General features: G+C 45.4%; 1 protein-coding gene across 2 annotated transcripts; it reads left to right on the top strand.

Moving 5' to 3' along the window:
• Nucleotides 1-14,116: 14,116 nt before the first annotated feature.
• SEC16B (SEC16 homolog B, endoplasmic reticulum export factor) lies at nt 14,117-54,872 on the top strand. 2 transcript variants are annotated; one of them, XM_069541518.1, is made up of 26 exons: nt 14,117-14,232; nt 16,372-16,725; nt 18,030-18,142; nt 19,225-19,345; nt 20,105-20,213; nt 21,431-21,575; nt 22,231-22,382; nt 22,827-22,888; nt 24,306-24,441; nt 24,931-25,161; nt 30,423-30,520; nt 32,664-32,745; nt 36,719-36,836; nt 38,054-38,165; nt 39,781-39,886; nt 41,805-41,945; nt 43,134-43,256; nt 44,055-44,127; nt 45,668-45,967; nt 46,800-46,867; nt 49,330-49,485; nt 49,658-49,756; nt 50,116-50,224; nt 50,358-50,437; nt 52,016-52,114; nt 52,763-54,872. In XM_069541518.1, the coding sequence occupies exons 2-26, from the start codon at nt 16,430-16,432 to the stop codon at nt 52,829-52,831; spliced, it is 3,198 nt and encodes a 1,065-aa protein (XP_069397619.1). In that variant the 5' UTR covers nt 14,117-14,232; nt 16,372-16,429; the 3' UTR covers nt 52,832-54,872. The 2 variants fall into 2 exon arrangements, with proteins under 2 accessions (XP_069397619.1, XP_069397618.1); XM_069541517.1 differs by having other exon boundaries at nt 50,113-50,224.
• The last annotated feature ends 16,521 nt before the right edge of the window (nt 54,873-71,393 follow it).

Genomic DNA, 71,393 nt, shown 5'->3' with positions numbered 1-71,393 from the left:
AAATAAGTGTGACCCACAGGCTACAGCTTCAGAGGAATTAAACTGAGTCAAAAATAAGCCAGACTGTGGTTTCCAATAGAATAGAAAATACAAAAAAAAAAAAAAGAAAAATAATAGAAAATACCCACCACTGGGGACTGTGTGATACATCCTCAGCTTCCTGAAACCCAGCAAAATCAGCTCAGTCAATTTTAGCTTTGGAAACTGTGGGTGTCTCATTAACATGTTTTAATAGAATGAAGGAAAAGTCAATTTCTTTAGCATAATTAGTATGTATATTTTTTCTATCAGCCTTGCCTAGCCTAGCTCACAAAATTATCCACATGGGCATTCATACATTCCTTGCTGCCTCCCTCCCTTCTCAATGGCAAAAGTGTACTTTTTGACCCCTGAGTAATCTCTTCTCTTGGGCTATGAGCTCCATCCCCCTTGGCCTTCTCTCTTTTTCGTGTGTGTGTGCATTAAAAAAATTGTTTTTTAAATTTGTTTATTTTTTTGGCCACACCACAGGGCATGGCCTGTGGGATCTTAGTTCCCCCGACCAGGGATCAAACTCGTGCCCCTTGCAGTGGAAGCGTGGAGTCTTAACCACTGGACCACCAGGGAAGTCCCCGCCCACCACATCCATCACTCATGTCTCTTATTCTCCCATCTCTTTAGTTTCTCCTCTACACTGTCTTTCCACCATAGGTAAAAACATGTTCAAGTGTCTCCCATTTTATACCAACCAACCAACCAACCAGCCAGTGAACAACCACTCATGGTCCCTCCCTACTGTCAAGTTCTTATGTAACTTGATCTCTTACTGTTTTTGTTCTCTTTACTCTTCCTCTGTTTTGACCCCTTGGCTTCCTTGATGCTGTTATGACTCTACCTTCTTAGTCTTCATGAACTTCTCATTCTCTGCATTTTAGCCTTAATTATTATTAGTTTTTTAAAATTTTGAAACCTGTGCTATCCCTTGCCAATCTCATTCATATCCATGATTTTAATTGTGACTTGTGTGCTGATAACATGTAAATCAAAGCACATACAAATCTTCAGGAAAGAAGCAACGTATAAACAAATGAACACCACCCACCACATGTGTGTCCCTGCAGACTTTTGTCAGGAGCTCCTGACTCATATTCACTGCCTGAGACACCCTTAAGTATATTGTCCTGCGGACAGCAGTTCAACTTGCTATGGTCCACCCAGAACTTACATTTCCTCAGAATATGTGCTTCTTCCAGTAAAATGCACTTCAATCTTGATCAGGGACATCGCCATCTACCATCACAAGGCCAGAGCTGTGTAAATACAGTGAACCTCTAGATCCCATTTATTCTGCTTCCTTGTTTTCTCTTGAATCCGACACCTACCTCCTGCTCGTTTTTCCCCTTCCACCAGTGCTTTAGTTAAGTTTGCATTGACTTTAAAACGGAGGATGGTGGTGACTGCCTCTTAAGGCTCACCCTGCCCGCAGTCTGGCACTCCCCAAGCTGTTCTCTACATTGTGACTTGTCTGGTTTTCTAAAATACCAACTTAATGATGTCACTTCTGCTTTGGGTCTTTTAGAAGCCGCTTGAAGTCTTCAGCAAAAATCCAAGGCCTTCACCATTCAGTGCCAGTTTGGCCATCTGGCCTCCTTTCTCCCGCTCCCCTGAAAGGGCATTATCTTCCAGACTGATTGAATATGGTGGGTCATCAGAGCTTGTCCAGCTGGGCCTCCCCTCCATGCCTTTGAACTTACTGATTGCTCTTCTGGAACCACCCCCATGCCTCAGTTCACTTGACTAAGTCCTAATTATCTAACAAGGTTTAATGAGCGTTTTCCCCCCTAGGAGGATTTGCTTGAGTTGGCTGCCCTTCTGTGATCATATAATAATCTATGTAACATTTATCACTTTTAGTGATAATTTATTTGCCTTTCCAGTTGATGGTGAAAACCTAAACAACAGAATTATGTCCTTTATTTCTGTGTCCCTAATGTCGACAACAGCATGAGGCACATAGTATTTATTCAAGAAACTATTAGTGGGTGAATGAATGGGGGACAGATGGCTGCCTCCAGCTCCAGGTTGATATTCTATCACTTCAGTCAACCCAATGGGAAGCACACTTCTTTCCCAGTAGTTCAAGTATAAGTTCTGGGAGCATGCTTCTTGGACATGTCCCTGGACATCTGCTAACTGCCAAATTAATCACTTTGGCCAGGGAGCTGCAGGACTCTTACTGTCAGGTATGAATTTTGCGTCCATTCATAGAACAAGGGGTGGGGTCAGTCACATACATGCTGTATAAACTGAGAGGGGGCAGGGAAGCTCATCAAAGGAAAACTAATGATTTATTACCAGAAGCTGGAGGATAGGATGCAGGGCAGGCAGAAATAGCACATGTTTGCCACACTGTGTGCAAACAGTCTGGGTACTGGGGACAGCTGGGGCTACACTCCGCTCTACTTGCTGGCGGAGGCAACTAGGACAGTCCCTTCAGTCTCAGCCCTCATCACTTCTGTCTTTATCCATTCAAGCTGCTATGACGTGGTACCATAGACTGGCTGGCTTATAAACAACAGAAATTTGTTTCTCACAGTTTTGGAGACTGGCAAGTCTAAGATCAAGGTGCTGGCAGACTGGGTGTCTGGTGAGGGCCTGCTTCCTGGTTCATAGACGACCATCTTCTCACTGTGTCTTCACATGGAAGGAGGGGCACGGGATTTCTCTGGGGTCTCTTTTATAAGGGCACTAATCCCATTCATGAGGATTCTGCCTTCATGACCTAATCACCCCCCGAAGTCTCCACAAATACCATCAGATTGGGGATTAGGTTTCAACATACAAATTTTGGGAGGACACAAATATTCAGTCTATAGTAATTTTTTTTGCATTCTAGGCTCCAACTACACTGAATATAAAACCCACTGATGATGTGCTGAGTGCACAGGCCCTCCTTCACCTCTGAGCCCTTATCATATCCATCCTCTTGCTGGGATCACCTTCTCTCGTGCTCTCCCTTCCCTCCTTCCAGGCTAATGAACTCATATCCTTCAGGTCTCCCTTGAGACATCTTTCCTTGCTGGAAAGCCTTCTCTGACTAGGTTTGGCAACTCTGCTGTGTGTTTCATCTGTTTCTTACTGCCATCCTCTTAGCACTGATTATTGGTGTTGCCTGTTACTTTGTCTGCAGTAAACTAACTCCAAGAGGATAAGGAACAATCTCACCTTGGGCACTTCCTGTGGCCTGCACTTAACACCTAAGACAATGCTTGGCACATAGTAGGCACTCAATAAATACATGATGAGTGAAGTACTCAGTTTCTCACCCATTTCTTGGTTATTAAATAGGAACCAGGATTCTTTTGGTTTCCTTCTACATAGTCCTGGGGCTTAGCAGCTTTTTTTTTTTTTTCTTCAAAGAAGAGTGAGTCTTGTAGTATTTCTTTCTTTTTTTAAAAAAATATTTATTTAATTAATTAATCTCTATTTGGTTGTGCTGGGTCTTAGTTGTTTCAGGAGGGCTCCTTAGTTGCGGCTTGACGGCTCCTTAGTTGTGGCATGCCTGTGGGATCTAGTTCCCTGACCAGGGATCAAACCTGGTCCCCCTGCATTGAGAGCATGGAGTCTTAACCACTGCACCACCAGGGAAGTTCCCTTAGCAGCTTTTTTAGGGAGACTGTGGAGAGCCAGCTCATACAGGAGAAAATATTCTTATTACAATAAATAATAAATTAATATTTGTCCAAAATATTATTTATTGAATGAAGGAAATCATTTGAAAAATTCTCCCAGGGGCAAGGCTATATACCCCAGTCAGATTCATTCAGTGGCCTCATCCATCCAATGAACGACGTTTGGACCAGCACTAAGACGTGGTGTCATAGTGTCACGATGTCGTGGAGCATAGAAAGTATCGCATCTTTAGTGAAAAAGGAAGTATTCTTAGGAGGCTTGTACAGAAATGTCACAGAAACAATGTTGGGAAAGGCAGTAAGTATTTACTCAGCATGCAGAGACTCTATAATATTCACTTATGGGCTGCTCCCAGAAAATAATGAACTTTGGCCATCTCCCTTGTGATGACTGCAGATATTTATGCTTAGAAAAGAAACTTCTCCATCAGCTTGTCGTGCCCTTCAGCGTCCTCCAGAAACTGAAGTTGGAGCTTTGTTTTTTGGCATCATAAGTGGCTCCTATGGAAATTGCCCTGATGTGCTAAATTCAGCAATAGAGCAGCACTCCTGGGGATCTTGGCTATATCCGCAGTCACTTATTCCAGGCTGAGAGAACAAGAATGTGAGTGCCACTAAAATACGTGTGTGCACTCACGCTGTGCACACACGGGCTATTTCTGTACGCGGAATATCAGGCAGAGGAGTAGGACCAGCAAAGTGATATGCGCCTTTACTGACTGACAAATGGGACAAGGAGGAAATACAGAAATTAAGCTTTGAGTTTCTGTTTTTATGAACATATATATTCCTATTTATATGTCAAATTGAATGAACCTATTTACAGTGACTGATAGCTTTGAAGATTATGGAATAGATTTTGAAATAATTGCATTTTTGTATTAAATATATCACATGGCTATTACTAACCAGTATGTTTTTCTGAACAAAGCTTTGACTAGAAGTCCTGTAATTGATTTTCCTCCAATTGATGACTGATACTGGCACTGCGTGAGTTTAGTGAAAGCCCTTACCCTTTCTGGTCTCACTTTCATTGCTCTCTAAATGGACAAACTCTGTTGTTACCACTGGGTAATGTAAATAAAGAGCCAAGGCTGCCCACCACTGGGGAAGACAAGCTATGAATGCAGTGGATTATGATGATGAGAGAGGAGGCAGGAGAAAAATTAAAAACAATAACCTAAGATTAGATTCTAAGTCAGTAATAAAGAATAGCTAAGACAAAAATTAAATATGAACAGCTATGATAAAAGCACATAAGAACATATACCCTGAATAGCCCAGAAGGGAACTCTCCTGCTATGTTCTTTTACACAACAACACTGGCGACAAGCACGTGGTGAACACTTCCTACGTGCAGGCATGACCAGCGCTTGGTGAACACTTCCTATGTGCAGGCGCTGTGCCACGTGCTTTTCCTAGCTCGTGCATTCATCTAGAATCAAATATTCATTGCACGCCTCCTACATGCCGTGAACAGTCCTTTGTCTCATTTATCCCACAACAACCTTCTGAAGATATCCATTATTATACAATCACTTAACAAATAAGAACACTTAGCCTGAGAGGTTAAGGAACCTGCTTGAAGTCTCACAGCTAGTCGGGGGAGGCTCTGGGACTCATCCAATTTGGACTGCAAAACCTGAGCTCCAAACCCTTATACTGTACCACACTCATGAGCTTTGCATACAGTTTAGATTGTTACCCCTTTAACAGCAGGTAAGGAACCCAGAAGAGGAAGAGGCAAAGAGATTTATTGCAAACCTCTATTTAACAGGCACTTTGGTGTTTTTCCATGTAACATTTCATTTCATCCACATCACGGCCCTGTGGCGTACTTTTTAGACTGCATTTTAAAGAGGAGACTGGGGCTCATAGAGACTGAATGATGGTTTTACAAAGGCACATGGCTGGGAAATGGCGGTGTTAAAACTAAATCCAGGTTTCAATTCCTGTTTCCTTTCCCCTGGGCCTTTGCTACTCTTCAAAATGATTGAGGAAAGGAAGTTGTACAAGGAAACATAAACGGAATTGGGACTATGTAACCTGGAGAGGAGAAGGAGGCTGAGTGGCATGACGTTTTCCCCTATTCAGAGTTTAAATGGGTCTGAGTCATGCATGTGTGTTACCATCAAGGAAGAGTATCTTGACTCTAAAATATTGGGGTGTGTTTCTATTAGGAGTCTGATAATGTACCTTAACTGGAGACCAAACGCTTCCTGTCCCAGCTAAACTGGGAGAGTCACTGGCCTCCTGGGTACCCTGTAGAATCTTATATAATAGAGGATTTTTATCCAGCAGTGGAGAGCTTGGAGTGCTACAGGTCTGTAAATCAAAGAGCTGTATGCCTTGGCCTGAGTTTCTCTGGCTTAGACACTGCTTCACCTGCAGGGATGGATTCCTTCCAGAGATTTTTTTCCAGGTCATCAGTTACATGTCTGAATGTCTGCTCTTGTTCGGAATGTGTCTCTCAAACATTTCCATCAAATGGCAGGGAGTGATTCCTGGGGGTGCAGGGGATGTATATGTGAATGTGTGTGTGTGTGTGTGTGTGTGTGTGTGTGTGTGTGTGTGTGTGTGTGTGTGTGTGTGTGTGTGTGTGTGTGTGTGGTGTGTACCTGCCCGTTGCAAGTACAAAAATTTTTTGAAGTTTCTCATCGTTGTAAAAATTAATACAAATTTGAATTTTATTCCGTAATATTCAATAGTACAATATTTGTGTTTGTTAAAAATTAAAATAATATTTTAAACAGCTTATAAAATAAAATTAGTGCTGATCCTGTGGCATCCTGCACTGTCCCTGGGGCTACAATAGTCCAGAGTGAGAAGCATAGGACTGCATTTTCGTGAAGTTTCTAATTCTGATGTTTTTACGTTAACCCATTCTTTTTTGTCGTATGTAGTTATGAGACATAGTTTCTCGATTTTCCCTTGATCTCATGGTTCAGTGGGGACACCGGGTTAAATGTGAAGGAGGAGTTGTGGATTTCAGAGCAGTAATGGATCATCAATTAATTCCTGACTGATGACTTGTACAGAACGCTTCCTAAGCACTTTATAGCATTTTCAGGGAAATGGTAACAGTTAACATTTATTGAGCATTTACTATACGTCAGGTAGTTTGTAGTTTTTTAACCTAATTTTACTCTTAAACAATAACTCTCTGAGAAAAGTTCTATTATTGTCATCCCCATTTTATAGAGGAAGAAAAGGAGATACAGAATAACTTGCTCAACTTCTTGCAGCCAGCAGACAGTGGGGCTGAGATTCACACTCAGGTGGCCTTATTCTGCTTCCTTCCTATTGGCTTTGCGGCCTCGGAGGACACTCCCAGCATTTATAGCCTTTTATTTCATTTAGCAGGTGCATGAGTCACCTTTGCCTGATGGAGCTTGACGTGGGGTTAAAAGTCACAGAAGCATCCAACTGCCACCCCACTCATCCTGGTTCAGGGGGCATCAATAAAATGGGAGGGGCAAAGAGTGGAGAAAGTAAGGCGCCCTCTGCCAGCCCAGGGCTGATAAGGAAGAATGGAGGCCTTTGTCTTCATGAGTGGTACCCTCCTTCTCTAGCACCTGGTAGCAGAGGCGGAATCGGGGGGTCAGGTGTGCAGGCAGCCACAGGGGTGGCATTTAAAGGACCCCTTTTGTCAGGGCTCACATACAGAGTTCCTTGATCCTGTAGGAAACCAATAAAGTAACCAAACCTTCACTTCTAGGACTGTGGTGAGAGCAACAGTCCCAGGATTGGCATGAGTAGCTTGTGATGCCTGTGCCAGGCTAATTGTCTCTGGCCCTTAGACCATGTTTTCCTGGCACTCGTCCTTCCTGATAATGGAACTGCTGACAGGCACATGCTGCTCTGCCTCTCGCCTGCCACCCAGCTTACCGGAAGGAAGGGGTTGAAGCCTTGGTGGCCAATCCCTGGCCAAGGCCATGAGCTTCGGATCTCCAAGGCTGGCTTCAGGGTCTGGCTTTGCTGGAGTCAAGAGGCTGCTCGACGCTAAACCTTCCCCAGGTCTCCTTCCTGGAATCACAGCTATGAGATGCTGGCTGACTGAAAAGCATCTCAGTGTATCAGATATTTTTGGAAAGGCGGGTATAGGCATTATCCTGTCAGTCCCACTTCAACTAAGGTTTTTTAGTTTGAATTGTGATTGAATGTTTTTCTTTCACTGTCCTATTGGAGAGGGTCTCTTAAGTATTTCTAGGGACCTCAGTTTAACAAGGTATGCAGAGAATTTGTGTTTCTGTCTCAGTTATGACCCACGTGGCATACCTTTAACCACTCTCTGGTCAGTCCTCTTAACTCACTGCCTCAACATTCCCTTTTACTTTCTCTAGGAACTCCCTGTTAGAGTTTAATTCTATACTCAGGCTGTAAAAACTACTGGATACGATCTGCAGTAAGGCTGTTGCTGCTGTAAATTTCAGATGTCCATTCATTTATAAATAAAATCTTTATTGCGCTCTTATCACACACTGGGCACCGTCTAGGCACTGTGGTCATAGCCTGGACCAAACACAGATACTCAACGTCCCCATGGAGTTTCAAATCTGTCTAAGGGTCCAATAACAGCTGCACTTCCTGCCTACTTGTTCCTCTGAGGACATGTTCCTGGTTAAAGCCCACTCCCAGTTTCCACACGGGCCAATCCAAACATTCATCACGTTTCTCAGGTCTCTCTCTAAATGCTCACCCTGATCTCTAGCAGTCTACTCCACAGAGAAGTCTCAGTATCCAGTCCCTTTTTGTACAAACTTGCCTCCATCCATGCCCGTCTTCACCCCCTTTATCTCTTTCTCAGAGGAAGAGATGCCCTTCCTCTTAGCTAGGCTTAACTTTTGCTCCTATGCTCTGGATCCAATGTGATCAGCCTCTTTTGAGATTTATTCCTCCAGTAATTGTATTTGCTTTCTGTATCTCCAATCTCTGTATGAATCAGCATGTAACTCCCTTTCATCCTGTCCACCCTAAACCAATTCTTCAATCCCAAGTGCCTCATAGTAGTCCCGGCTATCGTCCCCTTTTCTTCACATCCAGGCTTCTCGAAAGAGTAATTCTACTTGCTTTCTCCTTTTCCTTACTTTCCATTCGCTGTGTAAGTGATTTCTGTGTCTAATTCCTCACTCCCTTGACCATAGTTCTACTGAGATTGTTCATGTTATGATCATCAAACCTCCTCGGTGGTTAACCCAGTGTGTGGAGAACACTTTCACTGTTGCCTCTCTCAGTATTTCTCCTATTGTCAGTATTGTTGACCATGCTCCCATTTCTGAAGCCATCACCTCCCCTGCCTTCTAGGACACCATCCTCTCCTGGCTTTCTGCCCACCTTCCGGCACTTCACTGATGTCTTTCACAGGCTCCTCTTTCTGTGTCCAGCTCTTCAATGTTGCTCTTCCTCAGAACTTCTCCCTAGGACTTCTCTTCTAACTTCAAGCTTTTCCTAGGCCATACTACCCATACCTGTGGCTTCAATCACCACGTCTCTCTCCCTAGACCCCTTTCTTAAGCTCTACACTCTTACAACTGACTTCTCACTGACCACACTTACCTCTGTCCACAGGCCCCTCACAATTAGCACGTTCAGAGCTGAAGTTGTCATCTTCTCCCACCAAACTGGCTCCTCTTCCAAGATTATTATCCCAAAAAGGGGCAGTGTGGTCCTGTCTTTATAGCCTGAAAACTTGAGATTGTCCTTGACTTTTCCTTCTCCTTCATTTTCTACATTCAACAGAGTGTCAATTCATGTTGATTCTACTTTATATTCATATATCTGTTCCTTCTCTTCCAACCTCTTTGCAGTTGCTCTAGTTGAGGTATTCATTGGTCTTGCCTGTTTGTGGGTTAACCTTGAACAGTACATCTCCCTGTTTCTAGTTTTGCACATGCCCCCGTGCTTCCTCCTATTTGAAAAAGTAGTGATTATACCCATTAGAATAATGATTGCGTTGCATATTGATTGCATATTTGAATTTCTACTGCTCCACCAGACTGAAAGCTAGGGCAAGGATTATATGCCATTTATCTCAGTATCCCCAGTGCAAGTGACAATGCTGGGCATATAATGGGTGTTCAAAAAACAGTTGCTTAGTGAATAAATGACTTCCAGAGTCGTCTTTCCAGAAGAGCAGACTGAGCACAATCGATCAATCTTGGATGCTTTGGGGAGCCACTGCTCCATTTTAGCAACATGAGTGCATAATTAGTTACTGACATGACAACACCACATTTGGATATAGTATTTTTTTTTATTTTTTTATTTATTTATTTTTTTTGCGTTACGCGGGCCTCTCACTGTTGTGGCCTCTCCTGTTGCGGAGCACAGGCTCCGGACGTCCAGCCGCTCCGCGGCATGTGGGATCTTCCCGGACCGGGGCACGAACCCGCGTCCCCTGCATCGGCAGGCGGACTCTCAACCACTGCGCCACCAGGGAAGCCCTGGATATAGTATTTTTTGTTGTTGCTATTTTTCATCCTTTAATTGGGAAATATTAAAAAGAATATCCAGTGTGGATAAGAATGTTCAGAAAGTTCTTCTCACGTAGAGAATAGACTTGAGGACATGGGGAAGGGGAAGGGTAAGCTGGGATGAAGTGAGAGAGTAGCATTGACATATATACTCTACCAAATGTAAAATAGATAGCTAGTGGGAAGCAACCACATAGCACAGGGAGATCAGCTTGGTGCTTTGTGACCACCTAGAGGGGTGGGAAAAGGAGGGTGGGAGGGAGACTCAAGAGGGAGGGGATATGGGGATTTATGGATACATACAGCTGATTCACTTTGTTATAAAGCAGAAACTAACACAGCATTGTAAAACAATTATACTCCAATAAAGATGTTTAAAAAAAAACTTAAAAAAGAAAGGTATTGTTATGCATTGCTGGTGTGGGTGTAAATTGCTATAATATTCTTAGAAAGAAATTTATAAAAATTAACAAAAATATAACCTCTGACCTAGGAATCTTGCCTTGGATATAGTATTAATCAAAAATAATACTAGTTGATTTTGTCTTTTAAAATAATGTAAGTTTATTGTAGAAAAGTTAGAAAATATGGACAAACAAGAAGAGAAAAATAAAATCACCTGCAATCCCATTACCCAGACAGATAATTACTGTTCATCTGTTGACATAGGGCCTCTCAGTTTGTTTCCTAAATTTTTACTTTTAGTAAAGAAATGGGGTCAAGCCTGGGGCATGTCTCAGCTGCTGAGCTGTCCCTTGCAAGAGTCAACAGTCATTAAATCATAGTGCTCACGGATTCATGGCAAACCTGACCTAGATCTAGGTGGGTGTTCACATCTACCAGCACTATTCTGGTGGGAAGAGATTAGCAGCATCATTAGCAGTGATGATGCTTTCGTTAGATAGATGTCAAACTAGGGTAGTTATTCCTGGTTGAAGCAAGATCCTCTTAGTGGTCTGACGTTTGGAAAGGGTGGCAGAGACTGGGAAAGGAAATTCACAACAATTAGCAACTGGCCAGGGCTCCAATTCCAGTGGATAGTTGGAATGCAGAGCAGGAATCAGGCAAGAGGACAGGACACTTGGGGAAGAGATAATGTGAAGACTATAACTGTTCTAGCATGTGGGAGCCTGTGGGATCATGCCAGGGCACTGCAGCCAGGACTTGAGGTGACAAGACCAATTTTAGCCCAACTCCTGTTGGGGATGAGCTGCTAATGTATTCTCAAACTGAGTGAATTTTGTTAGGAATCAGGAAGACTTGAGTTACCAGGTTGAAAGACTTAGTAACTGTTGATATATGGGGCTGGGGAAGGCAGGGACTGGTAAATCCCAAACTTTTGGAGTGGTGAGATCCCACGTGATCTATTTCATTCCATGACCCATATAACTGTGGTATGCCATATGTCTATATAAAATAATTTAAACTAATTAAAATTAATTTTGGTTGGTGAGTGTTTGAAGAGTTTCATAATAACACTTGAGATAATTAGGGACGCTTTGGGATGTCACAAAAGGAGCATTTGGAATAACTGAGCTAGATGTTTAAACCAGAGACGTGCAACGAAGCCTTGTAAAAGAATGACAATTCTGTGTTGAAAGAGCACTGGAATAGGAGTTAGGAGTTTGGGGTTGTAATCATTATGCCGATAAACTGATTATTGAAAAACAACAACAACCTGGCTTTGTAGCACTTGCCAATTTCTGTGGTGTAAATACTCTCACTGTGGTGGATTTCAAATAATCAATGGTCTAACTACTGGCTCACACAATTCCTGAATATTTAATAATCAGCTCTTGTAAGCCCAATGCAAGACAGGTCCAGTACATCAATATAATCTTAACTGAGTTTCTAGTTAGCTTTGTGACGTTGGGTAAATCACTTAATCTCTCTGGATCTTAGTTTTATTACCAACGAAGTGAAGTTGCTAAAATAACCTGTAAGGTATCTTCCAAAGTCAACATTTCAGTAATGTAGCTGGTGTTATAGGGCAGGACTAACGTCATGTTATAAGCCAAAAGAGTTACATCAGATTTTTCTGAATGTTATTGTGAGATATTGGGACAGATAATTTGATATCTGAGTCTGTGTCATAATCAACCATGTTCTGACTCCTGCTGTCAATGTGTGTGTCCTTCTCCAGTACCTCTTCCCAGGAGGATTAAAAATGGCAGTGCAGCCATTAGTGAGTCAAACCTCACCAGTGGGGTAAGAAACCATGACCCAGAGTCAGAGAATTCTACACTCAGTTGTCAGGTCCTAGGAGTCAGTTGTAGGACCGTGACAAAGCCTTATAGCTTTGGTACCTTACCCTATCTGACCATGAGACCAACCGTGGCGGTCTTGCCTGGACTAATAACAACATGAGAAGTTAATTTGCTTGAAGCTTTTTAGAACCAAGGGCTGTGTCCTTCATGTCTATGTGTGTCAAATCCTGATACATAATAAGGACTCAGTGTTTGTTGAAAGAAAGAATAAACGATCTGAGCCTTTTTAGAGCAAATTCTGAGTTTTATTTATATTTACCCCCAGCTTTATTTAGATATAATTGACATATAACATATAAGTTTAAGGTGTACAGCATGATGATTTGCTGACTTTTAAAATATTAATTCAAAAGTGGACATGATGGTGCTTTGTGACAGCCTGGAGGGGTGGGATGGGGAGGGTGGGAGGGAGGGAGACGCAACAGGGAAGACATATGGGAACATATGTTTATGTATGACTGATTCACTTTGTTATAAAGCAGAAACTAACACACCATTGTAAAGCAATTATACCCCAATAAAGATGTTAAAAAAAAAAAAAAAGTGGACATGAGCTACTCTGTACTTACCTAAAGAAATGTATTTTTCAAACAAAGAAATTACTTTCTTGTAATAGAAAACTTCTCAGTGCCTTCAGTTCAATATTGGGAATTTAAATTTGCCTTCCATCTAGATAACACAACTGATGCACAACCAGAATCCAATGAAGAGAAACATGAATGAGAAAAACCCAAACTGGGCATTTACTACCCACCAGGGAGTACTCTGACTGCCTCAACCAGTAGAATTAGCTCATCTCTTTTGAAAGGAACAGATAATACTTATTTAAAGAGCATACATAATTATATATCATGTGCCACCTTGCCAACATTTACAGGTATACCTCGTTTTATATCGCTTCACTTTACTGTGTTTTTTACAAACTGAAGGTTTGTGGCAACCCTGCGTCAGACAAGTCTGTCGGTGCCGTTTTTCCAATAACACTTGCTTTGTGTCTCTGCGTCACATTTCGGTATTTATTACAATATTTAAAACTTTTTCATTATTATTACATTTGTTTTGGTGATCTGTGATCAGTGATCTTTGATGTTATTATTGTAATTGTTTTGGCATTTTTTTTTGCAACAAAATGTTTTAAAATTAAGGTATATTGTTTTTTAGACATAATGCTATTGCACACTTTAATAGACTACAGTACAGTGTAGACGTAACTTTTATACTCCCTGGGAAACCAGCACATTCTTGTGACTCGCTTTGTTGCAGTGGTCCGGAACTGAACTGGCAATATCTCTGAGGTCTGCCTGTACTCCTCACGATGACCCTCATAAGCTAAGTACTGTTATTCCCCTTTTAGAGAAGAAGCTGAGAGGCTGAGCGATAGAGCCACTCGTGGCCGAGCCAGGAGTTCACAGCCCATAGGCCACGCTCTTCTCCCCGGGTCAGGCTGCCTCAAGGCTTTCTGCACTTCCTCTCCCTCGGGTCTCTGCTCCTTGTTTGCTGTGGGGGTCTGGATGCTTTGTCACATGTCACTTGTGAGTGAACCTGGCTCAGCCTACGACCAGGCAAACAGAAGCAGCAGCCTCTGACAGGGTTGTGAGCAAATACTCCAAGCCGGGTCTGGCCGACTGGGGGAGCTGCGCTGTACTTTGCCCTCGTGAATCGGCTCCATGGAGGCCGTGGCAAAGGTAGCTGACAGGCTGTAGATCTGAGGGCCAGGTAAGTCTTGGTAGATGTGGCACCTGGACTTTGACAGTGTCCAGGAGGAGAGCAGACACTCCTGGAGCTGCGCTGAGGGAAGGTGGTGGAGAGCCGTCAGAGCAGGTGTGTGGGAATGCTAGCGCCCTTGCTTGCTTTGTCTTGGCTGTACTTGCTGTGCTGTCGAATTAGGAAAGGCAATACTGACCTTAGTGGGACCAGGGAGGGTCATTTACGTGATGTGTGAGTATGACTTGTCACCGTAGATGTAATGCCTTCATTTGGAGAATCTTAGGTGCTTTTCATTTGGGGTCCTTAATTGTAACCTAAGGTCTAACCTGCTGGAGTTGATATCTTGGCAATGAAAATCAATTATAGTTGACTTTGGCAAAGGGACTGGGTATTGCGCCTTTGCAGTCGGAGGAGGGCTGTCTAGTGAAAATATCTGGAACAAGGTGGAAGAAGCTTTCTTCTTGTTGAAATTGCTTGTGTCCAAATGCTATCAAGTTCCGTGGGCCTTCAGGAAAAACCCATTTAGCCTTTCACTGTGTCCGGGGCATTTGGCCTCTGCTGGGATTTGCTGGAAAAGGCTCTCATCGCACCTGACTTTTTCAAGCAAGTGGGCTGACACGGGAAGGAAGGTGCAGGTTTTCCTGAGCTGGATTGCTCTCGAGGTGGAAGGCACTTCTGTGCTTTGTTCTTCTGGTATGTTCTGCTTACAGCTCTCGGCTCATAGCTGTGGACCCTGGCTCCGCCGCGTTCAAGCAGTGTGACGTCTTGATTTCAACACACACCCTTTGACCTTTTGTTCTGATATTCATTTTTATATTGGGCTGGGAGTTTCAGGAGTGGGAGCAAGTTGACTGGATCCGATCAGAACTTTTCAACGTAAAATAGTTCCCAAGGGAGAAGAAACACGGGGTGTGACTGAGCTGTGTATTCTGACACGAGAGACTCCTGAGCAGCAGTAAGGTGTGATGTGTGCTTTTTCTTTGGGGGCAGCTGGACGCGGGTGCTGCTCTGTGATACAAGCAGAGAAGCTTGGAAGGTATCTTGTCCTCTGGAGCTATTTCCCATTTTGAAGCATAAGTGGGGAAAATCAGTTTGATGCTGGGGAGACTTCCAGGTTTTAAAATCTCCAGACACGGCTCTCTAGTTTGTCAGGGAAGCAATCCCAAACTTGCGTCTCATCGCCTCCCCTGGAGCAGGGGCAGGAATGGCCAGATTATAGGGCCTAGTTCTTCTAAGACTTCAAGGATTCAGAAAAGATGTCTCTTGAGGTCACTTTAAGCTCCTTTTTATTTAGGAAATGTCTTCAGCTGCTCACACTACCCTAATCTTTATCTCTGATAACACTAACTGTTATTTATTGAACAATTACTATATACCAGCCAGAGTGTAAGGATCTCTGACTCTGACAGTGACCCTGTCAGCTCATTATGGTCCTCATTTTATGGGTAAGGAAATTAAGGCTTGAAAAATTTAACTAGCTAATAAGTGGCAGAGTTAGGATTTGAACTGTGGTCTAGCTCTGTCTAAGACCCACTCTATTTCTATGACAGCATACGGCCTCCATAGTAAACGTTGAATAAACATTTACTGGTGGAATATGTGAACACACATGTATTTTTAAATTTTTATTTTATTTTTGGCTGTGTTGGGTCTTCGTTGCTGCGCGCGAGCTTTCTCTAGTTGTGGCGATCAGGGGCTACTCTTCGTTGTGGTGTGTGGGCTTCTCATTACGGTGGCTTCTCTTGTTGCAGAGTACAGTCTGTAGGTGCACGGGCTTCAGTAGTTGCAGCACGTGCGCTCAGTAGCTGTGGTGCATGAGCTTAGTTGCTCCACGGCATGTGGGATCTTCCCGGACCAGGGATCGAACACATGTCCCCTGCCTTGGCAGACAGATTCTTAACCACTGTGCCACCAGGGAAGTCCAGCACACATGTATTTAATTGGGATACTTTGATAGTGTTTTGGAGCTTCATCTATTACTGTTCTCTCTCCCATGCCTCCCACATCTATTGTTGCTCCAAATATACTTTTTAATTTTTATAGCAACATCAGTATAGTTGTCTAGCCTGTTATTTATTTCAAATATCTCCTTAAGATTTTTTTCAGCTATCTCTGTATCAGTGCCTGTGTGGTTTGTTTTAGATAGAAGATTTTGAGGACCGTAGGTGCTTCTTTCACAAAACCTAATTAACCTTCATGTTTGGATATAGGCCTAAAATGATGATAATTTTTTTCTTTCTGTTTTGTCTGTAGGAAGATAAAATAACTACACAACTGACTCAAAACACGAGAGAAATTCAGAAGGTCAGGGATGAAGCCTTGGGTTCCCCAGTGGCTGCCTCAGCCAGAGGGGAGGCCCCCAGCACCATCAAGGGATCCAGACCGAGGGCTTCAGAGAGATAGATACTATCGGCCTATTCGTCACTCTTGGCACAATGGAGAGAGGGTCCAACAAGAACAAGACATGGGCAGGAGCCCCCAACCACAGCAGGACCCTGGGGCAGACCACCAGCAGCCTCACTACGCGTCCAGGCCTGGGGAATGGCATCCGCCTGTGTCCAGGGATGACTATTATAAAGGTGGTTATCCCAGTCAGTTGTATTCAAGGTATGGGTTTAGAGCTGGAATTGACCCAGCTCTCCTAAATGCTTACAAACAGATTGCTCTTTTCCTTGTTCCTTTTCCTTTTATTTCTCCTCTTTTTCTTCTTTTTCCTTCTCCACCCTACTGCACTGACTTAGCTATACGCTTTCCTCTCCCAAATTGGATTTTGGTGACTGAAAATATAATATTTTCCTTTCTTTATCCCCTAGGGGAGCTTCTTAAAGAAGCCATCACAATGTGATTGGGTGATGCGGGGAGAGGGTAGAAAGAATGATGAAATTCAAGACAGCAGATGAGACCCTCTTACTCTGGGATCACAAAAGGCAATGTTTGTAGACTCTGGAAAAGCTTTTCCTATGGACCTCTATAAAAAGTTCCTTATCCTCTTTGGAAGACTCTGACCCAGGGTTAGCACTGACCCACCAGCACCAAGAAGAGCCCTAGTGCCTAGAACATCACCTAGAGTGTGATGGGTACAGAAATAAACGATGTATTGAGTGAATGAATGGGAACTTAAAAAAAAATCAGAGAAAGCAAATACAAGCTTGTAGGCTCCAAATTCAGAATGAAGAGGTCTCAGTGAGGTAATTCTAGGAGAATCTGGAGAATCTGGAGTTCCTCCTCCTGGACTTCATATTTAATGTTGCAAGCCATCTATTTTCTACTTTAACTTTTTCAGGTGGGGTGATGTTTTCCTGCCTCCAGATTTAGGGTTGAAATTATGACAATTATTGTAAAGAATTCTGCCCCTATGAAATAGTAAAGAATTATTAATTGATAAAGATACGAACAACATGACGTTCCTTTGTTGAATTCACGAAGGAAGGTATGTTAAGGACAGAGGCAATAAAAGCAATCAGATTTAAGATGGTCCAACTTGACTTTTTCATCTCATTGCCATCTATAATATGCATGGGAATTGCAGTGGTATATGAGGCACTTACACAGTCTTCTTGGGAAGGGGTTTCCTAAGGTGATGTCAGAGCAGGGTTTTCTCAGATAATATTTTGTGTTGTTGGTTGTGTGTGTATTGGAGGAGCAAGAGGGACCATGGGAGGGAGAATGAGACACTTGGCTATGGTTTTGCTATAAAAATTGCAGCCTTCTTCTGACACAACGGTCCTACTCCTGCTCTGATTCTGGATTTTTTGGTTATGGGATCCAGAATGAACCGTGGCTTTAGAGCAGATTCTAGACAGGGGTCACAGTTCTGTCCTCTGAAGTTGTTTCGTTTGTCAAGTCCTCCGTTGGTTTTTCTCTTTACCATGCTCATCCTTGAATGCCTGGTCTTCTTTGTGATCCTTTAGGCCGGGCATTGAGGATCTCTATCAAAGCTATCACTCTCCAGCCCTAAGGGAAGAATATGCTTATGGAAGTTATTACTACCATGGACACCCGCAGCAGCTGCGGGAAGAAGGAGGTACGGAATAATCTCCAAGAAGCCTTTGGGATGGTGCAGCTGGTCAGATAGGGCAGAGGGCAAAGGGGCCGTGCTCGGAGCCTCACCCTGGGTCTCCTGCTGGGCTGAGGTAGAGCCCCAGCCTCACCTGCTTCTTGCTTGGCCAGATGAGGCCACAGCAATGACACTACTGCTAAATGTCTTGAGAAGAAGAGATAGAAAAGAGTCATTTTTCTTTGTACGTGTAGATGACGGCACTGACACTGTTACTACATTACTAGTATTATGGGTGGTTTGTACTTCATCCATATTTTTCTTCTAAGATTATAGTCTCTGACCAAGTAACAGTGAAGCCAGCTCTTAACAGTGAAGTCATCAAGTGTGTGGCTGGGCTGTAATGAGTCTGACCATCATTTACCCTGAGGGAGGCAGATATGTACAAAAAAAGAATTTAAACCTTACACCAATAGTAAGGCTTTAGGTAGGTACTAAAGGCATCTTCTGACCTGCTAGCAAAGAGAAACCTGTTTCAACGTTGAAAACACAAACATCTGTGCACACACATAAGATCTCCATTGTATAGAGCTGTGCTCATTGGTTCAGAGAGATGCATCTTATGGACTTTCACTGTTGGCTTTTACTTATCAACTTTACTTTACTCAATTTGGCAAATACGGTCAGCCCTCCGAATCTGCGGGTCTGCCTCTAACTGATGATTGAAAATATTCGAAGAAAAGAAAATTCCAAAAAGCAAAACTTGAATTTGCTGCTTGTAGGCAACTATTTGCATGAGCACCTACATTGTATTTGCAACTATTTACATAGCATTTACATTGTATTAGGCATTATAATTCATCTAGAGATGATTTAAAGTATATGGAGGATGTGCATAGGCTATATGCAAACACTACACCATTTTATATAAGGGACTTGAACTTCCCCAGATCCTGAAACCAATCCCCCCCATGGATACGGAGGGATGATTGTATGTTTTTATACCTGCTGTGCTCCAGGAACTCAGCTTCATGGCTTGCTAGTGTCTTTCTGAACTTTTAGGAATAGGAAGTGACCTGTCTTTATTTTGTTTTTTTCTGAGGGTGCAGTGGCAAGGCAAGGGAGTCCTTATATCTGGCATGAAGATTATCGAGATCAAAAGTACCTGAATGAACACCAACATGAAAACCAGAATAGTCCGTTTGGAACAAATAGTGAGACCCAGTTCCAGTAAGTGTGAAAGGAGAGACCGGTTCAACGTGATTCAGCCAAACGCAGGCTATGTTAGGCAAACCTTATGTCATCTGGTGCTGGTCCCTCATCTTCAGAAGCCCGTCTGCTTTTGTTCTGGCCACAGGGGTGTGAGAGTAGCCTGGGTTGGCTGGGACCAGCTGTTCCCATGGACACTAGGAGGAGGGATTCTTAATTCTGAGAGGTGGTTCCCAAAACCTGTGAGATTACTTGAGGTCCATCTTAGAGGAGGGCGTTAATTCTATGTTGGCCTCGGAACAGATGTGGCCTTGCAGAAGTTCTCCTGATTGGGTCCTGCCTGTGGCTGGGGTGCTTCTCCTCTGCCCCCTCCTGTGCCCTGAGAATGGGCTCTCCCGTGGGATAAGGTGAGCAGGGAACAGCATTTTGTTCAAGCACCCGTCTGGTGCCCTTAGACCTGGTGCCTTAACCCTGCCTGGAACTCACCAGCCCAGCTGCTCTGACTTAACTTATTCCAGGACGTCAGGCTACAGAGACTGAGCCTCCTCTGCAGGGTTTGGGGCCACTTCTAGTAACTGTACTGTGAACCCCAGGAGCTCCTGTTTTTCTGGTCCAATAGACTGAGGCGGAGAAATGGAGGACAAGGCTTTTCCCTGCGACACACGGGCCAACCCGACACCTGCCCACGCTTTGCAGCAGAACAGCCTCCAGCAGAGAGCAGCTCAGCCTTGCTGGCCTGCCCTGGACCCCCTCTCACCTGCTCCTGTCATTTTGCCGCAGATCTAAGCATTGGAACCCTTATAAAGACAGTCCTGCTTCTAACTCTGGACAGGAGAGGCCTGGGGACTTATCTGTGGAGAGTCCGCTAACTGGGGCCCAGAAAAACAAGGTAACCTGAAGTGACATGGGGCTGGTGGTCTGTGACAGTGCATCACACCTGCCCTCGTCAGTAGGGGCAGAGCAGGGCCCCGTGGGGCGGGGTCCCCAGTGGCCAGCAGTCTGAAGGGTCCCATTCCTCCCCAATTGGCAGAGCCTCTACCCACCTCTTCCTTTCCCTGCTCCCTGTTTCAGTCTTCTGGATCTGGGGCCCTCATCTGGCCCTTTTGCATTTTTTTTGCCAAGTTGGCTGGATCAGGAAATGTCACCCAAGTCACTTCAAGGTAGGAAAGAGAAGAGGCTGTCACCGGTATCCCAGTGGATTAGCAATTCAGTTTACCCAGGAAGTGGGAAGTTGCTAGAATCTTTTAATTCAGGTCTGAAAAGCAGAACTTTTCTTGACTCTTCCACCTCTCTTTTCTAAAATCTTACTGTGTGTACCAGCTGGGTTACAAAATGGAGCTCTTGAATTTTTTTTACAATAAACTTTAAATTTTGGAATAATTTTAGATTTATGGAAAAGTTACAAACACACTACAGAGAAAAGCTCTTCATTTTTGACAGTCTTGTATTAATTTTGTATCCCTGATGAGATTTATATGATTTGTGGGGACAGTTTCTTCTGTACACCTGATGCTTCACAGGGCGGGGCACCTATCATGACTAACAGTAACAACAACACAATAACAGCAGCTGTACACACGTACAGCACTTTACAGTGTGGACAAAGAGCTTTTGTATCCATTGTTTGCATCCATTGTTTTACAGTCCTCAGGATGTAAATTCCGTGAATTTCTTGTACACCTGTATCCTTAGGGAAAGCATAGCACCTAGAGCATAGTAAGTGCTCATTAAACAGTTGGTGAATGAATGCAAGAGTAAGTACTTGAACTATATAGGGTAGGTATGATTATCTACATTGCTGATAAAGGTCCTGAGCTCAGCAAGTCTAAGTCACTTGTTCAAGTTCACAGCACTTGGTATTGACAAAGCTGGGATTGAATTCACCCTCCCTGACCCCAGGACCTGCATGCTTCCCACTAGGCCACAGTGAATCCTTTAGGAAACACCTGTCGATTGAATGATCCCTTCTTTTCCTTTCAGCACATCCACATTCATTATATTTATTTGAAAGTTTGAATTTTGTTGCTTTGAAGAAACACTTGGGAGGACCGTCTCTCTGAAAGTGCTTCCGATTCTTCCCATGTGTTTTGTTGTTTTCAATTTCAGCCATCACTGACCGAGGAGTCCAACCTTCTCCGGCAGCACGAGTCTGGTCTCACCTCCAGCAGCTATGAGCTCAGTCAGTACATGACAGATGCCTCTGAGCTGTATGATCCCATGGCTGCAGCGGGTTGGAGTCCAGTTCAGGCTGGTGGGTACTGAAGTGATCAAAGGAGTTGGCTGAGTCTGTTGAGAAGAGGGCTGGGTGGCACATGTCTTGGAAAGTCACCTTTGCCCTGTATTTCCAAGAGCAGACCATTTGTCTGCCTCATTTTTGTAGGTAGGTCTCCTGAGCAGAGTGGCCAACTTTGGCTCCATTTCCCCCCTTTTCTCTGGTACTGGAGATTGCATCATAGCTGATTCTTGGAAGGGAACACTGCCCCTAGCCATCACCAGGCTGGGAGAGGCGGAACTCAGAGGTACTGTTAGGTAATAGGTGAAGAAAATAAAGACCAGAGTCAGTTTGGGAAAGTGAAGGCAGGTCACAAAGGTCTGGATGTAGGAGACTTGCCCTGAGTACTGGGGCTATGAGAACCAGAGTTCCCAGCGTGTCACCATTGCTGGGAGTCTGGCCCTGGTACATTATCATTTGTGCCAAACCATCAGCTCCTTGCATTATATTCTGACATATTCTCAGAGGTTCAGCTCTTATTGGAGCATGGGCTTCTTCTAGTTATGTAGCCCATCCAGAATCTTATCTTGGTCCCAGGTGGAATTTGGAAAGAAGTGTGTCTGTGGAGTATTTCTAAAGTAAAGCAAAGCAGTGGCAGTAATGCTAACAGTGTCCATCTGTGTCTGTTGGTTAGAGGACATCTCGGCAGCTGGTCCCAAGACACCCATGAAGTTCTACATCCCTCACGTGCCTGTGAGTTTTGGGCCAGGAGGTCAGCTGGTGTGTGTGGGTCCCAGATCTCTCAGTGATGGACAGACGGCCCTTGTTGAACTGCACAGCATGGAGGTAAACAAGATTCTGTGTCCTCGGAATGTCAGCACCCTGCTCCCTGATTCCCTTTGCCTGAGCCCTGGGCATCTCCAGGAATAGGGTGCTCTTGGAGGGGACTGGGCCAGGCACCCTATGGATTGGTGTGTGTGTGTGTGTGTGTGTGTGTGTGTGTGTGTGTGTGTGTGTGCGCGCGCGCGCGCGCGCACGCGTGTGTGTGTGTGTATGAAGGAATGGCTGGGGCTCTTCTGTGAGAGAAGTAATGCTAGACTTCTGTTTTTCATGAGATGCTATTGGGTCATATTCAGCAACTAGAGAGCTCATTTCTGTCCTCTGCTTTCTCCATGAGGCACTGAGCCACATCCTAGGATCATGGCTCTGGGTTCTGATGCTGGACTTAACTGAGCAATGGGGCACTGGGGGGACATAGTCTTAAAGACCAAACTTGATTTTTTGTTCCAGGTTATTCTTAATGATTCTGAGGAACAAGAAAAGATGAGGACTTTCTCAGGACCCCTGATTAGGTAAATTACCATGAGAGCTGCAAAATAAGGGCTTTTGAAACCTATAAAATCTTCCTGCCCAGATCAGCATTTTGGGGATTTGTTCTTGACTTCCTTGAAAGAAAATGTCTCTCCCCGTTGGAGTGGAATCTCCGTGCTACAAGTTGGAGCCAAATGTGGCCTGAGCCATTTTGACAAGCAATTTGAGTGTTGAAAGGCAGAAAGAAAAATTAACTTAAAAAGGTTTAAAAATCTGAAATCAGTTCTATTTTACAAAGCCTACATGGTAAGGGGTTTTAGCGTTCTGTGTACTTAATAGTACTTAAACTGGTAGAAGAGTGGAACACAGCCTGGGAAATCATAGGCAAGTGGATCATATGGAAAAATTTTTTCTGGAGAGATAAGTAACATGGCCAGCATTTGAGTTACTGGACAGTGTGCAAGTCTGCCCTCTGCAGGATTGAGCTAGAACTGCTTTTACATTGCTAGTCATGTTACCGATAAATATTCAGGATGCCCTTTGTCGTGGAGAGAGGAGTCCTGGCTGGTGTCAGAGGTGAGATAATGCACCCCAAAGCCCTTAAAATATCATCACTCCTGTGTAAATGTGTTCTTATCCTGAAGCTTCCCCCTCCAAGAAAATCCCCATAGTATTTTGACAGTTCCTTCAAGTAAAAATGAGTGTTGTCTCCATTTCTTACACACGGGTGTACAGATGTGGGGTAGAGCACCGAGCTGGGTATTTGGACACTAGGGTACTGGTCCCAGTTTGATTGATTTCATTGAATGATCTCAAGCAAATAATAATTCCTGTTTATTGAGCACTTATATACACTACACAATTGGCTAATTCCTTTTTGTACGGAGGTAGACTTTAAAAAAATTTTTAGTTTGAAATATAGTTGATTTACAATGTTGTGTTAGTTTCAGGTGTACAGCAGAGTAATTCATATAGATATATATACATAGGTATATATATCTATTCTTTTTCCAATTCTTTTCCGTTATAGGTTATTACAAGATACTGAGTTGGAGGTAGACTTTTTAACTATTCCTATTTTAGCGAAAAGAGCAGAGGCTCAGAGGAGATAAGAAACTTGTGTAAGCTGAGAAGTGGCTGGCTAGATTTAAACGCAGGGTTGTCTGAGCCCAAAGTCTGTGCTCTTCCTTGATACCAAACAGTCATTTCAGGTCTCTGGGCCTCAGTTTCCTCCTCTGTAAAATGGAGAGGGTGGACGAGAGAATCTCTGAGGTCCCTTCCTGTTCTATAAGGAAACAACTATTCTGTAGCTATAGACTCACTACCCCCGTCCTGGATTGTCAGGCTTCTATCCCATCTCCAGCCCCAGCAGCACCCTCACACTGTAGGAGGGGACTGTGGTCCTACCCGGGGGAGGAATCTGTCCCTCACTCTTTGCTCCCTGAAATCTCTCCATAGGGAAGATGTACACAAGGTGGACATCGTGACGTTTTGCCAGCAGAAAGCAGCGCAGAGTCGCAAATCTGAGACACCAGGGAGCAGAGACTCGGCTCTACTGTGGCAACTGTTGGTTCTCCTTTGTCGGCAGAACGGGGTCAGTATCACCGCGCTGGCAGGTGGGCAGGTGCAGGCTGGGTTGGAATTGAAGTCTTCCTGGGAGAGAGAAGATTTGGCTTGTGGCATGATTGATTATAAAAGGTAACATTAAAGAAGCAACAAATGGCCTCAAGGGGAAAAACTGCTCAGATGTCAATGCCAGTTTGCTAATGCTAACCTTTCCCCTGCCCTTCTCCACTAGCCTGGGGTTATCGCCCAGTTCTTGGGTTACTGCGCTAAGCAGATGATACACCTGGGAGAGTGTGCATATTTCTGGTCATCGTTGTGGCTCCTGACAGGCAGAAAGCAAGCATGAGAGTGAAGCTGGAGTTTGAATTACAACAATCTAAGAAGGGGCTGTCTTGTGTTTGCACGTCAGCCTCTTCCTGAAGAGGGCAGGTGCTCTGGTGCCTTCCTTCTTCAGCCTGGGCTGCCAGCATGAGGATGAATAGGATTCTCTCCCAGGATGGCCCTCTTTCCCTTGCAGTCCGTGGTGGGGTCTGACATCGCGGAGCTGCTGGTGCAGGACTGCAAGAAGCTGGAGAAGTACAAGCGGCAGCCGCCTGTGGCCAACCTCATCAACCTGACGGATGAGGACTGGCCAGTACTGAGCTTGGGGACCCGGAACCTGCTCACTGGGGAGGTTCCCCCCAGCGTGGAGACGCCTGCGCAGATCGTGGAGAAATTCACTAAGTTGCTCTACTATGGAAGGAAAAAGGCAAGTGCTGTGCCCGCTTCTGCTTAAAAAAGTAACCAGCATCCCCACCGCTCACCCCTCCCAATTGTATGAGTGACATATACTCATTTTATAGCACTTAAGTTCAGAAAGGTACAAAGAAAAAGAAGAACACCCATAATCCTATCACTAAAAGATAATGCCTGTTAACATTTTGATATATTTATTTCTAGCATTTTCAATGCGTATATATTAAAAATCAAATTAAATTACATATACAATTACTTCTTTCTTTTCCCCTTAAGAGTATATGGTGAAATACTCTCATAGCATTAAAACGTACCATTTAAAAAATGGACTGTATTCTATTATATGAATGTATCACATTTTATTTAACCAGTTCACTGTTGTTGAATATATAGGCTGTGTACAGATTTGTCACCCATTATAAATTATACCATTCGAACATCTTGTTGTATAAACCTTTGGCTGATTTTTTAAGATACATTCCTAGAAGTAGAACTACTCAGTTAAAGGCTATGCACCATTTTTTTTTTTTTAAATTTTATTTACTTCTGGCTGCTTTGGGTCTTTGTTACTGCGTGCGGGCTTTCTCTAGTTGTGGCGAGTGGGGGCTACTCTTTGTTGTGGTGCGCGGGCTTCTCATCACGGTGGCTTCTCTTGTTGCGGAGCACGGGCTCTAGGCTTGTGGGCTTCAGTAGTTGTGGCTCTAGGCATACAGGCTTCAGTAGTTGTGGCTCGCAGGCTCTAGAGCGTGGGCTCAGTAGTTGTGGTGCACGGGCTTAGTTGCTCTGTGGCATGTGGGATCTTCCCGGGCCAGGGCTCGAACTCATGTCCCCTGCATTGGCAGGCGGGTTCTTAACCACTGTGCCACCAGGGAAGTCCCAAGGCTATGCACTTTTAAAAGGTTCTTCACATATACACTAAGTCAGTTTCCAGAAAATTTGTTTACAAATGATATCCCCATCAGTTATATCTAAAATATACCTATCAATACTGAATACTTTAATTCCACTGATGAAGTGATGCCTTGTTTATTTTTTGATATGTAAATTAGAATTTATTAATTAAAAATTTTAAATTGAGGTATATTTGACAAAATTGTAAGATATTTAAAGTGTACAGTGTGATGGTTTGATATACATATACATTGTGAAAGGATTCCTCCCATTTAGATAATTAACACATCCATCACCTCACGTGTTTCCCTATTATTTTATGCCTTGTTTAGTTTTGAAGTTGAACTTACATTTTACAAAAGTCTTAAATATTTGAATATATGACTGAAATCAATTTGAATCAATCTAATTAAAAAAATCAAAAGATGAAAGGGATATAATGGGAGAAATGATGCTGTCCCCCACCCCCTCGCAGCCATGCAATTTCTCTCATTGAAATATCCAGAGATATTTTCTGCATATATAATTATTTTCTCCTTTGTTCCCTTATAGCATACTATGTACCATTTCTTTACCTTCCTTTTGTCATTTAGCAAAATACTTTAGGAAACACTCTATGTTGGGGTTGGCAATTTTTTTCTGTAAAGGGACAGACAGTAAATATTTTAGGCTTTGCAGGCCATGGGGTCTCTACTCAACTGTGCTGTTGTCCCCTGAAAGCAGCCACAGACAATCTGTAAATAAATGGGTGTGGCTGTGTTTCAATAAAACTTCATTTATCGACATAGAAATTTGAAATATATATCACTTTCATGTGGTGAAACATTATTCTTCTTTTGATTTTTTCCAATAATTTAAAAATGTAAAAACTATTCTTAGCTTGTGGGGCTGTACCAAAACAGGCAGTGGACTGAATTTGGTCTTCAGGCCACGTTTTGCTGTCTCCTGTTCCTTATAGTATATAAATACCTTCCTCATTATTTCTTACGGCTGCATAGGTTTCTATAGATAAATTATAATTGATTCAACTAAACCTCTATAGATTGACATTTAGATTATTTCTAGTCTTTCGCTATTACAAATAATGCTGCAATGAATAACATTGTCATTTTGCCCTGTGGAGAGAATATATGTAAGGAAAGTTTGTAGAAGTGGAAGCTTTGGGTCAAAGGGTATATGGTTTGTAATTTTGATAGATATCGACAAATTGTTCTTTTAGAGGTTGTACCGATTACTCTACCAGCAATGTATGAGAGTGCCTGTCTCCCCACTCTGTCACCAGCCCAGTGTGTTTCCAGACTTTTGGATATGTGCCAATCTGAGAGGTGAAAAAATGTATAGTAGTTATTTGCATTTCTCATTATAAATGAAGTTGAATATCCTTTAATCTGTGATTATTTTTTGTCATGGATTTTCCACATTTTTCTGTCGGATTTTTGATACCCACTTATTGATTTGTAGAAGCGCTTTACTTTTTTAGGATTTTCTGTCCAAAATCACTTTTTTGGGGTCATATTTAGAAAGGTTTTTCCTGCTTCAAAATTGATTTATGAAAATAAAGTTGAAGTACTTTTGTGACTTCACCTTTACATTTAAATCTTTAATTGTGTGTATGTATTTGTATGTGATGCTATCTTTTAAATGAGTGCAAGATATACTCAGTGAAAATTAATGGGATCAACTTATAGCATCTGTATGTATGTATATGTGTGTGTGTGTGTGTGTGTGTGTGTGTGTGTGTGTATTCATTATATAGTAGGGACTTGCTATTTCACCAGTGATTCATTTATTCAATAAACATTTATTAAGCAGCTGCTACTTCTAAGACATTGAACCCAGTCAGGGGATACAGAAATAAATCAGTGATAATCTCTTTCCTTAAGAATGATAAATAATGACCATAACAACAGCAATAAAGCGAATATTTGAAAAATACTTTCTATGTGCCAGATACTCACTTAACACCTTACATGCATTATCTCATTTATCTTCGTAGTAGGTCCTATTCTTGTTTTATGTATTTACCAAGGAGGAAAGTTAGTAAATAATAAAGCCAGGGTTTAGATTTAGGCAGCCTGGTGCCTGAGCTTGGGCTTGTAATCACCCACCACATCTCCTGTCATACACTGACCCAAAGGTAAGCGGTGGGTAGGTAGAGCACTATGGGAGTTCACGGTGATCTATGAGGAGCTGGACACCACAATATCTTTAAAACCTTTAACACTTGACTGGGGTCTTATTTCTGGCATTGTGTGAGATTGACATCCTTGATATAAGTTCTCAATTTCTTCACTTATTCTTAAATTATATTTTTGGAGATGCAGATTTTTGAGTAAACTAGTAATTCTCAACCAATCATTAGTAATTCCTTTTAAAAATACTATTATGAAATAGTTTAACATACAAAAAGAGCATTTTTTTAAAGATTTCACTTGTTTTTCTTTTTTTAAAAATTTAAGTATAGTTGATTTACAATGTTACGTTAATTTCTGCTGTACAGCAAAGTGATTCAGTTATACATATATATACGTTCTTTTTCTAAATATTCTTTTCCATTATGGTTTATCGCAGAATATTGAATATAGTCCTCTGTGCTATACAGTAGGACCTTGTCGTTTCAAAAAGAGCAATCTTAATGTCATTTTTACTTCCACTGGATATGAGGCTGAATTTCTTAACTGTGATTGTTTAAATTTATTCTCTCTTCAAAGAAGATAACATGGGAGATGTTGGGATAATCAGATAAATTTTCGTTTGGAGGTGGAAATACCTCATTAGTGACCTCCTGTCCAAAAATCACATTATTTGGGGGGCACTAAGGAAATTATTAATACCAGGTCAACCTCACATATAAATTAAGTTCTTACTAAATAGGTTTGAAAATTAAATGAAGAGGTGAGTATGTGTGTGTGTATGTTTTAAAATTTGCAGCTTCAAACCCATGTCACCAAGTTAACGGTGTCATTAATTTGACGTATGAAGTTGATAGTTAACAAGCACTTGATAGTAAGCAGTTAGTTATAGTATTAGCTGGGGGTAGGTTAACTATTATGTATACTGGCTTAAACATAACAGCAGCCTCGGGATTTCCCTGGTGGTCCAGTGGTTAGGACTCCACGCTTCCAAAGCAGGGGGCATGGGTTTGATCCCTGGTCAGGGAACTAAGATCCTGCATGCCGCGTGGTGCAGCCAAAAACAAACCAACCAACCAACGACCCTCCCCCCCCCAGACCATAATAGCAGCCTCTTTTTTTTCATGCGAGAGTAACGGGCAGGTGAACAGAAGATGGGGCAGCCCTCCTCCATGTACTCACCCGGGGACTCAGCTGTAGGAGGCTCCACCATCTTCAATGCAGAGTCTCTAAAGTTTCCGGGAGTCATCTTCGTTCCAGCCCGAGGGGGAAGAGGCCGTGGAGGGTTGAGCACGGGGAGGGGTTCTTTGGGCCAGACGTGGAAGCTTCACACATCGCTTCCCTTCCCATCTCAGTGCCACACCTCAGTGCCAGGGAGGTGGGAAATGCAGTCCGGCTCTTGGCCTAGGAAGGGGAACTTGGATTTGGGTGAGGAGCTCGCAGTCTCTGCCACAGTTGTTAATAAAGAAATGGTTCCTTGGGGCTTCCCTGGTGGCGCAGTGGTTAAGAGTCCACCTGCCGATGCAGGGGACACGGGTTCGTGCCCCGGTCCGGGAAGATCCCACATGCCGCGGAGCGGCTGGGCCCGTGAGCCATGGCCGCTGAGCCTGCGCGTCCGGAGCCTGTGCTCCGCAACGGGAGAGGCCACAACAGTGAGAGGCCCGTGTACCGCAAAAAAAAAAAAAAAAAAAAGAAATGATTCCTCAAGAGGGGGTATCTTTATGTGTATGGCTTATTCATTTGGTTGTGCAGTGGAGGCTAACACAACATTGTAAAGCAATCATACTCCAATAAAAACTAATTAAAAGAAAGAAAGAAAGAAAGAAATGGTTCCTCTACCACGCCCCCATGAACACCATCTCGCAACTCGTCTTTTGAAACCCAGTGCTGGGGGTGAGATGCTTCTCATATTTTTTGGTGCTTAGGTTCATAAAAGTATTGTGTGACTTTGGCTAAAGAGATAAAGCTAACTGGAAACTATGCCTCAGGGGGAGCTAATGCAATCACATAAGGGGTTTGATAAGGTGAAGCCTGGAGAAAGGGGCAGCTTAGAGAGAAGTACCTGCCAGTTAAAGCCATTTCTCTCCCGTTCCTTTCTCACGTTCGCAGGGGAGGCTCTGAGAGTCTTCCTGGAAGCTCGGCCTCTGCTGCTCGGGGGTGGGGGTGGGGCAGTCCCCAAGCACAGTCGTTTGCTGTCGCTCTTAGAGGCAGGTGAGCGAGGTGGTACTGAAGGTGATGTCTGTGTTTTCAGGAAGCCTTGGAGTGGGCCATGAAGAATGATTTGTGGGGTCATGCTTTGTTCCTTGCCAGCAAGATGGACCCAAGGACCTACAGCTGGGTCATGAGTGGGTGAGTTGGGGACGTGCCAAGAAGACCAATGGAGCAGAGCGGCCTCCCCTCCAAAGGTGGAGGTGAGGGTGGGGAGAAATGCAAGATGCGCTGAAAGGCCCCACCCTCCAAGCATCTTTCCAATTCTAAGTTGGACGTAGCATTTCTCTTCTCCAGATCCTAATAAACTAGACACAGACACATTCTTTCTAGCTGGTAAATTGAATAAAACATTTTACTAATGTTTCCCAGGGTCAAAGTTTCCAAAAAGTAAGTAGGTTTCTACATTGCAGTAGCCTTCTCTCTTTGGGAGGGTCTGCTCCGGAGAGTTCCATCAGTGAGGGGGTCGATCACTTAAGGGAAACTGACAGAGCCTGACGACTGAGAGTTAGTAACTTCCTGCTTCGTCCTGCAGCACGGGTGTGGGTGCTGGGAAGTAGGGAGGGATACAGGGTAGCAGGACTGCAAGCTGTGGTAGAAAGGGGTTTATAGGACTGGGGATCAGATCCAGCAGTCTTCATCTACTGGGAGATGTCAAGACTGAAGGCGTCCCTTCAGGTTACACTGGGCCACCAGGACCCGGGTGCCAGGGGGACCGGAAATAATACCCAAACCAGGACGGAATAGGAATGGAGGTGTGAGTACCTAGCCAGGAGTTTAGAACAAGGGCAATGAAACAGCTGAAGAGACTCAGAACCAAGTGGAGGTGGAGGTGTATGGGGTGCTGTAAGGGGTCAGCCCTTCAGGCTGCAGTTAGCATCCATGGACTGTCGGGGACAGATGTGTGGCAGGGGTGGGCTGGGGTGGGAGCCCTCCTATAAGGAGCAGCCTTGGGTTAGACAGAGAAAAGGATGGTACCTCAAAGTTTATCTTCTCATGTTGGTTAAAGCCACGAGGCTACCGTCTCTGCTTATCTTATATTTCAATCCCCCGTACATCCCATTGGGCAGAGAGCTGGATGAGAAGATGGACACCCACACTTTAAGTTCAGTCTGTGGGGCTAACGTCTGTCACTACCTGGGAGCCCATTCTTCACCATGGCTTCCATGAAATCTCTTTATTGCTCTGACCCTCGGTTTTCCCGGGGACTAGCGACACCACCACGTACTTCATTATGTTCAGAGACCGGAATGGTGAGAAGCACTGAACTTCTATTAGGAGAAGCACTCTGAGCTCCGGAGGAAAGGTGCTGTTAAAAAAAAGGTGGTGTTGGGCTTCCCTGGTGGCGCAGTGGTTGAGAGTCCGCCTGCCGATGCAGGGGACACGGGTTCGTGCCCCAGTCCTGGAAGATCCCACATGCCGCGGAGCAGCTGGTCCCGTGAGCCATGGCCGCTGAGCCTGCGTGTCCGGAGCCTGTGCGCCTCAGTGGGAGAGGCCACAACAGTGAGAGGCCCGCGTACCGCAAAAAAAAAAAAAAAAAAAAAAAAAGATGGTGTTCCGAGGGATAAGTTTCCTTTGGGTTTTGGAAACGAACGTCCCACAACTCCACATTGTAGCATATATCTCGGCTACAGATTTTTGCCTTGGGCCATTGCTATCTGATGGGGCCCAGCGAATCATGAAAAATCTCTTAGTGAGTATGCTTAAACCTCAAATCAGCCATAGAGCTTATTATATCCTTGTTAAGCAGATCCCATGGTTGGTCATCAGTATGATCATTTCTGGTCCCTGCTCTACGCCTCTTGGGTTACTGAAAATGACGATATAGTGCTTGTGAGCAAAAAGCAGTAGAGACCCAGGCTAGCGATGAGCCCGGAAAACAGCACTGAGAGCTGTGGGCTTGGGGAGGAGGGCTGCTGTGGGGCAGTGGACGTGGAGGGTGCCTGGGGAGGAGGTGCCCACCGTTGGGCTCTCAGGGGTCTTTGAAGTATTTGTAGCTCACCTCCGTGATGGACGGAGGCCAACAAAATAGTTACTCAAGAGTTAGGGAGTCAGTGCTAAAATGCCGAAGATCTTCCCCAGTAATGAGATCTATTTGGCGTGTGTGGTGGGATGGAGATCCGAACGTGGGATGGAGCAGAGGCACAACTGAAAAGAGAGACTCAAGTTCCGAAAGAAGCTGCTCCAATCAAATACAAGTAGATGAGGCCTATGCCTCACAGGCAAGGGGTTAGAGGCTCTCTTGGCTGGATTCCCACTGATGGACGGTCTCCTCTCTCTGCAGCTTCACCAGCACGCTGGCGCTCAACGACCCACTGCAGACCCTCTTCCAGCTCATGTCGGGAAGGATCCCACAGGCAGCCACGGTACCCTCTGTGACAGGACCCCCTCAACACCCCAGCACCCTAAGGGTTTAGGGGGTAGGGACTGCTCGGGAATGAGGCGATGGCTTTAGAGATGAAAAATAAGTAATTACTGTTGGTTAATCCCCTCCCATGTGCCTGGCCCTGTGCTAAGCGCTGTGATGCATGTTATTTCGTTTAATGCACGGAGGTAGGAATGATTATCCCTCTTTTGCAGACGTGAGGACTGAGTCCCAAAGGTGTAAAATGACCAAGATCACAGAGCTAGGAGTAGTGGAGTCAGGATGGGCCCAGGTCTGTCTGATTCCAAAGACTGTGCCCTTTCCACAATCCACCGCTACCCGCTGTGTGGCAAATAGCGAGAGAACCCGAGGCTGCTCTCCACGCTTCCCACAACCAGGCTTTCTTTCTTCCCCACCACTGCACGTGACCCTTCAAAGCTGGACGTGTTAGATTCTACGTCATCAGTGTGGGATGTGGCTCAGGAGACCCTGAGACCAGCTTGATAGTTTTCCCATTATAAGAGCGTTGATCTTTTTGTCCCAAGGTATTCCTTCCCTATCCTCAAAGTCCAATAACTTTACTGAGATATATCTTGTTGTTGACTGTCTGTGTCAGTTATTCGGGGATACAGCACGCTCTTTTAATATGTGCATCCGTATCTTACAGTTCCAGAGAAATTTCTTGAATTATATCCTTCAGTATTTATTTTGTTCTCTTATTTTGGTTTTCTTTTCAGGAACACCCTCTATACACAAAATATATATAGTTCATATATATATATATATATATATATATATATATATATGAACTGTATACATATATACATGTGAATTATATATATATAATTTTCTCTTTAATTAAAAAAATTTTTTTTCGGTTTCAATTCTTTCTTTCTTCTTTTTTGCTGTGTGTCCATCCTGTGTGTCCCTTACTGTGTTTTCATCAGTGTCTCTTGGCTTCTGTGCTTTTTCCATTTTTGTCTTTATTTCTTTGATTTTTCTCCCACTTCTCTCCTGAGCTCTGCAGGTCACATTTACCTCCTCCTGTTCTCCACCATCTCTTTCCTCTGCTCCTGTAACTTAGCTTTAGACCCTTGCTTCATAGAACAAATTGTTTCATTATTTTACTTAAATTCATGATGAAATGTTTGGTGACAATTCTTTGTTTTGTGGAAACATTTTTCTGGTGAATGTTCTCTCTACCTTCCCCCCTCCTTTTATCTTGATGGTATATTTGTAGCGATTCTGTACTTGTTCCTTCATAGGCTTCAGGTCTTCCCTGGATGGGTTATTTATGGGAGGTTTGAGCTGGGGAGGTGCCAGGGCCATATTCCAGGGCAGCTGGCATTTCCGCATGACCTGGTGTTTTCTGCGAGCATCTTTGCTTCTCCTCAGCCAGTGGAGATGGCTGTGGGATCCCCTCCCTCTGGTATTCTCTCTGCCTCCTAAACCCACCTCTGTTCAATCTCCATTACTTTTGGAAGCCTTTTCTTGTGTTTAGAGGCTTGGATTTTTGCTGACACCTAGTTTCAATGAAAATGTACTTCACGCTTTTGCTTTTTTGCCTCTCTTATTGCTGTGGACAATTTCAAGAAAAGAAAAGAGAAATGATGACTTTCATGCCCCCTCGTCAAACCAGCTGGCTATACTGGAACATGGGGTGCACCTCACAATTCTGCTGAGGGCCTGTGCTCTGCAATGAAATTGCACCATGTCACAAAGCACTAAATGCAGGAAAAGATGTAATCAGCATACAGTCCATTGGGTCTCATTACACTGGTAGAGTTTGCTAAATGTTCCCTACTCTTGGGTGAGAAAACCGAGGAGCCAGAGGTGATATTTGCAGTATTTGAGCCTAGTGTTTGAGAGTTTCCTAGCATCGTAGCATCCAGTAAAAGGCTAGACTTTGGTACTTATAATAAGAGGAGTAGTGGAAAAAGCATGGCAGCTGGAAAACACAGACGTGGGCTTCTGTCAGAGGCTTCACCTAGACTCTACTCCTCACTGTTGTGGGAACTGGACCCTGCTACTTAATCTCAGAGCCTCAGCTTTTCTTCTTTGTGGGCATTTTGATGCCTAACAGAGCTACTGTAAAAATTAAAGGGGAGAGAATATCTGAACATATCAACCACCATGCTTGGCCCACTCAAGTTAGTTAATAAGCGTTCTCTCTCTCTCTTCTCCCTCCATAGACCTGCTTTACAGTGATTTTTTTTCCAAATCGCCGGGGGGAGGAGACAGAAGAATTATTTCTAAGTTTTTGTTCTTTTAGCAAGGGCTTTTCTTTTGCTAGTCCCTTTAGTTTCAGCAAGAAAGAGCCTGGCTCACATGTTAAAATGGGGATAATAATAGTACCCAATGCACGTGACTGTTCTTAGGAGACGTGCTTATTAGCACAGGCCGTGGCCCAGGGTCAGGGTGCAGTAAGTGAGAACTGCTGTTATTATTGTGATTTATTGTCATCCTCGTCCTCATTCACACTGCATTGCCCAGATAAACAGAGTCACTATAAAATGGAGTTGGATAAAGCATCCTTTGTTCTATGGGATAATTACAAAGACAATACCAAATAACTGTGAATTGTTTTGACCTCCAGATCTTAGCTATTACTGTCAATCTCCTGCTCTATCTTTTCAGTATAACAAATTGGAGGAGAGACGGGTCTGCAAGTCACCTCTTTCCTTTGCTGTGCTTCTGTGTGTGTGTGTGTGTGTGTGTGTGTATTTATATACATGTAATTTATAATGTGCAAACCAAGTGTAAGGCACTATGCTATGGGCTTCATCTAACTATATTATTATCAACAGTTATCCTGGGATGAAGTGAGAGAGTAGCATGGACATATATACACTACCAAATGTAAAATGGATGGCTAGTGGGAAGCAGCTGCATAGCACAGGGAGATCAGCTCGGTGCTTTGTGACCACCCAGAGGGGTGGGATAGGGAGGGTGGGAGGGAGACGCAAGAGGGAGGGGATATGGGGATATATGTATACATATAGCTGACTCACTTTGTTGTACAGCAGAAAGTAACACAACACTGTAAAGCAATTACACTCCAATAAAGATGTAAAAAAAAAAAAAATCCTGGCAGGTAGACATCATGATCTCCATTTAAGAGATAAAGAAACAAAGGTTCAAAGACATAAAGAAACTTGCTCAAGAGGCAGGACCCCAGGTGGATCCAGGGCCCGTGTCATTTCTGTGACATTGTGTTGTTTCCTTATTGATATTCCCTGTCCTGAAATTCCCCTTCATTCAGGAGAAGCGCGGCCCATCATTCGTGAGGGGCTTCTGCCTGCTCCCACTTCTCTGATTATACTCTACCGCCCCCTCGTGGAGCTCTGCTGCCTCTGCATGGTCACCAGAGGAAGGGGACACAGTGCTGGCTGGGCCACTTGGCCTGATTTTCTCACTCCTCAAGAGGCGATAGGAATTAGAGTTCACAGGGTTGTTGTGAAGATTAAAGAAGGTGATGTGTGAGAGACGGCTTTGGCTTTGTAAAACCAGAAAACATTAGCCATTTGGTAATAGGTATCAAGGAGCCCAGTGTTCCCCTGTCTTCTAACTGGCTTCTAACTCTTCCCATGAACCAAGGGTATTTGATCCTCTGCCTCCCACTGAAACATCAGTTGGTTTTTTTTGATTTTGTCCCTAGCTATTGGGGTTAGGGGCACCAGGAGGAAATCTGAAAATTATGGACCAAGAGTGTCATTCCATTTATCTACTCCCAACATCCCTGTGTGTGTGTGTGTACGTATGTGTGTAATGTGTCTGTCTGCCTGCCTATTCATCCTTCTAAGAGTTTTGCTTTTTTAAAAAGAGAACGCAAAATCAATGAGTGGCCACATTGCCGGCAGCATAATGCGCGTTCCCGGAAAACCAGGAAATAGACAACAACCTTCCTTACTTACCTATATTCTGGTCAGGGCTACATTGCTCAGTCAATTTTCAATTTTTCTGCTGCTTTTCAGTGTTGTGGGGACGAGCAGTGGGGAGACTGGAGGCCGCACTTGGCTGTGATTCTGTCGAATCAAGGTGGGGACCCGGAGCTGTATCAGCGCACGATTGTCACCATGGGGGACACCCTGGGTAAGCAGACACCAGTTCCATCCCCTCCTCTCCTCTATTTCCAGGCCAGCTTTAACCACTCTGTGCTTAGATTCTTAGGTTCTGTGTTGGGCCCGAGTCTATGCCTCAGGCTTTCCTTTGACCCAGGAGCCTCAGTGCTTTGGGGACAGAAACTCCAGGGAGAGGGGTGTCCTTCTTGCCTTTCTGTTTCTGTTTTCCGCTGCGAGCCAGTGCAGGCCAGGCCCCTGAGACTCTGGGGTCTGCCACTGTAGGAGGCTCCCCTGAGTAGGTGATTCCTATGCCTGGGTCAGATTCCCGTGCAGATGGAGTTAACACATGGGGGCATCTCGCCTACTGTTGTTGTTAGTCCCGTGGTGACCCAGCTCAACCAGATAGGAAATTCTATTTTTGCCTGAACTACCCTGGGTAATCGTATAATCTTTATTTCTATCACCTCTCTGTGAATGTGGCCTCATAAACACTTAGGGGCTGTTAAATGTTCCAGATCAGTGGTTCTCAGATTTGGTCAAGGGCCAGAACGTCTAGAAATCATCGCTTTGTGGCACTTTGTGAAATACCGCTCTGCTAAACCTAAAATAGCTACGCGTAAGGTTGTGCCCAGTCAAATGGCAGGTTGTTCAGCACCGGGGTAGAAAGAGAACTAACTTTTGCCGAACCTTCTTGGGTGCCGGGCCCCGTGCTAGTTACTTTATCTATTTGAATTAATTCAATGTTGAGGTAATGGAAAATGTATGGGAGAACGTTTTAAAACTGGGAACAATTTGGTAATGAATGTAATTTTTATGATCACTGGGAAAGGTCTTCTATTGTTTGACTTCAGCAAGGGAGGCATTAGTGCCCCAAGAAGCCTAGTTTAAAAACTGCTACTCCCAACGGCCAGCTTCTCTGCTCGGGTGTAGGCATTTCTACCCATTTCTCCCTCTCCAGAAGGACTAAAATGCTTAGAAACGTCCTCATTGAAAATCCATTGGGGGAACGTGAAATAGTGCCTTATTCTGGCTGAAGAGAAGTGAAATAATGTCGGAGGCCAAAAATGCGGTAGGAGAGGGAGTGGGGTTTGGGGTCTGTGACTCGTAGTGTGAAAAGCTCGTTCCTTTATCCCCATGAGGCTCTCCGCTCCGACCCCCAAGCCCCTCTCCAGCCCTCTCCCATCCCTCCCAGATGGTGGGTCCTCACGTGGGCGTGTTCCGTGACCGGGGCTTGTTCTCCTCCTGCAGCTGGGAAGGGGCTGGTGGAAGCAGCTCACTTCTGCTACCTCATGGCTCACGTGCCCTTCGGTTCCTATACCGTGAAGACAGACCACCTGGCCTTGCTGGGCAGTAGCCACAGGTATGCGATCTTTTGGGGGAAAGGGAGTGGGAAGGACATCTTCCAGGGGATTGGTTTAGCCCTTGCTGGGCTTCATGGCTCCATTTTCCATTGTCTTGTGTGAATTTCGGCCACTGCTGGTCCCCTCCTCTGGGATGGTTTTCCGCACAGGTAGGCTCTGGCGGAGGAGATGCCGGGTGGGTGCCGCATCACACCGCCAGGGGGCCTCAGGTCCAGGCCCTGCTCCGGGGAAGCTGTGAACTGGTGCCTGTGGGTTGCATTGTACCCCTATGGCCACTCGGTGGCGCCCTAGCTCCGTGATCAGAGAGTGACTCTTTAGAAAATGCTTAGCGGGAGCGCGGCGGCTTGAGCCTCTGCGTCAGGCAGCTCTGGACCAGCTCTCAGAGCCCGCCTTGGGCAAAACCGGAAAGTGGAAGACGTTTGTCTAGCCACCACACCCTACACTGACTTGGGGCACAAGCTATTCAGAGTCCCGCCTGTCATTTATTCTCTGCTGGCCGTAGTATTAGGCTTTTCACGCAGAAGGACCTTAATAATCCCCTAGACAATGAATAAACGGACAAAAAGACCGGCTTGCTCGCTAGCTGCCCTCCACATTCTAGATCTCTCTTTCTCTTTCCCTGTAATAGTTAAGATTTCCTAAGCTCTTACATTGTGCCAGCCGTTTTATTTGCACTATTTCCTTTAATCATTACACATTTACCCTGTGAAGAAGGTACGCTTTTAATCTTCACTTTATAGAGGAGGGAAACCAAGGCACAGAGAGGTTAAGTAACTTGTCTAAGATGGTACAGCTAGTGTGGGGTCAGGTTGGACTTGGAATCCAGACTGTCAGGCTTTTCTTTGTAGAAACGCATCCTCTCATAGCCTGTCTGTCAAGGTCACGGTCTCTGATAGCACCTAGTTGGCTTGTCAAAGAGGCCTGTCTGGGCCAAATGGGACAGTAAGTGAAACGGTTTAATGTGTCCCCCTCCTATGTTTATATTGTACGAGGATGTTTCTGGAGATACAGTCCTGACCCCAGGCATAGCCCCTGTGATTATGATTTCAAACCTCACAGCAGCAGTTTTGGGACCCGTGAGGACTCTGAGGGCCCCTCAGATCACGTTCACCCAGCCTGCTTCCTCACTGGAATGAACCTCCAGCACAGGGACCGTCTTCTGATTTGGGGCTCCACAGTGCTACCCTCTCTCTGCCGGGCCTTCTTTCTCCAGTGCTTCCGAACATCACATCACTCCCTCTTTTCTGCTCTTCTGCTCAGGCTATGGTGGCCTCTCACAGACGCCCGCTCTGGGTTCTCAGGGCACTAAGGCTGGCTCTCAGCGTGCTTACGGGGAGGACCCAGTGCCCCACTGAGCTGGGTGTGAGAGCAGCTTGCCTTACGTGACCCTCCAGTAAAGATGGCATCGATCTCCCCCTCCCCCCAGTCTCTCCCCCTCGCCTTCCCCCAGAGCCTCTGGAGGTGCAGATTCTCTTTCCATTCTTGGAGCTGCCCCAAGGATCAGCCCAGGACAGAGACTCTATCATGAATGGATGCAGCTGGTGTTTGGCCATCTACTAGGATTTAAATCTGTCCCCACCTCAATCTCTTTTATTCTTCTTCCCTGGTTTTTAGTCAAGAGTTTTTGAAATTTGCAACAACTGAGGCTATCCAGAGGACGGAAATCTTCGAGTACTGTCAGATGCTGGGCCGCCCCAAATCCTTCATCCCTTCTTTCCAGGTAACTGAACCCTCACGAGGCCACCACCTTAGCTGCGTCACATGGCTGTGGGCCGCCGGGTTTTCCGCCTTGCTATCTGGCACGTAGTGGCTGGGCTAAGTCATCCACTGGACTTTTCCTCATTAGCTGGAATGTGGGAAGGGTTAGGATGTCTTTCTAGGTCCCCTAAAGGTTTGCATTTTAAGATAGGAAAGCAAAACGCTGCAGCAGCCTCTGTGCTGGGGGCTCCTGCCTCACTGCTGACAATGAGAATCGTGCCAGCAGCCCTGGGGCTCCCCCGCTGTCTGTAGCTCCTTCTGTTCTTCTGTCTCCAGATCACTCCACTTCTCCTCAGCCCCACGGTCATCCTGCTGGGAGCGGGAGCAAGAAGACCCGACTGGGGGCTGTTCACCTTTCCTCCTCTCCTCTGACCTGCCGCTCCCATCTCTTTTGGATGACTCTGGTTTTTTTTTTTTTTTTTTTTTTGCCGTACGCGGGCCTCTCACTGTTGTGGCCTCTCCCGTTGCGGAGCACAGGCTCCGGACGCGCAGGCTCAGCGGCCATGGCTCACGGGCCCAGCCGCTCCGTGGCATGTGGGATCTTCCCGGACCGGGCCACGAACCCGCGTCCCCTGCATCGACAGGCGGACTCTCAACGACTGCGCCACCAGGAAAGCCCTGGATGACTCTGTTTTTAACTCTGGAAATTCCTCCCTGCTCTGTCCTTGGCCCCCATCCTCCTCTCTTCCCCCCAGGGCTGCAGCTGTGCAGGTGGTGTCCACGCAGGTTCTAACCTCTCTTCTCAACCTCTCTACTGGATGCCCTGTTGTCCCCTTAAATCCATAATGACTCCTTCTGTGCCTGTATTGAGAGTGCACTCGGTGGCAGCAACACACACACACATGCACACCACCACCGCCAAACACAAAACAAAGGCTTGGAAATGAATGAATTACTGCCTGTAGGGCAATGACCCAGTCAGTATCTTCTTTAAGAGTTTTACCAAAGACCCACCTTCTCCAGCATAGCCCTGCCTGAACAGCTCCTTTGGGTCCATGCAGGTCTTTAGTCTCTTTCTTTCTGTTCTGTAGTCATCCCACCTCTCAGCTGTCTTTGGGCTGATAGCAGTGAGATTAGCTGTTTTTAGGGAATGAGTTCTACACGCCTGGAACTGTGTTATGGTGCTTTGACTGTATGATTTCTAATCCTGTGGTAATCCGGGCATGATTACCCCCCTTTTACAAGACAGGTTCCAAGGAGTTACATGCTATTGGCTCACATCTCTTGGGTACCATTTGTTCTAAGAACTTTACATGGATTATCTCACTGAATCTTTACAACAGCCAAGGGGTAGATTGTATTATCATCCCCATATTATAGTGAGGAAACCAAGGCACAGAGAGGAGGTGGGGTAACTAGCTCAATGTGCCACACCCAGCATGGAGTTGGGATTTGAACTTGGGTCTGTCTGATTTCCAGCCCTCAAGCTCCATTTAGTTCTGTCACTCATGCTTCTCTGAGCCCTTACCTGTCTCTGTCTGTACACTCCCTTGGGCTTGAAGTCCCTTGCACCTCAGTCATTTTTTCTTCTTTTATCCGTCCTCCTGGTGCCTGGTCCTGTGCCCCACATACACCAGGCTTCCCAGAGATGTGGGCTGCCTGATAAGAGTCCAGTGCATTTCCATGTTGACCGGAGCCTAGGGAGATTCAGCTGATGTGCCTTCCAGCCCTTCCTCTATGAGGACGGAACTGCAGGCTGGATTTGGAATTGTGCCCATACACAGATAGAATGCCCCAAATGGCATAAGGCCCTCTTTAATATTTGGATCCAGAGTTAGAGGAAGTTGGCAGTCAGCTGACTTCCAAGAAGTCTTATCTCCACTTCTCTCCTTCTGTCCCTGCCTGGATGGGCTCATCACTGGCCCTGCTCCTCTTCACAGGTGTATAAGCTCCTTTATGCTTCCCGTCTGGCAGATTACGGCCTTGCATCCCAGGCCTTGCATTACTGCGAAGCCATTGGCACAGCCCTCCTGAGCCAGGGAGAGAACAGTCACCCTGTGCTATTAGTGGAACTCATCAAGGTGAGCTTCTCAGAGGGTTCTCTGCAGGTGTGTTATCTTCAGCGTTCAGAGGAAGCTATTGTAAAGTGGCTCAGACACCCCATTTCATCTTCTTTGCACATGCTGTAAAATTGGAGCCCGTGGCTGTCTTTGACCACATATGCATGTCCAGATGTGATAAGCAGAGGCCTGACACTGCACAAAGAAGGATGCTATGGGCGGGGATGGCGGCGGGGAGGGATGCAGTGAAATTGGGGGACTGAAAACCAGGCATGTGCTATGCAGGACATTCATTCTTGCATCTGCTTTTTTGGTCCAGTAAAACTGCCTGTTACGGTGAACTGTTCTAATGATAAAAGCTGGGCTTAGAAAATATATTTTAGGGGTTAAAACAGGAAATGATCCTTATTAAAATGCTTTTAAATGCATGGAATATTTTATCACATGTGAGATACATTCAAAAAGAGAAAACAAAAACATATCAACCTTTAGTTCCTGAGAAAGAAAACCATCAGGCAAATAATTGTTCCAATTAATTGAAGAAAAATCCATTAGCTGAGAGTAAAAAGGCAGCCTACCATCAATTTTTTCTTCGCTTTAGATCAGGCCCAGTGTTGGATTCTGTAATCAATAAAATCTGCGGGACTGAGCCCCCTTCATGGCGAATTTCTGCCAACAGGATGATGGTTGTAGGCAGCTCAGGACCCAGAATGGAGGAGTAGGGAAGTCTGGGAACTTAATGATGGAATAGCCTTACGATACAGGCAGTCCCTCGACCAGCAGCACAGGCGTCTCCTTGTAGGGAGCTTGTTAGAAATGCGGAATCTCAGGTCCCACAGATTTCTGGGATCAGAACCAGCATTTTAGCAAAGGTCCCAGGTGGTTCCTACCGGGCTTGAAGCTTGAGAAGCACTGCTCCTGAGGGCAGCCTTGCAGAGACATAAAGCAGAGTGACAGTTTCTTCCCTGTTGCTCTCCTCCTCCCCTGTTGCTAGTTTATTTAGTGTCTAGCAACAGGAGGGGTTAACTGTTGGTTTATGTTGCAATTCGGGGAAGATATCTGCTGAATTTGCTGTTTGGCAATTCTTTGTAATCTGGTTTACGAGTCAAGGCTCCCTTCTTTCTTCTTACTGCCTCTCCCCGTGTCTGTCCATTTCACTCACTTCTCTCTCTCCTTTTCCCTCTCTTACCGTCTGGAAACCTGGCACAGCTTGCAGAGAGACTGAAGCTGTCAGATCCTCTGGTTTTAGAACGCCACCGCCGTCACCGAGGAGACAGGGACCTGGAGCCGGACTGGCTGGTACACCTTCGGGGGCATCACAAGGAGCTGCAGGTAAGTGGGGGGGCAGGTCAGCGGGGTGGGCCTCTGTTTCCCTCTTGTCTGCCCTAGACCCAGAGTAGGTAGGCATGGAGGGCTCTGGGGGTCTCTTGTCACCCATGAGGCACAGCCTGATTGGGAAAGGGGTGGCACTCAGCTTCCCCGCTGCGCCCGGGTGGAAACATTTTCCTATGTTTGGTGGGAGACAGTGGGGCCCTCTTCCAAAGCACCCAGCCACCCTTCTCTGTGGTCCCAGAAAATACATTTTCTGACCATCAAAGCTTCCATCTCTCTGTGAGGAACAATGGCTCACAGTGGCCCTTGTCACTTTCATGTAATGTAGGGCAATTGCTTAAAAGACTTCCGGGCCTTTCCTTTTTTTGTTCTGACAATTGCAAAAGCGGCAGGTAGTAACTGTTATACAGTAATTGGAACAGGGCCTCCTCCATGTTGTTTCTCCCTCTGTCGCTGAGAAAGGGCAGGGGGATTTTTTTAGGCACACACGGCCCTTGCTTCCTACATGTGCTGTGGGCTCTGGGGCCCACGGTTTCATTCCCTCCTCTTGCCCCTTCCTCTGGGAGAGGATTCTGCCCTGGTCCCTGCCTGCTCTGGGCAGAGCTGGGAGGTAGGAAGAGCTGGGAGGTAGGAAGGGCTGAGGCTGCCCCTCCCCCTCCCCCTCCAGCCCCTGCATTCACCCGCGACTCCCTTACCTTATCACTCCTGAAGTTTCTTTTCTGACTTAATTTTAAACCGTGGTTCAGTGTTTTTGTTTTTCTTTGTGTTGCTTAAGAGGTGTTTACTTTATCTTAATAGCAAAAGGTAGCAGGAGACATTGGGGATCCTTGCTCTGCTCACTCGGATATTTTGGGAGCCAGAAAAACAACAGGTACCCAAACCAATGAACTGAATGTGTAATAGCTGACTCTCAGGATCTGATTAGACAAGATAACGCAACCTAAAAGACTCTCCCCCTTCCCTTCCTGGAGTGCCTTCCTTGCCTGTGTCGATCTGACTCAGTGGTCTGGGCCCCCCCTCTCCACACAGCTCTGCTGACCACAGGCATCCCTGACACTTTTTTTTTCCCTTTTTTAAATTAATTAATTGATTTATTTTTGACTGCGTTGGGTCTTTGTTGTTGCGCGCGGGCTTCAGTAGTTGTGGCACGTGGGCTCCGTAGTTGTGGCGCACGGGCTTAGTTGCTCCGCGGCACGTGGGATCTTCCCAGACCAGGGCTCAAACCCGTGTCCCCTGCGTTGGCAGGCAGATTCTCAACCACTGTGCCTCCAGGGAAGCCCCCGTCCCTGACACTTCTGTTTCTGCATTATTAGAGTTCTTGCTTCACATTCAGGTTTTAATCTTGTTATGTTGTGTTGTTATCTAATTGCTTCACTTGTGTCAGTACTGTCTCCCTAGCTGAATACATTCCTTGAGGTGGTGGGTTATCTGTATTTCACGTTAGCGGTGGGGACATAGGAAGCGCCTACGGTGTTTGAGCATCAGTTGCTGCACACATGAAATAGGTTTCAAAGTGTTTTCAACAGACCCCTCCTCTCCCTTCAGGATGCCTCTGAGTGTTGGGTTGGGCAGACGTTGTTACCCCAGTTAATTCTGTGCCCTTTCCCCAAACAGCACTCCCTGGTGGGGTCAGGACGGGGCCTCATCTTTTTACTTCCGGCTGTTTCCCAGCCTTTTTCGCTTCCTTCAGGGATAAGCGAGGGGGCAGCAAGGAAGGGCAGGCCTTGGTTTCTGTTTCCCAGCTTTGCTGCTGTGTCCCAGGATCTGGGAGGGTGAAGGGCTGCAAGAGAACAGGCTGGGTGTTTCTGAGTGGCCACTTCCGCTGGGAAGCAGCTGTGTCTCCTGTCACCCAATGGAGCAGGTGGGTCAGATGACCACACCAGTTCCATAACCTTGGGGCAGCCATTGTCCCCGTCCACACCTTGGTCTGTCTCTTCAGCAACACGGCAGAGCCAGAATGAATACCACCAAGGTCCCTTCCTGGGCCAAGGTTCTGCTTCTTTAAAAGCAAAGCCATCATTTCTGTAGTCTGATTTGGGTTTTGACTGGCAACGTTCTAAGTTTCAAGTACCCAAGTCCCTTAGGAGATCCTTAAAAGAGAAAGTTTATCCAAATGCAAAAAATTGTGGAGTTAAATGAGATGGTAATTTCTGCCCTCCCAACCCGCTGGCTTAAGGCTCAGAGATCATACAAGGTAGTGAGGGAAATGGTTTTGTAAACTCTGAGTCATCAGCGGTGAGAGGTGTTACAATTACTGCTGTGTTGTACTTGTCATCACATCGATGGCAGCCACACCAAGTGGCCTGTCCTTGTCACTGCTTTCCAAAGGGCGGGATTGTTCCTGGTGTGATTAGTCCACACAAGTGCCACGTTACAGGTCTCACTTCCTCCTCTTTGCCCTATGTCCTTAGATGACACTTTCTACCAGGATCTTTCTGGACATCAAGGCAACTCAGAAGCCCTTGGGGACCGCTCAGCCCTGTGGCCAACACTGGAGCCGATGGGCCCGGCCCAGCCCAGCCCACAGCAGCCCTTTCCCCTCCAGCCCAGCTCCTACCCAGCAGGAGGAGGTTCCGGGCAGACGGGGGTCCCGGTGCCTCTTTACTCAGTTCCTGAGGCCCATCTGCCAGGGACCGGTGGCAGCGTGGCAGTGACAGGGACTCCTGGAGGAAGGGCCTGGGAGGAAGCCCAGCAGATGCACCCGCCCCCCGGTAAGACCTGCCAGCGAGGCAGCGAACTTGGGTGACGAGGTATCTAGGGGTGCAAGCAGAAGAGGGAGGTGCAGGGACCAGTGCAGGGTGTGGGGTGGGAGCTGGTAAAGCCCTGAGTGGTGGGTGTGCACATGACTGAGGGCCTGGTACTTCACGTTCTTCTGAGGGAGACGGCTCTCTCCCAGTCCAGCCCACGTGTCTACTGGGACAAGCATAGCACAGCCAACCGCAGCCACTCTTGCCATCCCCTTGGATTCTGTAGTTTCTAGGATCTCGGCTGGAGAAGGCAAGGAAATGCCACCTGTGCCTGGAGCTGTAGTTTAGGCCAAGTCCTCTTTCTGAAGTCGTCAGTGTCAGGGACCGTGGGCAGAGGCTTGTGCTTCTGTCTTCTCCCATCAGACCTTGGACAACAGGGGCCGAGTATGGGTGAGCATTGCTGAGTGATGCCAGGGAAGTGTGGGAAACCACGCAGAAGGATCCGATCTTAGAGCTTCTAAGACAAGGTCCTGTCCAAGATGGGAGACTCACATGGAGGGGAAGGTCAGGGAGGATCCCTGCGATCCAGCTTGACGTGGCCCTGATTTCCGGGGTTCCTGAGGAATAACCTTCATTCAGGGTGAAGGTTGGGTGAGCAGCATGTCCTGGGGTGGCTGGAATTCAGAGGCTTGTGCAAATGGACTTTGCATTTACTGCGATGCACTTGGGGCTATGGGCTCAGAGCTCCGGCTGCTTTGCAGTTAGGAAAGCCAACTGTGTCCCCATTACCCTTCTTCAGGATAGATGGGAAAGGCCCCACTTCACATCACGATTTCTGTTGTGTTTTGTGCCATAGGAGAGAACACAGTGTCTCCAGAAACCTTCCAGCATCCTGATGGGCAGAAGGTTGTTTCCAAACCGCAGGTGAGAGGACAGAGCCCAGCAGATGCGGTGCCCACTCTGAGCTGTGGGTTTCCTTCAGTTGCCACGGTTTCTCTGCCACTCACAGGTGCCTTCCTGTGCCTTGCACCAGCCCTCTCTTCCATGTTTCACCTTGTTTCTTTCTACACCAGATCCTGCGAGGTGGAGAGGAGGCTTGTTCCGGTTCATGTTCAGTCCTGCCAACCTGTATCCATGGGGGCAGGGCCGGCAGGGCTGGGTGTAGCTTTGAACTCACACATCTGCTCCCTCTGTTGCCCTCTTCTTACTGTTGCACCAAACACTTGCTGTGCTCTGCCCCACCATGGAAGACTCTTGATAGTTCTTTCTTCCTTTTAATTTTTACCTTGCTTTATTCCCAAGAAGGACCTACCGCAGTTGTATCTCTTCTGCCCAGGTGTGCCGTCAAGTCTTGGAGGGAACCACGTCTAAGTAATCATCCAGCCAGCTGTTGAATGAATGAATCCCTTCCCTCCAACAGCAGGCATTGCTGGTCCCAAACCTGCCTGGCTGGAGGCGAACTTCCTCAAGTCGTAACCGGGCTGCAAGGCTTAAAACACTTTTATGCTTTACTTTTTTTTCTAACTGAAAAATTAGTACGTTATTGTTATAGAAAACTTGAAAGATGAAGAAAAAGTGTCATATAAGGAGTCAAACAGACATCACTCAGAAGCCCATAGTCAAATATTTTCGTTATTTCCTTCTAAAATTTTTTCTGTGTACGGGTTTCTCCTGCTATCCGAATGTAGAGCCTTTCCATGAAACCTTTCGTACGTCTCAATGGCATGAAGGGAAGAAGCAGTTACCTCAGTACACATCTTGCCAACAACGCACAAAATAAATCGAAAGGAAGTACAGGTGCTCACAGATACAGCTCAAAGCTATGGCATCTTGATGCGGAGATGCTGAGCGTAGTTTCTGGGAAGGAGCTTGGCAGGCCACTCTCGCTGCTTGGGGTACGCTCTGCCTCTATAACGGCTCCCACAAAACAAACGCTGAATGCTTTTTTCACTTTCTGCCTTTTTTTTGTAAAAGCGAAAATCCTCTTTGGACTTTTGTTTAGTTAGGAGGGAAAACAGGTACTAATGTAGGTCTTTGGTAAAAGCAAAGTGGCATAATGCCAACTTTCAGAAAGTGGGGGAGACCTGTCTGTGTATATATGTGTATAAATGTGTATACATACACACATGTGTTTTTAAATGGTTAAGAACATATGCAGGTGAAACTTTATTTTCTATTTATTTAATACTATAAAATTGAGATTTTCCATGTCATTCCTAAACAGGATTTTTAATATTGGTGTGAGAAAATCCATTGTATGGAAATACCATCACTCATGCATTTATTCATTCACAAATACTGAGCTCCTACAGCATACCTGGCACTGTTACAGGGGCTGGGGGTACACAGGGAAGCAGACAAAGCCTGCCCTCCTGGGGCTTCTGTTCCGTGGAGGTGACTGCAAATAAACCACTGTGTGCATGAGGGATGTTACCTTACACGGAGTGGAAGGGAAGGCATCTCTGAGGTCAGCATGGAGGGTGGACGGAAGCTGGGTGAGTATTCAGGGAACAAGTGTTCCGGGCAGAGGGAATAGGGAGAGCAAAGGGCCTATGATGGGACTGACTTGGTACAGTCGAGGAAGAGCATGGAGTCACTGTATCTAGAAAGTGGGGAGCAACAGGGGAGAGGGCTAAGAAGCAAGACCAGAGAGGCAGAGAGAGACTGGGTCATGGAGGGCCTGGTGGGCCCTGGAAGGAGCTCAGATTTTAATTCATCTTTCCCCCATTGTTAAAACACTTCAAGTGTGTCTCTTTTCTTTCCTACTCTTTCTCACTACTCCTCCCTTCTCTTGCCCTCCTATGTAAAACACAATGATGGACATTCTAGTATATAAGCCCTTGTCTATTCCTCCAATTTATTCAAATAGGAGAAATTCCTAGAAGGAGAGTCAGACTGCTTAAGTTTAAATCCTTGCTCTGCCGTTTACTAGTTATGTGACCTTAGGTTGCTTAACCTTTTTTAAAATTTATTTATTTTTGGCTGCGTTGGGTCTTCGTTGCTGCACTTGGGCTTTCTCTGGTTGCTTCGAGCGGTGGCTTCTCTTGTTGCGGAGCACGGGCTCTCCCCACTGCTTTACTGAGCGGGTCAGGTGAGGGAGTACGTGTAAATGTGCCTTTGCAACCTGTCAAGTGCTATAAAAATGCTACTTCTGGGCTTCCCTGGTGGCGCAGTGGTTGAGAGTTCGCCTGCCGATGCAGGGCACACGGGTTCGTGCCCCAGTCCGGGAATATCCCACATGCCGCGGAGCCGCTGGGCCCGTGAGCCATGGCCGCTGGGCCTGCGCGTCCGGAGCCTGTGCTCTGCAACGGGAGAGGCCACAGCAGTGAGAGGCCCATGTACCGCAAAAAAAAAAAAAATGCTACTTCTGTTTTCTTTAATCCCAGGTGCCACTGATTCCCAGACCACGAACCATTTCTGAGAGTTCCGCTGTATCAGTCAAGGAGGATGACGGGGAGTCCTCCAATGAGGCAGAGAAGAAAAAGTCTTCCGAAAACACCGCCCAGAGAGGAAAGCTCGGAGACGCGAAGGAGAATACAAAGGTGGAGGGATTCTTCTGTTCCCAGAAGGCGGAGCAGAGCTGGGAATCTGGGCTTTGGTAGTGCCCCTGTCCCTCCTGTCTCACCAGCATCACAGGTGGGGGAGGCTGGCTAATCTCATATTCAGAGGGAGAAGCAACACTGCAGGCCACAGAACTCGCCCTCCTCCCTCCAGGGCTTGGGGTTTGGCTGGCTCAGCTGGTTTCGCCCGAAGCCCGCCGGCGACGCGCCCCCCTCTGGAGATGAGGACGCATCTGACAGTCCTGACTCTGAGGTAACCTGGGCAGGGAGGGCGCGGAAGTTCCCCCTTCCAGGGGCCCTAGGAGGGTCTGGAGCTGGCATCCCTACCCTGGGCCAGGTGAAACAGGTTTAGTGATGGAAGATTGTGGGAAACAAATTGGTCCAGTGAGGAGAAAGGCAGATGATGAAAGGCCTTAGAAGTCAGGATGAAGAATTTTAACTTTCGAGGGCCAGGAGTTAACTTGGATCATTGAGCAGAGGACCGGCATAAAGAAAATGGAACTTGGGGGAGAGAAGGCCAGCATCTGGCCGCCATGTGGGCCCTGCAGGAGTACAAGCAGGCAGCACCGGTTTATTTACCGTCAGCGACACCTTCCTTTCTGCACTAAGCAGGAAGCCCCTCGAGCATCTGCTCCTCCCGGGCCCAGCCCGGGCCTCTCCCCGACGCCGCCCCCAGCTCCCCAGTCTCTGCCGGACGCTGGCGCCTTCTCCAGGGACACAGGTACCGCCAACCTCACGTCCTCTGGGCTGTCTGTGGTCCTCTCTGCACTCCCTGGGGGCGTGGGGGTGCCTTCTGGGAGTGGGGACTCCTCTGTCCCGAGCAGCGGGAACACCCCTGACTCATTGCTTCCTAGGTGGCAGTGAAGCCCGAGGATCAGCGTCCGGGGCGGGGAGAGCCGAGGGCACGGGGAACGGAGGCTTGTTGGGACCTCAGGTGAGCAGCCCACCAGCCGCCTCTGTGCGGACTGAACTTTCACGTGGGCTGCAGGTGCCGCCCTGTGAGGGCCTGACTCGTGGAGGATATGGAGAAAGCTTCTGTATTAGTTTGCTAGGGCTGCCAGAACGAGGTATCAGAGACTGTGCCATTTAAACACCAGAAACTTACTTCCTCCCGGTTCTGGAGGCTGGAGGTCTGAGATGAAGGTGCCGGCCATGTGGGTTTCCCCCGCAGCTTCTCTCCTTGGCTTGCAGCTGGCCATCTTCTCCCTGAGTCTTTACATGGTCTTACCTCAGTGTGTGTCTATGTCCAAATTTTCTCTTCTTATAAGAACACCAATCATAATGGGTTAGGGCCACTCTAATGGCTTCATGTTACCTTAATCACCTCTTTAACTTTTTTTTTTTTTTTTTTTGTGGTACACGGGCCTCTCACCGCCGTGGCCTCTCCCGCTGTGGAGCCGAGGCTCCAGACGCGCAGGCTCAGCGGCCATGGCTCACGGGCCCAGCCGCTCCGCGGCATGTGAGATCTTCCCGGACCGGGGCACGAACCCGCGTCCCCTGCATTGGCAGGCGGACTCTCAGCCACCGCGCCACCAGGGAAGCCCCCTTAATCACCTCTTTTTAAAATTTTATTTATTTATTTAAAATATTTATTTATTATTATTTATTTTTTTTGCGGTACGCGGGCTTCTCACCGCTGTGGCCTCTCCCGCTGTGGCGCACAGGCTCCGGACGCGCAGGCTCAGCGGCCACGGCTCACGGGCCCAGCCGCTCCGCGGCATGTGGGATCTTCCCAGACTGGGGCACAAACCCGTGTCCCCTGCATCAGCAGGTGGACTCTCAAACACTGCGCCACCAGGGAAGCCCTTAATCACCTCTGTAAAGACCCTGTCTCCAAATACATTCTGAGGTGCTGGGGTTAGGACTTCAACATATGAAGTTTGCAGGGAACAGGAGTTAGCCCGTAACTGCTTCCTTAGGTGATGTCTAGAGAACAGCCTTGGGACTTCCCTGGTGGTCAAGTGGTTAAGACTATGTGCTTCCACTGCAGGGGTCGTGGGTTCAATCCCTGGTTGGGAAACTAAGATCCTGCATGCCATGCGGCATGGCCAAAAAAAAAAAAAAAAAAAGAGAACGGCCTCTTTCCCTGTCCCAGTAGGAGCCAGAGTTCACCAGTATCCTTGGCAAGGGCTGTGATAAACTCTTGATGAATCGTCCACACCAGGATGGATTTCATGCCAACTGCTAGGAAAACATGTTTATTTCTTGTGGCCTGGTTACAGCACTCTTGTAGTATTCCAGGTCTTTCAAAGAATAGGAGGTTACTTTTTGTGATGCTATTAACACATTTATTATGGCCTTTTCTTCTCATGCAGCAGCACCAAGGCTCTGCAATGCCACCCTTGACCCAGGGGTTGGCTGTGCCCACTTGAACCACGTTTGTTTGTTCAAGATTCCCTGAGCTCTATCACATCTGCATCTCTTGACCAAAGTTGATGCTCAGGGAAGCCCTTGATGTTCTGGAATCTGGGGAGTGGTGACTAAGAGGATTTTCCATTATTTTCCATCACAGGGTGTTTCCTCTGGGCTCTACTTCAACCCTGGTGTTCTGCTTCCCCCACCCACCTTGAAAGGGGCTGTCCCTCTCTACAACCCATCCCAGGTCCCCCAGGTAAGGAGGCCCTGAGGGAGAGGGGTTAGGAGCATGGGTTCTGGATTAAGGAGACCCAGGTTTATATCTTACTTATAACAAATTACTGTGCCTGAGTTCTTGAGCAATGACTAACCTCTCTAAGCCTCAGTTTCTGCATCTGTAAAATGGGGTTAGTAGTAGCTACCTCAGTGGGTAGTTGTGAGGATTAAACCGGAGCATGTATGTGAAGGGCCTGGCACTCAGAAAATGCTCAGTCAATGTCACTATTATTAATATTTCACTTGACCTTTCGTAAGTCTTGAGACTCAGGAGAGACAATTGGTGTTGGTGTCAATGGTGTGGTTGCACCAGGGCTGTGTCCTGGGGGCAAGGGGATCATTGCAAAGTTTGATTGAAGCTAAACTCCCTGCTTCTGCGTGATCTGAGGCAGACTGATTGTTCTGATGCATTACTGGCCTCCCTTCTATATAAAGTTGAATTTCTTTCTCCTTATTTAAGAGGTGAAGGTGTTGGGTGAAAGCAAATACTGAGAACACCACCATGGGAAGCCAAATACAGCAGAAGGGTTTCTAGACCCTCAGGATGCCCAAGCTCAATCCAGCCAGTCAGCCCTGGTCGGAGTCATGCTTGGGGCTATAATCTAGTGCCACGCTTGTTCTTTTCCAGCTCTCCATGGCTACCAGCCTGAACCGGCCAAATCGCCTAGCTCAGCGCCGCTATCCAACCCAGCAATGACGAGAAGGACCACCCATCCCAGGCTGGTCTCCCTGAAGCACAACTTTTATGTTGTTCTCGTTTCTTAATCTCCCAGCCCCTCTGCCACATCAGGGCCCCCAAGAGGGTTGTGCTAGCCTGTTGCCTCCATGGGGCATAGAGAACGCAAGGGGACAGGGTCTCCCAGGACATAGCTCCGTTCAGTGTCTTAAGATTAGCTTCAGAATGATGGTGCAGATGGCTTCATCGGTTGGAAAAACTGGGCATAACAGCAGACTGGAGGTGAGCAGAATGCTGTGGCAGCAGCACTTAGAATGTGGCTTGAGATCTTCGGGAGATTCAGGGCCTAAGAATCCCACTGCTGGAATCAGTGATGACACCACTGGGCTCAGCAGCAGGAAATGACTGGGGGAGAGGCACTCAGGGCAATATTCTAGACTAACTTGCACAGGCTCCGGACGCGCAGGCTCAGCGGCCATGGCTCACGGGCCCAGCTGCTCCGTGGCATGTGGTATCTTCCCGGACCGGGACACGAACCCGTGTCCCCTGCATCGGCAGGCGGACTGTCAACCACTGCGCCACCAGGGAAGCCCTAGACTAACTTTGACTTCTTCCTCAGCCTTAGTTACAGACCAATTCATGGCTCTAGTTAGCAAAAGAGTTTTGAATCTCGGGAACTTATCATTGTTTCCCGTCATCATTCCCTCTTGGGTGACATTTTGGCAGTTTCCCTCTTGGTTTTAGTTTTGTGCACATTTTTTATGTGGTTCAGATTAATTATATTTCTCTCACTTTCTTAGCTGGTCCTATTTTTCCACATTCTGGCATCTGGCTATCAAGTTAGATTGCTGTAGGCATCATATTGTCATGGTAACTACTGAACCTAATGATGCAGATGGATGGAACATCAGTGTAATAAAGGATGGAAAATGTTCCCTAAAAATTCACTCCTTCCATAAGAGAGGAGGAATGAGTGCCCGAGTTTGTTAATACCTCCCTTCCTGCCTTGGGCCTTTGCAAATGGATGTTCGGAGGGTCAGAGGAGCCGGAGGGAGGAGGGGGACATCTTGGAAATTTCCATTTCTCCTTTCAAACCCACAATAGGAGTAACTCTTGCGTTTGTCAGATTTGCTGAAAATTATTCCTCACAAAGAACATTCTTTGTATGTGTAATTGTACATACAGGTTTTGTACTTTAACGTAATATGGTTCTGATGTTGATAGCGATTAAACCACATAATTTTATAGCAGATGCTTGTCTCCGGCTGGTTTTTGCAGAGGGAGAGAGCACACTGAGTGGTCTCTTCCCTGAAGTCTTTCTAATAATGGTTTCATTGTGTGATAGGTGCGAACAGCTGGTAAAAGCCCTTTGTTAATGAAGAATCTAGGGAATGATCCTCTTAACTTCTAAGTCTACTGCTATTTTTTCAGTTAAAAAAATATGGACAAAAGCTCCTCTGATGCAAATTGGTTACTCTGTTAACTAAATATTGCATGTTCTGTTCTCTAAAAAGTTTATTCATCTCTCAGATTAAATTGGGAAATGTGTGCACCAGTGTTTTGCATCTAGAAGGCCCTCAGTAAGTGCTGTTCCCTTTTTCCCTAAAAAAGACTGCAGCCCCTTCAGTTTGGTATGCTGACACCCAGTGGCGGTACCATGTCAGTAGTTTGTGAGTTTCATAGGCACCAAATTGTTTAGACTTGAATCCTGGCTCATCCACAGTTCATCTTGTAGTCTTGGACAGGGTTATCTAACTGTCCTGTGCTTTAGTTCCCTCATCTATAAAATGAGGATGATAATTACAATAGTACCTACCATATAGGGACAGTGCAAGAATTAAAGGAGTCAAGCTCTTAAAAAAGTACCTAGTACATGCTAAGCATTTTATGTGTGTGTTTTAAAAAAATTATTAGTATATAATCTAATAAGTAAAATTGCCTTATCTTGTTGCCTGTGATATTAAACTGTGGATTTTTCATTCTTTTTTTTAAAAATTATATTTTTGAAGTATAGTTGATTAATTCCTATTGCACAGCAAAGTGATTCAGTTATACATATATACATTCTTTTTTAATATTCTCTCCCATTGTGGTTTATCACAGGCTATTGAATATAGTTCCCTGTGCTATACAGTAGGACCTTGTTGTTTATCCATTCTGTATATAATAGTTTGCATCTGCTAATCCCAAATTCCCAACCCATGCCTCCCCCACTCCCCCTCCGCCTTGGCAACCACAAGTCTGTTTTCTGTGTCTGTGAGTCTGTTTCTGTTTCGTAAATAAGTTCATTTGCGTCATATTTTAGATTCCACGTATACGTGATATATGGTATTTGTCTTTCTCTTTCTGAATTATTTCACATAGTATGGTAACCTCTAGGTCCATCCATGTTGCTGCAAATGGCATTACTTCATTCTTTTTTATGGCTGAGTAGTATTCCATTGTATATATGTACCACATCTTCTTTATCCGTTCATCTGTTGATGGACATGTAGGTTGCTTCTATGTCTTGACTATTGTAAATAGTGCTGCTCTGAATATTGGAGTGCATTTAACTTTTCAAATTATGGTTTTCTCTGGATATATGCCCAGGAGTAGGATTGCAGGAACCACAACTCTATTTTTAGTTTTTTGAGGAACCTCCGTGCTGTTCTCCATAGTGGCTGTACCAATTTACATTCTCACCAACAGTGTAGCAGGGTTCCTTTTTCTCCACACCCTCTCCAGCATTTGTTATTTGTAGACATTTTAATGTTGAGCATTCTGACCAGTGTGAGGTGGTACCTCATTGTAGTTTTGATTTGCATTTCTCTAATAATTAGCAATGTTGAGCATCTTTTCATGTGCCTGTTGGCCATCTGTATGAGATTTTTCTTTCTTGATACAGGTGTGTAATGGGAAGAATAATTTAAAATTACTTCTCAATAGGTGTTCTTATGACTAAGCCAGTTTCTCTCCCTGAATCCCACCTGCCACCAATGTTAGGTCATGTGGCTTAGGGCCCCCAGGAACAATGACATAGGGGAAGTCCTACCCCATAAAAAGAAGCACTTTAGAGGAGGAGACTGAGGACCAAAGAGGAAGGTAAAGACATCGGATGCCTGTGTCCTCACTTCTGCCTCCTGTTGGGATTATTCATGGAAAACGAGTGACTACAGTGTCAACAAAGCAGGTACTGAGATTAGTTACTTCCCAGGCACAGGAAGTAATATGTGCAGCAGTGGACACATTTTATGAGGGGAAAATCAGAGGGTTTTATGCACTAGAAAGGGAGGAGGCCATGGTACTTATGCTAATGCATGATTGGAAGCTTGTACTCTGGCAAAGTCAGAATGCATCCATTAACAGGGAGCATGGTTGGTTAAAACAAGTCGTGTTGTTCATTTCCTGAGGGCTCGGGAAAGAGCCCTCAGTTGGGCCTAGTAAGGGTATGATGAACTGGGGTCTCTCAGAGTTCTTAGTTGTTTATCAGCTTTTCTTAGTGGTCGTGATGGTGGTGAGTTTGCTAAAGGTCATGACTGTTTTAGAGCTTTAGGGGTTAAAACCAGTTGTGGTGAAACAAAGCAAATGCAGCTGTAAGAAGAAAATACTCTGTTCCTCCTTTACAAGGTGGAAGCTTGGGGAGTAGAACAGGTTGTGCTAGAAATATGCTGCTGGGAACGGGGAGCCTGAGAACACTGGGCCCTTTTCTCATCTATAGCTCCCGAGAGGCTGCAAGCCTCTGCAGGCCAAGGAGAAGCTGGCTTTGGCTTGGGAGCCATAGCATCTTGGCCTTGGGTTTGATCATGGTCTGAGGCAGAGCCTCCAGCTCCCTGCAGTCTGGTGTATGTGGCCTCTTGCAGGCAATGATTGCACAGTGTCCCAAAAGGCCACAAGGGACCAGTTGTCCCCTGCAGATGCCAGGTCAGCGTCGGGCCAGACCAGCTACCTGCAAGGCGTAAGGCTGACCGTGTCAGCCATAGGCCTTCTTTCCCATCACCACAGGCCATTTTAGGGAGAGGAGATAAACAGAATTCTCTCTCTTTTAAAAAAGGAATGACCCAAAGACACTGTTTAAAAGGGAAGAAACTGATATATTGTTAATTGGCAAGTTTGTTTGTGCCCCTACTCCTCAATGGGGTATGAGCTTGGAGGAAGAATAGTTATAGGAAATAAAGAAGCTACATTTTTCTTAAAAAACTGAGTGGTAATGTGCAAATTTGCGATCCTGCTATATACATATAATTTAATATTTATATGGAAACATTTAAACCTAATGTTCCGTAATTTGGAAGAGAATAAACTGTTAAATTCCATGTAAGTGTCTTCATCACATATCACCATTCCTGCCTTCTGTCTAATCCCCTTATATGGCTATAAAACTGCAAACAAGCCTGCTTCCTCAGTCACCTATACATACTCCTCTTTCAGCCCTAACTCAAGCTTCAGGTTGCTCAGGATCAAAGTCTCTGCTAGCTTTTTTCTTTACCCTAGAAATCTCCTTTCTCTTTGGTTTCTTCCTCTGAGCAACCAAGAAGGGCAGGAGACTGCATCCACCTCTTCACTAAAATCAGAATATTTTCTTCCCACAGGAAATATGCAAAGCACTCTCGCACGTGAAAAGAATAATAGGTGTGTAATTTGGGTCTCTCCACTCACAGAGGTTTCTCTGACACTTCCCCCACCAAGAGAGTGGCATGGAAGTGCCTTTTCCCCTCTTGTTTTTGTCATCTTAAACTGGAAATTGCATATGGCATGGTCTGTACATAATAGGGTATTAGGTACTTACCTGGGTTTGCCTCAAACACGGCCTTCAACACTGCCTGCTCTCAATGAAGTACTTATACCAGGCACCATTCATTCAGATCCTTCAGAAATGGTTTCTTAATGAGATTTAAAGTTATTTTGAATAAGGATTTAGAGCATATTAAACTGTTTTCATTGCAATCTCACTAAGTAGAGGAATCTGCTTCCCATACTCTCTTCCTTTTTATATGTGTCTCCAGGTAATGGTACTTTGCAGGAACTAGGTCAACAGCAGTGCAACTCAGACTTGACTGACCCATGCAAATGTTGTTCTTTTAATGTGAGATGCCTTCCTGGTGTTTATCCAACTTAGAGCCGATTAAGTATCCCATTTTTAAAGAATCTCAAGAGAGAAGGATTCCATGGATTCCCCTGAGGTTTCAGGCTAGGGTTTCACACTCTCACACATTATTAGGAAGCTATTCCTAGTACTTTCCACCCAAATCACTCATGTGGCTCTTTACGACTCTCAGCTGGTCCTCAGCAGAGACGGAAAACAGCAGCTCCCCACCACCTGTGCCTGGAGCTCTTCCAACGTTCTGTAAGCCCATTAAATCATGTCTCAGCTTGTGAAATGAAGGCTTGCAAAATGGGGTTTTCTTGACTAAAGTTGGGGATTAAACCAGCTAAATGCTTGGAATCTTTTGGTAGCTATGGTGACCAGACATTGTGAATTGCAGTAACAATAGAAATATATTTATTGAGTACTTATGTGATAGGGGCCGTGCGAGCGCGGATGTTAGAGCCAGACAGTTATCGCGAGACCCCGAGCGCGGCCGGCAGTCAGCCTCGCAGTGGTCCTCCAGGCAGAGGGTGCGGTGAGAGGCGGATCGCGTCCTTCTCCCTCGGGCCCTCCAGGGCCTCTGGCTTCGGGCCTGGCGGGTGAAATGGGAGGCCCGGGGACAGGCTGAGGGCTGTGTCCCGCAGAGCTCTAGAGCCCTCTCCACGGCCGCCCACTGGCCAGGCCCAGGCCTGGAAGCAGCAGGCCAGAGAGCAGCAGCGAACCTCTCCCACATCCCCACCTCTGCGACCTAATGGTGGTGGCATCTCCATGGGTCACAGTCCGTGGAGGCTTCAGCAACTGGAATATATGGACACTGCCACTAAGGTAACAGCTTCAACCAGCTTCAGTCTCTCTGTTCAAGTTTCAAAAATTGGTCCAGCTGGGATCAGTTGTCTACCCCTAGGAGGTGGCCAGAGGTCAGGGCTAAGTTGCAACGACATTGCACATTATTACTTTGGGTCCACCTCTGTGGTTGGCGCTATTCCCAAAGAGGGGCAGTTGTGAGCTGGGAGTTAACCTTACTGGTATTTGCTACACATATTCCTATTGATCCTAAGCAAATGATTCTTTCCAGTTTAAATGAAAAGCCTGAGGGACTTCCCTGGTGGTCCAGTGGGTAAGACTCTGTGCTCTCAGTGCAGGGGGCCTGGGTTCGATCCCTGATCGGGGAGCTAGATCCCTCATGCATGCCGCAGCTGAGTCCGCGTGCCACAACGAGGATCCTGCGTGCCGCAACTAAGACCCAGCGCAGCCTAAATAAATACATAAATATTTAAAAAAAAAAAAAAAAAGAAAAGAAAAGCCTGAGGGCCAGCTGGGTCCTGGGAGCCTGGCTTCCTCAGTGATGATGGCTGGGCAGGGTCTGGCCCTGAGGGTGCCATCAGCTGACATCTGCCTCCTCAGCCGGGGCTGGGCACTGGTGGGAGGACCCAGACTGGGTGCTGGATGAATGCTCCCCGGGAGGGTAACCAGCCTGTGCAGGGACCCCCTCCTCTTAGCCAGGCCTGGACCTCGGAGGGGGAGAGTTGAGCCTTGGGACCTTGTCCTTTCTTGTCAGAAGAAAGAATAATGTTTATTTTGGTGGAGGTTTACAGGAACATGGTGACCTGACCATGACCTGACCTCAAGAACAAAGAATCTGACACCAAGAAGTCTGCAACAACTAATCATGCCACTCCCTCACCTTTCCTATAAAGGGCTTGCTGAAAGCTTTTGGGGAGTTCAGGGTTTTTAATGCATGAGTCACCTGTCTCCTTGCATGGCCCTGCAATAAACCTTTCTCTGCTCCAAACTCTGGCGTTATGGTATTGTTTGGCCTCACTGTGCGTCCGGCACATGGACTTGCGTTTGATAACACTTACTTTGTGTCAGGTGCTGTGATATACATTCTATGAAGTATATAGTCGTATTGCAACGTTTATAGATGAGGAATCTGAAAATTCAAGAGATAGATTAAAAATTTGTGCAAGGTCACACAGCTCGTAAGGATGGAGCTGGGATTAGAATCCAGGTAGTCTGGTCTCAGAATCTCCGCTTTCAGCTACATTGTCCCTGGACGTATGTACATTTATTTGTTCACTAATTCATCAAATATTAATTCAATGATGTGTCAGGCATTGCACAACTTTCTCAACAAGGTGGTCTTCACACTTAAAACACTCAAAGTCTAGTGAGGGAGACAGACAAATGAACACAGAAATTACTGCCTAATGTGAGAACTGTTGTACTTAAAAATATATTCAAAAAACTTAGTTACCATGATATCCTTCCTAATGTAGGAATGTCATATATTTATATAATTTGCAGGCTAATATATAATATGTTCAAATTATACCACATACTGCTAGTTACAATCAAGGTGAAGTTTGTTGCTAGTGGGTAGGAAAGCAAATTTAAACATTCGAGCCAAAGTTTAAAGAGGCATTAAGTTGTGGAGGGTGAGCATGAAGACTGAAGGAACAAGGGTCATGGAGCATTGTGATGACAAGGGTCATGCAGCATTTTGATGACAAGTGTGTGAAGCATTGTGATGACAAGGGCATGGAGCATTTTGGTGAAAATTGCATGGAGCCGTGGCCTTGGCAAAGAGGATGATCTGATTTACATATGCCAACCTGCCATCACAGAGTCCCTGCTTGCTCCTTCTGCCTTGTCCAAGATCCTGAGGCAGAAAAAGTTTGAATATTGCAGTGGAACTCTCTGAGGGAAGGCTACAAGGTGAGGAGTGTGTGTGAATTATGTGGGTTTGCACATACATGTACGCCATCCCATGAGGACCCATTCTCAATGGGTCTCTTTTCAGCTTTTCACTTTTCTAGACCTTTATTTCCTCTTTTTCCCAGTTACTTTTTATCTGGAAGACAGCCTCTCCATTAAGCTGGTATTGTGGCTGATAGTGTGTAGCTCTCCATGGAGTCCCATTTACCAGAACAGGGTATGACATATCATAGGTCAATCAATCTGAACTTTTGGCTAGAAAATTTTAGCCAGGTATTATGTTCCATCAGTCTCGGTTCTTAGAAATCAATGGCCTGGGCTTTTAAAACATGTCTTTGAGTTCTAAGAGCCAATGTAAAGGATGATCACTGACTGTTTCTTTTTCACTGTCCTTGTGTTCTACAATCATGATTTGACATCACGAGGAGACCTCTTTGTCCTGGAGGAGAAATAATTTGAGTTTTGCGCTATTAGATTTTATTTCTACTTCTCTGAGTATTTGGATGAATTACCCATAAATTGAGAACAAATCACAGCCTTACACTCATGACTTCTTTATGTAAATTTTCAGTGTCTTCTCCTTGAAGACAACAACAAACTGACCCCCAACCTCACCGATGGTGTTAGTCATCCTGATAATGCCCCTCAGTTAACATCTCAAGTCGGGATCCAGTTGCACTTGCTTTGTGCGACAGGTATTCGAACGACAAGCTGCAGATACATTGACATTTGCTAAATCAAATTAGTTTTAAAATGAACTGGAGTGGCTTGCAATTTGAAGGTAATTGATGTTAAGCCCCTAAAATTAAAAAAATGATTTGCAAAGAAAACAATCACCCCAAATGTATCTCTTACTTTGTAGAGGCTGTCTTTGCGGTCTCAGGGAAGGCACTGTAGTAAGAGCGAGAAGACTTCCACTTCTAGGCTCACATCTCCCACGAGCTAAACTGGTGACTTTAAGTAAGTTAATTGAATTTCTCTGTGTCCCCAAACTTCTCAGCTAAAAACTTGGATTTGCTCATTCAACAAATGAATTAGGACCTCCCATGATAGACAGGTGAAAATAAGGACTAGCTCTCAAAGAGCTCACAGATGAGATGGGAGACCAGGTGACCAAGTGTATTCCAAGATAGCTGTTGGTCCAAAGAGCTAGTGATGTGCTGCAGAGGCCCCTGATGCTGCCTACCAGGGAAGGAGGTGATTGGAAGTTTCTGGAGGAGGTAAATTTATGGATGAAAAGACCATGGACCAGACAAGTTAGTCAATTTTCCTAAATCCCCTTAATTAAAGTTTTGGCTTCCAGGCTGATGGTCTTTTCCTTTGAATATGAGAACATAATTTAAAATGTAAAGCCTTTTTATTATTATGTTGAGAGTGTGTCTGTAGTAATAAAAACATCAATAATAATAACTAAGATTTTGTGCTAGGCATTGTTCCCAGAGTTTGCATGTGTTTAGTCATTAAACTCTCTTCACATACAATGAAGTAGATATTTTGAAGAAATTAAGCACAGAGTTCAAATAACTTGCATAGCATTGCACAGCTAATGATGGAGCCGGGAAAGCATCGTGCTTGGTGCTTCACATATGTTGTCTTCTTTAATCCTTAAAATAACTCAAACAGGTAGCTTTATTAGCCTCACTTCACAGATGAGAAAATGAAGGCACAGAGAGTTTAAGTAACTTTCCCAAGATCACACAGTAATTAGGGGAGCTGGGATTTGAACCTAAGCAGTCTGGCCCCAGAACCTAGACCCTTACCTTCTGTTCTCTTAGTTTAAAGCAGTTGAATCTGTTCTGCAAACCCAAGCAAGACCACTGAAACTTATTTCCAGTTTGACACTGCCATCTCAGCTAAGGTGAATCTCTGCTCCTCTGCTTCTCTGCTCCTCTGTAACTGAGGAATATTACTTATTATCTTAAGTGTTTATGCATATGTCTATTTTTTCCATTAGACTTGTGACTTCTCAGGGACAGGGGTGATACAATTTACTCATCTTTATATTTCCAGCACCTTGTACAGTGTCTTATGCCTAATAAGGGCTCAGTATTCAAAACAGACCTGAATGAATAATTTCCCATCAGGAGAACTTGAAAACTGTTTGCAAGAAAATATCCACAAATTATTTCTGGCCTAGAGATTGCCATGTGGGGTCATCCTACGGTTTGATCCATCTCTGCATCTTTAGAATTTGAGACAGGTCTTGGTATATAGAAAACATTAAAAAAAAATCCATGAATGAATGAATGGCTTAGTAAGGGAGGCAAGAGGTGCAAATGAGAATCATTGCAGCTTTTGGGAAACTGTCCATGGGAGAGGTGATAGCAATCTCTGGGAGAGGGAGCCTAGGCTCCTTGCAGAGACCCCCAGCAGGCAGCCTTCGTGGCAGCTGATGGAAGGGAGGCGCCCGCTTGAAGTCAAGGCCAGTGATATTCTGCACTGACAGCTCCTCATTTGACCCTCAGGGGTGCTTATTTCTGGCAGAAGCATTTCTTGGTTTTAGAAGGTACTTCACCCCTTTACAACCTGTGTAATTGCTGTTGGAATGCTTTGCCCTGGTAGTGTCTTAATTATGTCAAATTTTATACCAAGGGCTTTAACTTAACGCTGCATTTGCAATTCTAAGACCCCCTACTCTTGGCACTGCCAGGAAACACATTTTCTAGATGTGGGACATGCTGACCCAGAGCTTGTTTTTGCATTCTTCCACAAGGAGGGGTGGGGTGGGGACAGGATCCGGGGAGCCAGGCAAAAGGAGACGTGTGTCAGGAGAATAATCTCAATGCTTCTAGAAAGAAAAACCCACCTCTAAGTTACCCTGCTCCAAGCGCTGCTTGGATGGAGGCTGCTTGGATAATTGCAGGATCCGAGGCTGTTCGCGTTTAGTTAAATTGTATAGTTTTGCTCTCTGTGGGTTTTACAAAAAAGCCACCTTTTTATTATCTGCCTTTCATCAAGCAGAACATGCCCCTAGAGTCACCTTTCCTCTCCCCACCATGCCACCCCAATAACGAGAAGGAAGCCATCTGCCAAGAAAACAAACACAATATAAAAATTATACAAATACATAATCCCCAACCCAGAAGGGAAGGAGCAGCTGCCACCTGGTACCAAGCAGAAAACAGTTTAATATTTATCCAGAATAGAAGGTCCCCCAACAGGCCGTAATTCCTCTGTGGGGTGGGGCGGCTGAGGGGAGGTCAGGGATGGGAATCACCTCCAAGGTCTGGGTCTAAATAGGGACATAATGGGAATCAATTCAGCGAGCTCAGTGTTGCTGTCTCCTGTCACGGGGTGCATTCAGGAGGCACCTGAGGAGGCCATCAATCTGTCACCGGAAAGGGGAGAGGAGCGGGGAGATAGGAGGCAATTGGAAATGAGCATCACTGGGGACTTTTCCTCCAGCTGGAAGTGTCGCTAGAGAAATATGGAGCAGAGCCATCCCCAAGGTAAGGTAAATGGGGGCTCTTGCCCCTGGCCTTGGGGAGTGGTGCCTGGGAGAGATGAAAATCTGCTCTATCGCATTTCAGACAAGGCTCTTTTCTTACTCCTGATCTGGTCTTGGATTGGGATGAAATTTTACTCCCCTTGCCTGAGAAATGCACTTTCCAATGCTTCAGCCGACTCAAGGCTTGCACTGATTTATATATAACTTGTATCTAATTCCTTAATCAAATGCTCTGTGACTGAATAGGAATGCAGTTATTAGAAATTGTGCAGTGCATGAGAGCGACTCAATCTTCCGTTTTATTGATAAATCAGCATGTTAAAACAACGATGCCCGCCGACATGACAGTTCTTTCTAAGGAAGAGGCAGTTTACAGAGCTGTGTAAATCAGAAGTGTCCTTACGCTGTGGTTGGGGAGACATGCTATGGCAAAATGTCTACCAATAAAGTGGAGTATTACAGCAAATTACCCAGTTTATACATGCAGGCGAAGCGTCGTTTCTCTTGCCATGTTCGAGAGCCGATAAAGCTTGCAAATGTGATGGGAGCCACTATTTCTGCCTCTGTGCAGCTGTTTATCAGCAGCCTTTTAACACATTTTCACATATTAATGAGGTGGCATAGCAATTCCAGAATTAGAACAGTGGGATGTATCATTGTCTGCCTTATCTCAAGATATGCCTGCTGTCAGCATCATTACCAGGGTGTGCACCACGGAAGATGGAAATTTTGGTGGATGAACCATGTGCACGTGACCTCTCCTTCCCGGTGCCTTCAACCCCCTCATCTCTGATCATACCTGCATTGGCCCTGGCACTGTTATTTGCAGGTCTTGCTGCATTTTGCAACTTTGTCTTTTTGTTTCATTTTTTCTTTTATTTTAATCAAAGTAGAATGGTCTTATTATATTAGTTTCAGGTGTAAAAGAGTGATTCAATATTTTTATACATTATAAAATGATCACCATGATAAGTCTAGTTACCACCTGTCACCATACAAAGTTATTCCAATATTATTGACTATCTTTCCTATGCTGTACTTTACATCCCAGTTATTTATTTTATAACTGGAAGTCTGTACCTCTTAAACTCCTTCACCTATTTTCACTCATCCTCCCTCCCCCTCCCCCTGGCAATCACTGGTTTGTTCTCTGTGTCTGTATGTTTCTGTTTTGCTTTGTTTTCTTTTTTAGATTCCACATAAAGTGAAATCAGAGGGTATCAATATTTGTCTTTCCCTGTGTGACTTATCTCACTTAGCAAAATGCCCTCTAGGTCCATCCAGGTTGCTGCAAATGGCAAGACTTCATTCTTTTTTATGGTGAGTAATATTCCATTACATATCTATATCTGTATCACATCTTCTTTATCCATTCATCTATTGATGGATACTTAGGTTGCTTTCATGTCTTGGCTATTGTAAATAATGCTGCAATGAATATTGTTTCATGATTTATGTGTCAATAGGGCTTGAAAATTCTTCTTTCCTTCTCCATTTTCTAAAATAGTCCCTGGCGTTTAATAGGTACTCCATAAATATTTAATGAATGAGTGGGTAGGTGGATGGATGAAAGTGTTTGTTTACTCAGAGACGAACCTCTGCAGGCACAGTCTACCTGTCATTGTGGCTTCAAGGAACAAAATAGGTATGAGGCACGGTTTTCCTTGAATTTGCATACAAATGGTAAAATGGCAAATGAGATCTCTGAATTAAGAGCCATCAGAGAACTTACAGAGCATTTAACCTGGAGATTTCCAAACACAGGTCTGCAGCTGGGGCCAGAACAATGCAAAGTTTTCACCAGTTTGCAATGAGATGAGAAAATTAAAAATACAGTGAGTGTTCATGGATCTACATGAATTATCTGCTAGAATTCTTAGATTAGGTCTTTCTACTTTATTTGGCATTAAAACATCCTTTCTTTTATAAAATGATGGTAATAGTGGATGCTAGCCTTTACTTGGCAAAACGAAAAGATCCTAAGTCCCCCACATTTTGGGAGGTTGGGGAGGGGAAGTTTAATTAGTCTGTGAAATCCCAAAATCTGGAGCCATGGTTTAACTCATCTATGTCTTTTGAAAAAAATTCACTGAAATCACCCTATTGGTTTTAAGTGAGACACTGGGCTGCTTAAAAGAATTAGCTCATCGCAGCCAATGATAAGATGCCTCAAGCCCTACAGGCACCTCTCTGTCTTGTCTCTTCAGAGCAGGGATCCAGGCTGGGCCTCAGCAGGGATCCAGGCTGAGTCTTGCAGTAATGCCGTGACTAGGCTATAGGAGATTTCCTAAATCCAGGTCAGTCCCTGTAACAGGAGTACAGAAGCCAATACATTGATGTCTCATACATTTTCTTCTGTTGCAGACGTAGTTGCTGCTTTGTCTTTAGGCGAAACATATATATGCTCTGACTGTGTAAATACAGAGCCCCTCTCTGAGCTATGAGAATTCTAGTTGGTGTGGGAAAAAAAAGACTCTGCATAGACACATCTGCACAATCACGTCTCCTTTCTCCGAATCCCCTCAGCTCCTACTATCTATGCCACACAGCATAGCCCTTGGTTTTTACACTGTCTTCTGTGCTCTGTTTATTATTCATAAGTCTTATCTCCCCTAAAGAATGGGAACACTCTATTTGAATCCTGTTATTAATTGATAAATTTTCTTTTTGTCAACACAATCTTTTTTGGAGGCTGTTGGCCGCTCACGGTTCTACATATGTCAGGGAGATCAGAGATTCTGTCGACCTGGTTTCCAGCCCTGGCTCTGTGACTGGTGGATGACCAGTGTACGAGTGAGCACTGACTCTCACAGCACCTGGATCCCTGTCACTAAGAGGGAGTAACAGCACTGACCTGCCTCATGGAGCGAAGTGCTATATGCGTTAACTGCGTAATGATGCTAAAGCTCTTCGAGAATATAAACGTGAAACATTATCATTATGGTTAATACTAGTCTTCGGTTTTCAAGTTTTTTTTCCTTGAAGAGGAGAGGCAGAAAGATTATTTAAAGAAACAGTGAACAGAAGGCTACAGTTTGTTCTTAATTCATGACTGACTTTGATCAGAATGTCATAAGCAGTGGGAATGCGGTCTTGAAGTCCTGAAGGTAACTATTTCTACTTCAGGGCATGAAGGCTTCTCTTTAGGAAGAGAAATAGTGTTTCCTAAAAGCTTCTACTACAAAAGAGGCCAAGCTGAGTAGACAGAGCTGGCCTCAGTCTTGAACATCTTGCCATGGAAGGACCCAGAAGCAGGAGAGACTGCAATGATTTTTTAAAGTCCCTACAGTTTTTTTAGAATTTCAAGAGTGAAAGGATTCTTGGAGATCCAAAAATCCTTGTTCAGTGTCCTTTCCACTTGTCACAGGCATCGGTGGATCCCCAGTGGTATGTCTCCTATTGCTTCTGTAACAAATTACCACAATCTTAGTGGCTTAAAGCAACACAAATTTATTATTTTGCAGTTCTGGAGGCCACAAGTCTGAAAAGAGTCTTAAGGGGCTAAAATGAAGGTGTTAGCAGGGCTGGTTCCTTCTGGATCCGGGGGAGACTCTGTTCCTTGCCTCTTTCAGCTCTGGTGGCTGCCCACATTCCTTGGCTTGTTGCCACATCACTGCAATCTCTGCTCCCATCATCACATGGCCTTCTCTTCTCTATCAAATCTCCCTCTTCCTCCCTCTTATAAGGAGCCTTTTGATTACATTGGACCCACCTGGATAATCCAGGATAATCTCCCCATCTCAAAATCCAGACCAAGGGAACAGTAACAGCCATGAGGTCAGCACGCTGCGGGGGATGCAGGAGGAGGGGGCAGTAGGAGAAGAGCTCGCTGAAGGGTGTGGTGGTGGGGTGGGTTGTGGGGGGCAAGGTCATATAGGATTATGGGCCAAGGTCAGGACTTTGGCCTATACTCTAAGTGAGAGGGAAACTACAGTTGGATTTTGAGCAGAGGAATGACTGACATGATCTGACTTGCACGTTTCCAGGACCTCTCTGGCTTCTGGGTGGAGACAGGAGGCTCTTGCAATAATCTAGGCAATCGGTCATGGTGGTTGGATCAAGGTGGTGGGAAGTGGTGGATTTCTGGATATATTTTCAAGGTTGAGCTGTTAGAATTTGCTGATGAATTGGCTGTGGGGTGTGAGAGAAAGATAGGAGTAAAAGTTGACACTTAGGTTTTTGGTTTTAGCAGCAGGAAAGTGGGGAAAAACTGCAGGAAGAGTGTGGAGAAGGTGGAGAGTGTGGTATGGACATATTAGGATTTGAGAATTACAAGTGGAGATGTGTCAAGCTATGCAGCTGGATTTGCTAGTCCATGGTTCAAAGGAGAGTAGGGAAAATCTTCAGAAAATAAATACTCAAAACCTATAAAGCCTGCTTACTTCTTAAAGGACGAAGGAGAAGCCCTTTAATACGACATCTAGGATTTTCTATGGGTTGGTTTTAGCCTCATCTCTCATTGAGCTCCTACACCCAAGGTTTCAATCACTGATATTTTTCAAAACCCCTTGCCCTTTCATGCTTCATTGTCTCTACTTGTGTTGCTCCCTCCACCTAGAGTATGCATCCCTCCCTTGCCACCAAAATCCTATTCATCCTTCAAGGCCTGTGAGCCTCTTCTCATTGCTTTAGTTGAAATCCATCATCCCCTCCTCTGTGCTCCCAGGTAGACAGGTGGTGTGTTCTCCATCTACCTTATATCTGACTACTTGTGTTTGTCTATATCTCTACTAGATTGTGAGTTCCTTGAGAGTAGGGAAGGACCATGGTTCATTGGTCCTTATATCTCGAAGATGTCTCCAAGATGGAGACAGAAAGGGGTGTGATCCTGAAAATCAGAATCCTCAGTCTGTCAGTTTACCACTACTGGTTTTGAGGTAGAAATGCATGAAGACATGGCCAGACAAGAGTACACTATTGATGACTACACGTTGTTGGCCAAAACCCGCATGTGGAACCCATAGCCCAGGGAGCTCGCTTCACCAGGTGAGAGTCACAGTTTCTTCTTTGCCTCCTGAGGAGCTCAAGGATTAGACTAAAAACTGGCTTCCTTGGTCCCTTTCTCACACCCAAGGCTTGAACACTGTGTGTGAAGGCAAGAGGGCAAGGACAATTGAATCTAACAGGGAGATGGTCCAGGGAAATACAGCTTAGAGCAGAGCTGGTCTAAGTTAACCTCTGAGGCATTGGGAGATGGAGGTGGTAGGAAGTTGAAGGCTTAACTTATCACACTAACCAAATATAGGGACATAGTCTGGAAATTGAGGGACTAGATAGGAGGGGAGAGAGCCAGGCAGGGATGCAGGAGCATTTGACCTGTTGCTTATTGCACAGAATCTCCTGTGCTGCATCATGGTCCAGTAGTGCTCTAAGCAGTGTCCCACACCAGTGCACCTCCTCCTTGGCAATGAGCTGCAATGAGGAGAGCCTGATTCCACCACGAGATGGAGCCTGCCCCTGCATCTGGCCCTGATTTTCACCTAGCAGGTGCTGAATAAGTTTTCATTGGATTTGCCAAATTGGATAAATCCTCAGGAATGCACATGTATTCCCAATGGAAAGACTTAGGGGTTTCTCTGTGTCAATGACAGCAAGTGTGATAGAAATCTAAGGTTCTCCTGCAATCCTAGTATAAGACATAGTATAGTGTAGTGGGCAAGGGTGAGGGCTCTGGAGCTGTGTGATCTTGGACAAGTTAACCTTCCAGGGCCTCAGTTTCCTCATCCATAAAATGGGAGTAATGATATTTCTCACCTCAGAATTTTTTTGAATTAACTAAATGAGTTAATACTTGTAAATACTTATAACAGTGCTGGGCACATAGTGAATGTTGGATATGTTCTAGCTATTTTACAAGTGTGGGTTACCTATAGAATGTCAGAGAGTCGTATGTCAGAGGATGTCTCTAGGTCTTTGTTCTAAAAAGGTTTAAAATTTCTGAGGAAGAAAGATTTAGATTTTTATCATGCTGTCAGTCTCTTCTACCTGAATATTTTACCTGAATATGCAGCCCATATCCTGGCAGCAAACATGACTCTTCTTATCCAGAGGGACGACCATTATTGGAGCTGGTTATGGGGCTGATATTTAGGCAGCTGCCTTTTGGCATGATCCCAAGTGAAATGTTTGAGCTGGCTCTTCCCTCAGACTCAGAAGTCACCTGCTAATGTGAACTTCAATGGTCCTGGGATGCTCAGCTGGAATCTCTGGCTTGTGTCACACCAAGCAGGTGGTCCGGGACCAAAGGGACAGTAATTGGCAACAATGGTTGTTGGAAGGTTACCAAGGCCCGGGAACATTCTCATTGGGGGTGTGTGTGTGTGTGTGTGTGTGTGTGTGTGTGTGTGTGTGTGGTCTCTCCAGATGGGTAAAAAGGATCATACTAGGAATCCCTGAAGCAGTATTTTCTTCTCAACTTTCCTGGCTTTCATTGTTCAGAATTTCATTTTTGTCTTGGTAGTTTAAGGATCTTTTCAGTACATCCTTCTGCTCTTTTCTCCCTCCTATTAATATTTGTCTGACCAGTTAGAACTGTGACCTGGGAATCCTACATGCCTTTCTGATGGTATCCTTTTAACTTTTTTATTTACCTTTTTAAACTACATTTCCCCCCATTTCTATGAGGATCATCCTTGAGCAGTGAAAACTCTTGATGGTAAGAGGTGTCTGGGAGGGGCAGAGGGACTCTTAGGTAAATAAAGACTTTTGTTTTGCTGCCTGATTAATTAAACCTCCCCTCTCCCTATATTCCAGTGTCAATGACTCCTGTCACTTTCTGAATTCCAAGAGGAGAATTTACTTTTGCAATCAGAAAAAAAAATCAATGCTCAAAGGTCTCTCTTTTTTTAACCCTATTTAGTTGGATCAGTTATAATCTTTTATTTCCTGTGATAGATTTTACACACGAATATTCATTCAACAAATATTTACTAAGTGTCTGCTGGGGCAAGACCCAGTTCTAGCGTTGAAGGGGAATATAAAATATATAATACATTTCTATCTATCTACACATATGATGTACATTATACTCTAACTAGGGGGGACACAGCATATGCAAAAGTGGGGGACCATACTGAAGAAAAAGTTGAGAAACAGTGCTTAGAACCTCATGACTTTTGCTCAGTTTGTTATAAAGAAACTTTTTTTTTTCTTACAGGGAGGAAATAATTCTGATGTCACTGAAATGTGTGAAGATTCATCCCTCCCCCGAGGGTATGTGTTCAAAGGGGGTGGTCCACACTTAAATTCTACCCAGAGCATTGTTGCTTATGGCCCATGAGCCCTTTGGGATGTACTTTGTGGCTGCCTGTGGGGTCCTATGCCCTCTTCTGAGAGGAGGCAGCTTAGTG

Source organism: Delphinus delphis, chromosome 1 (genome assembly GCF_949987515.2).
Source record: "Delphinus delphis chromosome 1, mDelDel1.2, whole genome shotgun sequence".
Lineage (NCBI taxonomy): Eukaryota > Metazoa > Chordata > Mammalia > Artiodactyla > Delphinidae > Delphinus > Delphinus delphis.
Note: the sequence above shows the minus strand (reverse complement) of the source record. Positions and strands in the feature narration are given on the sequence as shown.

Bases quoted from the DNA above. Each gene is read 5' to 3' on its own strand.
- SEC16B (XM_069541517.1), top strand. From the start codon at position 16,430: ATGAAGCCTTGGGTTCCCCAGTGGCTGCCTCAGCCAGAGGGGAGGCCC. The intron at 24,442-24,930 runs GTCAGTATCACC...TTTCCCTTGCAG, and splicing joins TCCTTTGTCGGCAGAACGGG to TCCGTGGTGGGGTCTGACAT. The intron at 49,486-49,657 runs GTGGAGGGATTC...TCCTCCCTCCAG, and splicing joins ACGCGAAGGAGAATACAAAG to GGCTTGGGGTTTGGCTGGCT.